Below are 72,089 nucleotides of genomic sequence, written 5' to 3'. Positions count from 1 at the left end.
ATAAAATCATAAAGTGGAGAAATGTGATAAAAAACAATTGAAAAGCAAATGGCATAATGAGATAGGAATTAAATTTGGGGAGGTATTGTTATATTTGACATAAAAGCACTTTATACTAAACTTATACCCAATTATATTTTTCAATTTCTTTATGTGATGCCCCAATTTGATTGATTTATATGATGTGTGTGGGTATGTGATGAGTCCCATATCGGGCATATATTAGGGATGGCAATAACAACCCAACCCGTGGGTACTTGGCCTGACTCGATCCTAATGAGTCGGGTTTTACCCGATTCGATAAACAGTAGGATCGGGTCTGAGTTTTTAAATTAAAACCCGAATCGGGTTCGGGTACACACATACACACACACATATATAACATAACCCTAACCCTAAAATTTCATTTTTTTTATTCTTTGATATCTCTCTCAACTTAGCTGACTCTTTCACCTTACCTTCACTCACTCTCACTCTCATTCGCCCCTCACGATCTCACCCAGTCACCCTTACCCTCACTCTCATTCACTCATCGACCCACCCTCATCCTCATTCTCATCACGTGGTGGTTGTTGTTTGTCATGGAGGAGCACAGATCTCGTGGTGGTTATAGTTTGTCACGGAGGAGCATGAGATTGTTAGATCGAAGAGAGATGTGATGATTGGAGAAGCTCTTGGTCGTGTTGAGGTCAGGAGAAGCCCAAAGGTGGGAATGATGGCTGAAACCACCGCTGATAGAGCTTTGGTGGTTTGAGTTCTTCATTTTTATTTTTTATTTTTTTTTGGGTTCATTTCCTCTCTTGGTAGTTTTTGATTTTGGGTATTTATCTGTGGATTCAATATGTATAGAATGTAATGCATGTGTATATTTTATGTTGGTTTAGTTGATGTTTGTGTTAATGTAAAAATCGGTCCATAAATGGAGTTTTGTTTCTTCTATTTTTTGTGTTTATTTATTATTTATTTTCTATCTAAGAATCTCATTTTAGCAAGACTGATAGCACAATTTTGATTTATTATTTAATATTATTTACAATTTATTTCGTCATTAAATGTGAGTTTGTGTTGGTGATTTTTGTGATTGTGATAGGAATTGTGTTGCTGTTTGAGTTCTTTTTTTTTTTTTTTTTTTAAATTTTTTTTAAGATTGGGCCACGGATTAGGCCCAAAAGTGGTTGGACAGGGCCTGCGGGGCCTGACGGGGTAGGTTTAGGGTTAAAAAAAAAACCCGTTTATTAAACGGGCTGGGTTTGGGTAATGAGTTAGAGCTCATTGGTCAGGTCCAGGCATAAAAAAACTCGCCTCGAACCTGACCTGTTGCCATTCTTAGCATATACTGGGTTGAAGTGTGCTTTATTAACAACTACAAGGAGCCTCAATGCAGATGTGGCTAACGCTTTTTCTTGAGTCATTACACTTTATATATATTTATTATCACTTGACATATATTGTCTATAGATATAATTATAATAACAAGAATATAAACATAGAAAAGCTTTTGACCAAGTGATTTTTTTCTTAAAGATTACTTGTAAATCTATCAATATTAGCAAAAGTAATAAAAAAAGTTTCAAAAGGTTTGGAGGGGCCATGGCCTTTGAACCAATATGCTTGATGATTTAGGTTTGGATTTCACTTACACTAAAAATTGATTAATATCTTGACGTAATGATAAATAGTAATTATATAAAATGGATGTTATAGATTTGAATCTATACCATTTATTATAATGAAAAATGGGGTATAATACAAATGTCACTCTTGAGGTTTGTGCTAATGTGAGGCACTATGCAAATTTTTCAAAAATATCCAATTTGTCCTCTTAGCACAAATCACACTTAATGTTGTGTTTGGTAGAGTGGATTTTAGGGAGGATAAAAAAAAAAAAAAAAGAGAAAACTTTTTGGAAAGTGTTTGTTTGGGAGGGGGAGAGGGGAAAATGATAGTGGGGCTCGGGTTTTTCTCACCGGGCCCATTCTCCACAAATTGGGGAAAAAACTAGGTGAGGGGGAGTTTTATAGGTAAATGACGAAAATAACCATATGCACTTGTACATGGGCTTCGTCCGTACATTGCTCTTATTTATTTATTGTTTTTTTTTGGACGTTGCCTCTTTTTTTTTTTCCTGGACGTTACCTCTTCCTTCTTTTCTTTTTTCTTTTGATTTCCTGGGTAGGCTTTGTCTAGGACAATGAGTATGTTGCTCTTCTTCTTCTTCTTCTTCTTCCTCTTCCTCCCCCTCCCCCCCCCCCCCCCCTCCCCCCCACCCACCCCTTTTTTTTCTTTTCTTTTGTGTTCTTTTGTTTTGTTTGTTTAGATGCTATTTTTTTTTGGACTTGATTTTTATTTTTTAATAAATTTGGGTGATTTTTTTTTTTGGGTCACCTTTTGGTTTTAATTGGAGAGTATATGAGTAAATTTATAAAAATTCACTTTTTTCATCCTTCCACTTTTTCACTCTCAACTAAACAAAAAAGAGAGAAATTAAAATTTTTTCCATCTTCCCACTATTTTCTATCCTCTCACTTTTCTACCTTCAACCAAACGTACCAATAGAGTTGCTACAGTAGCTCTCTTGAAGAAGAGAGCATTGTAGCAATTATCTCTTGAAGAAGAGAGCACTGTAATAACTCCAAACCTATTTCTCTCATTAAAATAATCCCTAGTTAAATAAAAGAATTTTTTTTTTCTTTCCTTTCTCTCTCTCTCTCCATCACAGACTCATAATGAACCTAGTCATCCTCTCTCTCAAACAAGCCACAACTAGTAACACAAACTAAGAGGTTGTTTGGATTTTTAATTTCCATAACTCATAACTCAAAAATGGTGAGACCCATGATGGAAACAAGTTATGAAGCTTGTTTGGATTTCAATAACTTTGTTTCTAGTTTTTATTTCCATCACTCAATTCTTTGATTTTTGAGTGATGAGTTATGGAAACTGAAAACACATTTTAGTTGTTTTCAGTTTCCATAACTCTGTTTTCAATGGCATTGCTGTAATTAAAATTACATATGGGTCCCACAGTTTGACTTTTTGCACAGACTTTTTTTTTTTTTTTTTTGTTGTTGTTGTCTTTCACGGGTCTGGGACACGCCTCTCTCTATTCTCCTCTTCTTCTTCTTCTTTTTTTCTTCTTTTCTTTTCTTTTCTTTTCATGTTAGTTTCTAGGCTTGGGTTTTTTTTTTTTTTTTTTTTTTTTTTTTTTTTTTTTTTTTTCTTTTCACTTTTTGGGTTTGGTTCTTTTCTTTTCTATTCTCCTTTTATTTTTTTTTCTTCTTTTCTTTTATTTCACGTTGGTTTCTGGGCTTGGGTTCTTTTTTTATTTTATTTTATTTTTAATTTTTTTTATTGGGTTTCAATTCCTTTTTTTTCTTCTCGAGTTCGTCGAAGTTGTTGCCGTTGTTGATGTCGAAGTTGTCGCCGCTGTTGATGTTGCTGTTGCTGCTGTTGTCACTGTGGGTTGTAGCAGCGGCTGCGGTGGTGGTTTTTTTTTTTTTTTTTGGGTTTTTGGAAAAGAAAAATACTGGATAGCTTAATAAATTACTGGATAGCCATTTGGTTATATTGTAGATTTGGGAAAAGCATGAAAATAAGGATCATGGTGGGCTTGATTAAAATATGTGTTAACATGGATGAAGAGAAAAGCAGAGAAAAACGAAGGGGAGGCAGGGGAAAAAAGGAAAAAAAAAAAAAGGAGAGAGAAAAGTCAACTGACATTGGGTCAGTGTGTGGGTCCCACAAATAGTTGAAAAAAATTGAGTGATGAGAAGTAAGTGATGGTGCCAAACGGGGTGGGGTGTTTTGAGTGATGAGTGATGAGTGATGAATAATGAGTGATGAGTGATGAGTGACGGAAATTGAGTGATGAGTGATTAAAAAAAAAAAAAAATCCAAACAAGCCCTAAGCTTTTGATCAATCCAACCCAACCCATTCAGCCACCATTGTTCTCTCTCCTTTTCTCACCTTTGCCCATCATTTGATTCAACCTAGCCATCGTCATTCTCTCTTCTCGAGTCACCATTTTTGTACTGGTGTTTTTTTTTTTTTCCTTGAATGATTTTGGTTGTTGGTTGATGTAAAGGTTTGTGGTTAAATATTGGTTTTTTTGGAGTGATGTTACTAGTAATGGTTTGTGATGAAATACGGGTTTGTGGTTAAATATGGTTTTTGGAGTGTTGTAAAGGGAAGGCGGTATTACTGTTTAAAGGAAACACAAAAAGGACAAGAGATTTGAATGGTGTATTGATGATGGCTATGGGAGTATGGGTTAGATCGAGGAGTTAAGAAATTTGGGGATGGGGAAAGGGAGGAGAATTCACAGGTTAGAGATGATTTCATAAAGGATAAGAGAGAGAGAGAGAGATAAATAATACTAACAAAAAAAAGAATATTAAAATGAGATAGAGAATGGAAAGAGTGTTTGTTAGAAAATGTATTTGAAAAAATAAATAGAAAAAAAGTAAAAGTAACTATTCATACTCCAAAAGTATAAAAATTTATAGAAACCGTTGAAGATATTTTTATTGGACTTTTGAATGAGACAAGTTAGATATGTCTTCTACATGTGTTTAATCCATGCATTTGACTCAGCTTTTTTTTTTTTTTAGAAAAAGTTATTTTTTAATTGAATAAGGATTAAATAGACGCATATAAATAGTCATTTTAATTATTTTATAATACTAGTTCCACTCTCCTCCACCAACAACCCACATGAAGATATACTCTTATCCTTTGTCCCATTTGCTTTTGTCGGTTTTACAAATACTTTCGTTTGTTTCACACTACAATACACATTTCATTACATCTCCAGCAAGCGCTTATGCACAAGTATCATTTCATAAACCATCATATCAATTACTATAAATTTAATGTTATAATAAAATATTATTTGAAATTTTAAATAGTGTGATGCACTATAGTCTGTATATAATTATATTTTAAAAGATAGCTATATTAGAAGATACTCAAGAACCATTAGATTTGCAACTAAGAGTTATATGGCTAAATTGTGGACTTTAAAGGGATAGCTTGCTTCAAATTAGCCAACTTGAATTAGAGATGGAACTGGATGCCTAAATTGATCTTGTTTCTTACTTCATGGTCTCCACCTTGATAACCAGTCCCCTTAACACTCTTGTTCTTGATCACAAGGAACTAATTGAAAGAATTCCTCAAACGAAACGGAGACTAAATGATGTGTATATGTCCTTTTTTTGGCATGATTGTCACTCTCTTAAAGATTTGACTTTGTTTTTGGAACTTTTGTTTTTTTAATATCGGATAGGGAGGGTATTTGTTTGGTAAGAACCATGTATGTTATAATGTTGCACTTTTTTGTCAATAAATGAATTTTATCCCTTATTTACAATAGCACTTTTTGCCATTTCACATGAAGTTTGAGAAAGTCTACAGGCAATATGACTATATGAGTGTGAAACGAAGGAGTAATAAGGATAAATGCTAAGAAAGAAATGTGTTGCAAGAACAAAATAACAGTACAATATGTAAAAAATGATAATGAAAATCTAGTTTGAAAAGATTAAAAACTTACATGAATAATACTTCAAAAACTGATCTCATTCAAATTATTCAAAATAATACAAGTATAATTTTTCAGATACAAGGATGATTTTTTCTAATACAAGGAAGGATTTTTTTGGGATTGATAAGAAATTGAGAGAGGGGTTTTTTTGATACAAAGGAATTGATACTTGTTGGCTTTCTGAGTTTTCAAGCCTGCTTGTAGCTAGCTTGCTTCTTTGGACTTATACAAATGCCATATATGATACAAAAGTGAAAAAAAAAAAAATCGGAATAATACAATGAATATTGAAAGTATATAGTTCTGCATAGTAGTGAACAGTGTGAGAAGTAATTTCCTAATATGTCCAAATACTGATACAATGAAAAATTTTCAATAATTTCTGATACTTGGATTGTAAAAGTAAAAATTCCAATAATACTTCTCCCCGCCAAAAAAGAAAAGAAAAAGAGATTGATTCTAAACACTTGATATACACTTTCTCAATTTCAACACAAATGGCAAGATCATATTTCGATTCATATCTATGTGACTAGCTTACCACTTCCCTCTAATTCATTAGTCAATCTCTCCCTTTCCTTATTATTTTTCACTAGTATTATTCTCGTGTGTTGCACGGTTTGATGAAGATTCATATCTAAGCTCAAAATTTTAAAATAATTAAAACTAAATTATTAAATAAATAGTAATAATAAAATTTATAATTAAGTAAATAATTTTATAAAAAATTACTTTAAATTCTGATTGTTTAGAGTTTAGACTTTAATAAAAAATTAAATACAATAACCAAAATCAAAAATCAAAACATACACAAAAGAGTTCAAAAATTGAGAAAAAAACTAAAAACTAAAAACTTACATAAAAGAATCAAGAACTTAAATGAGTGTCCATTGTTTTGCTTCTTTATATTAAACTTCATTTGATATAATATCCTGCATGCAAATTCGGAAGTAAAGACTAATGAGTAAGAAGAATTTATTAGATTAAAACATTAGCGTAATTTTCATTTTGAAAAAAAAAAAAAAAAAAAAAAAACAATGTAGGGTGTATTGCGTGGGATTTAATTATAGGGATGACTTATTGGTCAAGATGGATTGTATTGAAAAGTTATGGCTGAATATATAAAAGTTCTAAAAATTTTGATAATAGATTTTTAGTTGGAATAGAATTTAAATTTCTAAAACTTAGATGATAAAGCTTTATCTAAATTAAATTATTGTTAAATCGTATCTCTTAGTCAAGAGTTTTGTAACTTAATATCCTAATAAAACACTAATTTAATAAGATGCAACTTGAGGAAAAAAAAAAGTGGGTTGTGTGAGATTTAAGTTTAGAAAATTTTTATGATGATGCCAAAAATCATCAATCAGTCGCTTAGTCCTCACGTGCTCTAGACGAAACCTACGCAACAAAGAAGGAGAAGAAGACCTTAGAGAGTACCGGTGTGGTACCGGCCAAATATCCTTCAAAGGTTAAGTTAGAGAATTTTCACAACTCTAGAGTGCCAGAGCTGGGGTAAATTATGCGTACTTGGGTTTGTGAGGGCTTTGAGGGTTTTTATAGTAGCGTAGAGTTGACATTCATTTCTTAACGGAGAGGGTCTTTCCTTGTATGGAAGATCCTCATTAATACACATATCTTGTTGGATCCTTTCCTTATAGGGATTCCCTTGATTAGGGTTAATCATGGGGTACAAGATATTTCCTTGTATAAACCCTCGTAGAGGTCAAGCAAGGCCACACTGGACCCGTCATGCTCTTTATTCCCATTGGCTTCTTTATTCCCGTCGGCCTGTTGTTTTGTTCGAGGATTCCCGTCAACTCGTGTAGATGTCGTCGGGGATTGAAGTGAGGCCGTCGGCCTATGGCATCATTGCTTTCATACTTTCTTCCATGCATGTGAAGTTGACGGACTCATTGGAGCCGTCGGCTTCCTTGTATGTAACGAATTTATTTCTTTCTAAGAACGCCTTTATCAACTACCCCCTACTCCATGGCTTCGTCGGCTTTAGCTGATGAGTCATGGAGTGTAAATTGTAGCTTTTCTTTTATTATTTATTTGTTGGAAAAAGGGGCGTTCATTAATGGCTCTTTGAACAACTTTCATTAAATGCTAGGACACGTGGCATAGGCTGATTGGCCTCGTTTCTGAACAAAAGTGTCGCTTCGTTTCTCGTACTCTTTCGTCCTACAAATAGCTCATCACCTCGTCTCATTTTTCCTTATTTCACCTTTGCAAATCTTAAGAGGGAGAGCTGTCGTTCTGTCACCTTTGTTGCCGTCAAATTACAGATCTCGTCACCTCTACAGAGTTGTCTACTAATCCTGTAAGTCCCCTTCTCCTTTTTTCCATTTTTTTTTTTACTTCCATTTGGCCAGTTGTCACTTCTATAGAGAGACTCATCAAATAGGTTCTTTGAATACCTCTGTTGCCTGTAGGTGAATAGATGTCAGGTGAGAAGCGACGAGTGAACAATCGTTGTCAGTTCGTGAGGGAGCGGGGTACGACAAAGTCCATCCGTCAGGTCATGGGCCCGAGGAGGGCTTATCCTAGTCCTCAAAAAGGGAATCGTCTGCCTATTTTCCTGATGACGAAGAGGACAGAGAGGAAGTAGAGGAAGGAGAGGGAGTAGAAGAGAGGGAGGATGAGGATGAATATGACGAGGGAGAAGGGGACGGAGTGGAAGCGGAGGTCGAGGAGGAGTGTGAGGAAGAAGATGATGAGGAGGGTGAGGATAATGAGAGTGCTCCTGAGGGAGGAAGTCTAGGAAGCCCAGGGGATGGTAGGACTCGTCCCTTTATCATTCCTGCGATATGGACCATCAACGATTTTAAGCCAACGATGACGACTAACATTTTCAAGAACCTACGGGATCGTTACCAAATCCCCAAGAATGTCCCCATCTGTTTGCCTAGGAAGTCTTGTGGGGTCGTTTTAGTGGTGGGAATTGTTAGCTTACTCTTGACAAGTTCTTTTGGTGCTATAGACCCCAACATATCTCCTCGTCCCAAGGGATTTACCATTTTGCGGTGAGGAAGATGTCGCTCAGGCTTGTGTCGGACACGCCTGACTCCAATAGAAATTGGAAGAATAGGTACTTTTTTGTCCAAGGGACGGACTGGGCATGTTGACGAGAGTAATGGGTCACTATGCCTCATGGCTTCCATAATACTTAGGATATTGTCAAGGATTCAGGTTTAGTACCGTCTGCATTCTCACATTCCCTTTATTTATTTGCCAAGTATCTGACGTCGTCTGTTTTTTTTTTTTTTTTTTTTCCAGCTAGCGTCCATTCGCAGATAACTAACGAACAGGAGGCTTTTATTCGTTGTGTGCTTGAAATCCCTTTTGTTGAGAGGAGGTGGAAGGACCTCGTCACCCTTGACATGTTGTATGTGTACTGTGGTGGTCCTAAATTGATGCCTGCAGCTCGTAGGCTGAACGCTTACTCTCGTCGGTGTAAGTTTTTACTTTTCTTCCATCAGTTTTGTACTAACATCTGCTCTTCTAATGCTCGTTTTTTGTCCTCTGTAGAAATGGAGGCAGGGAGGCAGAGAGCTTTGGTAAGGGTGTTAGCTGTGACATGCAAGTAGAAGAAGGAGGGGGCTTTGACATCGGCTCCCAAGGTTGTCACTAAAGGGATGTCCAAATGGAAGAATGAAGGCAAAGATGACCATCCTCACAAAAAGGGATCGGGCACTCCTGTTGGTGATAAGCCGCCAAAGCAGCCATCGCCTCTCAAACCCAATCATGGAGTTGGTAAAGGTTTGATGACAACGACAGGTCCCGTCACTTAGGGAACTATCTGTCGTCTTCTGACGCATAAGGAACATGCCATTGAGATGGTTGAGTCAATCATCAAGGAGACGGACTTGGACCCTTGTGTTGAATAAATGACTGAAGACCGAAGACTTAGGGGCATCGGGTCTCTTTGATCTTTCTAGGGTAAGCCCTTTTTTTTTTTTCTCATACTTTGTTCCATTCTTTTATTCATTCATTTGCTGATGGTTGTCTCGATCTCAAGCGTTGGTGCGCATGAAGGCGTTTTAGGATAGGTGCGTCGCCTAGGAAGGAGTAATTCGTTGGTTTCGGAAACGTCAAGAGATCGAGAATAAGGAGCGGAAGCAGTACAAGGAGGCCGTCTGTACTCTAAACGAGGAACTAACAGCTGTTACTGAGAAGCTGAAGGAGGAATACCGTCTTTGAGAGAAGGTGCAGAAGGCCAAGGCAAGCTTGGAGACGAAACTGACGAGCTTCCGTGAGTAGAAGGAGAATGCCAAGGCCGATGCCATAGCGGAGTTCAGGGCTTCCCAGCCCTTTATTGACTTGTGCGCTGTCTACTACGGCGGCAGGTTTGACAACTGCCTGAACCAAGTTGGGTCCGTCTACCCAGATGTTGACTTGTCTAGGATCACTCTCGACGACCCAGTGCCGACGACTCTTGCGAGTGGCGACACCGTCAATGAAGAGTCTGGTGATTCCGCCCATACTGAGGAGTAGATTCCTAAAGATGACGGTGTGGTTATTGCCCAACCCCCTCCTGGAGGCCTCGTCGCTGCTTCAGTTTTGTCTGCCAAAGACCCGTTTGCTCTAAGTGCATAAAACCTATCTGCTCAAGTTGTTTAGAACCCATCTGCTTAAGACGTTCAGAACCCTTCTGCTTTGGACGCCTCTCCAGCATAGTTCCCCTTATTTTTAACTTTTTATGTACTCCCTCTAATTTTCAAACAATAGTAAGGGCCCTTCTTGTTTTTTGGGCTTTGTTGTAAACATTTTCCCTTTTTTTATGGGCCCTTGTTTAATATTTTACTATATCCATCATTTTTAGTCCTACTTTGAGTATGCTTTTGGTTTTTAATGTGTTTATCCATCTGCCTAGCATGCATGTTAGGACACACTCGTCCCTTGGGGAATCCGTCTACTTGGATGTACCCGTCTACTTGGACTTGGTATTTTTAGGATATCCTTGGGATGAACTCGTCCACTTAAGGACCCATCCACATACGGTCTTAACAATTAAACCGTCTTCTTGAGGACCTAATAATTTGGAGGCACCCTTTGGGATGAATTTGTCCACTTGGGTGTACCTGTCCCCTTGAGGACTTGGTGAATTCGTCCACTTGTGGACTTAATAATTTGACTTAATAACTTGGGGGCACCCCTTGGGATAAACCCGTCCATTTATGGACTGAATAATGGACCCGTCCACTTGGGTGTACCCGTCCCCTTGAGGACTTGATAATAAATTCGTCCATTTGGTTTTACCTGTCCCCTTGAGGACTTGGTGAATTCGTCCACTCGTGGACTTAATAATTTTAAGGCACCTCTTGGGATGAACCCGTCCACTTGTGGACTTGATAATGAATTCGTCCATTTGTGGACTTAGTAATTTCACTTAATAACTTGGAGGCACCCCTTGGGATGAACCCGTCCACTAATGGATTGAATAATGAACGTAGTTTCTTAGAGAAGTACACATACATACGTGCATAAGTAAAAAATTGTTATTGAAAGAATAAAAAGCTGCCATTTGGGCTTAAAAAGCACTATAGATGGTAAAAATTAATTGAAAAGAACAAAAACTGTAAATGAGGAGCGGTGCTTTGCATGTTGTTGTCTACTGGTAGTATTTCTTGAGTTGCTCAATGTTCCATGGATTGTGCAACTTCTGTCCGTCTAGCGTCTCTAGGTGGTAGGTGCATTTCCTCTGCCATGAAGTGATTCTGTAGGGTCCTTCCCAATTAAGTTCTAGCTTTCCTTGGGAGGGATCTCTTGTGACGCTTGTCACTTTTCTTAAGATGAGGTCTCCAACTTGGAAGTCCCTGTGTCTGACCCTAGAGTTGTAGTGTCTGACCATGAGAGTAGCTTATTGGGGTTGAGCATGTGTTCTGCTGATGCGGCTTTAGCAAGACGGTCGGCTCGCTCATTTTCTTCCCTGGGGATTTCAACAAACTTGGCCTGCAACTCGCCCACCCGTTTCCTTACTTGCTCCAAGTATCTCTTCATCCTTTCCCCTTTGCATTCGTAGTCACCTTTCACTTGACTTGTGACCACTTGAGAGTCACAATATAGAATTACACTCGTGGCTCCTGCGGCTTTGGTGAGATCTAGTCTTGCCACTAAAGCCTCGTATTCTGCTTCATTGTTGTTGGGAAGTCAAGACGAACCATGCACTCGATTTTGTCCTCTTCTGGAGAATGAAGCACTATACCTGCTCCGCCGGCCTGCTTGTTAGATGATCCATCCGTGTGGATACTCCATTAAGGGTGGTCTTCTGCCCCCTTGCCCTTTATATTGGTGAATTTTGCAATGAAGTCAGTGACCACTTGTCCTTTTATGGCAATACGCGGACGATATTGTATGTCGAATTCACTCAATTCAATTCAATCGTAGAGGCTTATCTGTTAGAATGACCACAGTGTGGGCCTGGAAGTGTGGTTTAAGCTTATGGGTCGCGGTAACTAAAGTGAAGGCGAGCTTCTCCATTGGTGGGTACCTTTCCTCCACGCCTTGGAGTGCTTGGCTAGTGTAGCACACAGGTTTCTGCACCTTGTCTTCTTCTCTGACTAGGGTCACACTTTCTTCTTTGACTAGGGTCACACTGACAGTGGCCGAGGAGACAGCCAGATTGAGGAATAGTTCTTCCCCCGGTTTGGAGGCACTCAGCAATGGTGGGGAAGATAGATACACTTTCAGGTCCTTAAATGCTTGCTGACATTTGGCCGTCTACTTGAAGGATTTCTTCAGCGTGCGGAAGAAAGGTAAGCACTTTTTCGTTGCCCTTGACATGAACCTGTTTAGCGCAGCTACTTTGTCGTTGAGGCTTTGTACTTCTTTCACGTTCCTTGGTGGCGTTATCTTCATTATGGTCCGAATCTTGTCTGAGTTGACTTCAATACCTCTCTGAGACACCATGAACCCTAGGAATTTTCTCGCCGTTACTCCGAACACACATTTGCTCGGATTGAGCTTCATGTTGTAAGAGCGGAAGGTATCAAAGGTCTCTTTGAGGTCGTCCAAGTGGTCGTCTTCCCTTCGACCTTTCACTAACATGTCGTCCATGTAAACTTGGACATTTCTTCCAATCTAGTGTGCAAACATCATGTTCATGAGCCTCTGATATGTTGCACTCACGTTCTTGAGATTAAATGGCATTACTTTGTAGCAGAAGAGGCCTTGGCTGGTGACGAACGAAGTTTTCTCTTGATCAGCTTTGTCCAATTTGATCTAGTTGTAGCCAGAAAATGCATCCATGAAGCTTAGTAACTGGTGTCTTGCTGTCTAATTTACCAAGACGTCAACTCGTAGGAAGGGGTAGCTATCCTTAAGGCATGCCTTGTTCAAGTTCGTGAGGTCCACACACATCCTCCATTTTCAGTTGGCTTTTTTTACCATCACTACATTGGCCAGCCAGTCGGGGTAGTACACTTCTTTAATGAATTTTGCCTCTTGCAGCTTGCATACTTCTTCCGCTATAACTCGGTCTCGTTCTTGGGCGAACTCTCGCTTCTTTTGACAAATAGGGAGAAAAGTGGGTGACACATTCAACTTGTGCACCATGATTGAAGGGTCGATCCTGGGCATGTCTTTATGACTCCAGGTGAAGACATCCTGGTTTTCTTTTAGGAATGCTGTGAGTTCTTGACGGACTAGCAGACTGGCAAGGGTGCCGATCCTAGTCGTTCGCTTAGGCCTAGAGTTATCGAGAAGTATCTCCTCTAATCCTTCAATGGGCTTTGCAACAACCCGCTATTCTTCTATGCTCATGGTCTGCAAGTGGTCGGCCATCTCCAACATTGTTATGTAGCACTCGTGCACTGCCACTTGGTCCCCACACACCTCTTCTACTCCATACTCAATAGGGAATTTGATCATCAGGTGATAAGTTGAAGTCACGACCTTCTATGAGTTGAGGGTAGGTTGGCCTAGTATGGCATTGTAGGCAGATGAGCAGTCGACAACAAGGAATGTAACATCCTTAGTAATTTGTTGAGGGTAGTTACCGACCATCATGGGCAATGTGACCTTGCCGAGGGGGCATACTCTCGTTCCTCCGAACCCAATGAGCAGCACATTGGTTGGTATGAGTTGCTCCCTCTTGATTCTCATTTGTTGAAACGCTGGGTATTAAAGAATGTCAGCAGAGCTTCCATTGTTAATTAGGACCCAGTGAATGTTGTAGTCCTCTACCTGTATGGTAACAGCGAGTGCATCATCGTGTGGGTGGTAGAGACGTTGAGCATCTTCCTCCGAGAATCCAATTATGGGGTTGTCGACTTGTGCCATCTTTGGGACGAAACCCGTCAGCTGGACGTTCTAAACCATTCTGAGGTGAGTAGCCTTCTTAGATGAGCCAGAAGCTGTAGTGCTCCCCATAATCATTCTTATGTCTCCTAGGGGTGGTCTAGGACGCTCGTTCTCCCTCCAGGCAGCCTGCTCTTGTGGTGGGTCCATCCTTTCCTTGTTGACGGACCTTTGTAACTTTCCTTGTCTGATAAGGGTTTCGATCTACCACTTTAAGTCGTAGCATTTAGATGTATCGTGACTGTGATCGCGGTGAAAACGGCAATACTTGTCTCTAGACCTCTTACTGGGATCTCCCTTTAGCTTGCCAGGCTCTGCTAAGGCCGCTTCATCCTTGATCTGCATCAGGACTTGATCAAGTGGGGCAGTCAACTGGGTGGAGCTTTTGAACCTCCCAGTGGGGGGTTTGGAACACCTATCCTCTCGTTGGTCTCCGATCCTTGTTGTTTTCCGTCTCTTGTCCTGCTGTGTATCTTCTTGCCTTTCCCTCTTCTTGGGCTTCTCCTCTCGAGCCTGTAATGCATCTTCCGCATTCATGTACTTAGTAGCTCAATAAAGTACATCCGACATGGTTTTTGGGTCCTTTTTGTATAAAGAAAACAAAAACTTCCCCTTCTGTAACCCATTGGTGAAAGCAGCAACAAGTATCTTATCATCGGATTTCTCAATCGAGAGGGCCTCTTTATTGAAGCGGGTTATGTAAGACCTCAGCATCTCATCCTCCCATTGCTTGATGCTCATTAGGCATGCAGTAGACTTCTTATACCTGTGCCCCCTAATGAAGTGTGAGGTAAACTGCGTGCTTATCTCCTTAAAGGTATTGATGGAGTTTGGTGTCAATCTGCTGAACCATACCTTTACGAGACCCTTCAACGTTGTTGAAAAAGCTCGGCACATGATCTCGTCCACCACGCCTTGCAAATGCATGAGGGTTTTGAATGACTCTAGGCCTCCAGGTCGTGGTTTTGTTTGGTGAGGCGTTCCACGACTGCGGCTTGAGTCTGAACCTGTTGTTCGAGGGCGGTGGTACGTGGTTTGTCTCCTTGGTTGTTGGTGGTAGCCATTGAGCGAGTGAGTACCATACAGCCCTTTTTTCGGGAAGTGGTAGTACCGCGTTGCTACGTCGTTCCCATAGATGGTGCCAGCTGATAATGCTAAAAATCGTCAGTAAGTCGCTCAGTCATCACGTGCTCCAGATGAAACCTGCGTAACAAAGAAGGAGAAGAAGACCTTAGAGAGTACCAGTGTGGTATCGGCCAAATACCCTCCGAAAGTTAAGTTAGAGAACTTTCACAGCTCTAGAGTGCCAGAACTGGGGTAAATTATGTGTACCTAGGTTTGTGAGGGCTTTTGGGGGGGGGGGGGGGTTTATAATAGTGTAGAGTTGACATTCGTTTCTTGGCGGAGAGGGTCTCTCCTTGTAGGAAAGATCCTCATTAATACATGTATCTTGCGGGATCATTTCCTTATAGGGATTCCCTTGATTAGGATTAATCGTGAGATACAAGATATTTCCTTCTATAAACATTTGTGGAGGTTAAGCAAGGCCACGTTGGACCCGTCACGCTCTTTATTCCTGTTGGCTTCTTTATTCCCGTCGGCCTCTCTCTCTTCTCATCGGCCTGTTGTTTTGTTCGAGGATTCCCGTCGACTCGTGTAGATGCCATCAGGTATTGAAGTGAGGTCGTCGGCCTATGGCATTGTTGCTTTCGTGCTTTCGTCCATGCATGTGAAACTAACGGGATCATTGGAGCCGTTAGCTTCCTTGTATGTAACAAATTTACTTCTTTCCATGAACGCCCTTATCATTTTATAATACACTTTTAGTTTGAATATAATTTAAATTTGTTTTAAATTATTATTAAATCATGCAAATTGAGGAAAAAAAAACAAAAACAAAAACATGGGTCATGTGGGATTTAAGTTTAGAAAATTTTGATAGTAGACTTTTAGTTTGAATAGAATTTAATTGTTTTAAATTATTGCTAAATCTTATTCCTTGGTCAAAATGTGGGTTTTTTTTTTTAGAAGTAAAAGGCAGGTTGTTGTGTGGGGTTTGAATTCAGAAATTGTTTATAATAAACTTTTAGTTTGAATAGAATTTAAATTGGTTGAACTTTAAATGATAAAGTTTTATCTAAATTACAAACGTTATTAAATATTATCCCTTGATTGAGGAAATATATCCTAATAAAAAATATATAATTAATTTACTAATTAGTGAAAAAGTGGGTTGTTGTATGTTATTTAAGTTTAAAAATTTTTTATAATAGAAATTTTAGTTTGAATAGAATTTAAATTTGTTGAAATCTAAATAAATTTTGTTTTACCTAAATTAAGTATTTGTTAAATATTATCTCTTAATTGATGAAATATATCATAACAAAAAATATTTAATTAAGTTACTAATTAGTGAGAGTGACCACTTGGCTTAATCACGACTTTTAAGCCCAACTTTTATTATATAGTATATGATTTTTTAAATGAATCCAACTATTAATTAAGAAATTTATTGGAACTATATGAACTTTCTCAAGCCATATTATAAAAAAATAACAAAAAGGAAAGTCAGCAAAATCAAAGATCATAGAGTGGAAAAGTAAAATTAAAGGGGAAAAAAAAAACCTCACCAATAAGAGTCCAACACAAAGTAACATGGTGCTGCAATCCGCACTTATAAAATGATGCCCATGTATTACTTGATGTTCAAAAGACCTAGGGCTCGTTTGTTACATGTATTTTCATACTTTTTCACCTATTTGTATTTCCAAAAAATACAAAACGTTACTAGAAATCTCTTACCAAACAGGCCCAATTAGTATCACATTGAGTACATACTGAACTTGAAACCTCTCTCTCTTGTTTTTACTCAGAGAGAGAGAGAGAGAGAGAGAGAGAGAGAGAGAGAGAGAGAGAGAGAGAGAGAGAGAGAGAGAGCATCACAACTCTTAATTTCTTGAGGATGGATCAGCTAGTTGCAGAGGAGAGTATGGAAACTCCTTCAAACCAAAATTCAACAGAGCAGTCATCAAGACCCAGCAGAAAGGGTGGCTTTAGGACTATGCCCTTCATCATAGGTAATAAATATATCTCAATCTCACACACCTATATATTTTAGTTACTATAAGCAGTATACTACAAAGAGTTTTTGACTTTTTGTTGACCATATTTTTTTTCTTGCTCTTGCTGTTGGAAAATAAACAGTGAATGAATCTCAGTTTTTGACTTTTTGTTGACCATATTTTTTTTCTTGCTCTTGCTGTTGGAAAATAAACAGTGAATGAATCATTTGAGAAAGTAGTCAGCTACGGACTGATGGCTAACATGATCTTCTATTTGATGAACGGATATAACATTGACATTGCAACTGGAACAAGCATATTGCTATTGTGGTCAGCCATATCCAATGCCCTAGCTATTGTGGGCGCTTTCCTCGCTGATTCTTACTTGGGCCGGTTCTTGGTCATCGCCTTGGGATCCTTCTCTAGCCTTCTGGTTAGTATTTTGTGACTTTTCTTCCTATAATCCCCAGCTCGATCTGCTAGCATTTGATAGTAGTAGTTCTACCACTCGTAGAGTTACAACTTACAATAACTAGCCAAAGCTTATGTATATTTTTTGTTTTATGTCGATGCTTGATTATTATTGATTAGACTCATGACAGACAGTTGTGATCGATGATTTGAATTGCTAATAATTGCATCCATTGAAATTCATTTTCTCTTTGATTTTTGGAATTGATTCTTTTCATTTCTATTCATTCAGCCTTAAGGAATATCCGACAATTGGGATGGTTTACAAATGTATATAAGAAAAGTGGTTCTTCCCAATGACTACTGCAGTTCAAGTCCCTAGGAACCTTATTGCATGTGATCATGTTAACTTCGAATCATGGCTATATATCTCTATTAACGCGGGAGATACGTTAAATCTAATAAATTAGAGTGTAATAGCTATTTTACAATTTTAGCAAATATACAACTAAAGATTCAAAAAAACTTATGCATTAGTCTCGCCAAAGTAGTACAAAATACTTAGCGAGGAGCAGCTGGCAAGCAACTTTACTCGCCAAGCCAAAATCCTTTTTTTTTTTAAAATTATTTTTTGTTTCAACTTTCATCTCTCTCTCTCTCTCTCTCTCTGGATTTGGTTCTCCAGGGAGTCAGACCTGACGGGATTATTGCAGTGAAGCAGGTGGCGCCAAGAGTTAATCAGGGTGGTCACATGACCACCCTGAATTTTTTTTTAATATACCTTAAAAAATTGAGTTTTAAAATAATAAGGGTCTTTTGACCATCCTAGAAAAAAACTTGATCACCCTAAAAAAGACTTGAACACCCTTAATAACAATTGAGTCCATTAAAAATAAAATTCAACCTCTTCAAAATTTTGGTTCGTTGAATATTGAACCAAAAAATTGTGAGAAATGCTGTTCACAATATTTTCGTAACAAATCTTAAGTAGTAGATTGTTATTGCTGAATAGAAAATTAATTTCAGTAGTAAGTTCAAATAAGAACCAGTAAAAACTTATTACTGCTTAAGCTTTGTTGTGAAAGTGTTGCAAAAATATTGTGAATATAGCACTTCTCAAAAATTTCCAAAACAAACAAATTGCCTAAAAACCCAAATCAAATGCGTTTAATTGTGATTTTTTAAATTGTGTTTTCAAATGACATATTTTACAATTTCTATTTTTTATATATAAAAAATGCGCACTTTTCAAATAGCTAGTCTGTTATTGTTTGCTTTAGTTTTTAGCCGAATTTGTTGGATTTATGTGATTCTTCTTTTTCAAAAAGATAATGCATTTTGTTTATATTATTACTTATTTAGGCAATACGTTGGTAATTGAATGAGAGATAAGTAGTTTAATAATTGCTTGGTTGTATACATTGAAAAAGATGTAGCAAATAACATTGATAGTAAGGTTTTCGGACTCAGACCGTTTATTGACCCGTAAAAGGAAGATGTTTAAGGTTTTTGAGGTCGAACTGAGGTTGGACTGAGATTGAACCATGATGACGTCATAATTAATTTAATAATTATTTTAAATATAAATAAAAACATTAAATTAATAAGAATAGAAAAATTAACTAAAATAGTCTAATTTAATATAGAGATATATCTTTCAAATATTTTTTATATCATAACTTTTACAAGACAAATAAGAAAGGTCAAATCCTAAGCAAATATAAATAAATTATATCTTTATTTTTTACATGTTAATTAGTAAAACTTGTCATAATAGTAATAATAATGATAATAATAACAATAATATAATAATTATTATAATATAAGAATGAGAAGGACACCTACCTCAAATAAAATAAAATATTTAAATTATCTAATAATTTAAATATTAAAATAATTATTTAATAATTTATAATTATAAGTATAAGTATATCTATTTCCAAAAAAAAACTTTAAATATTATAGCAATATTAGTATTATAATATTTCACACAATTTTTGCTACAACTAGTTATATGATAAGTTGTGAGGAGTGAAAAAAACTGTGGATGTATATGAATTTATATTTTTATCACTCACAACTTATGACAAAAATTGTTAAAAATATTGTAATATTAGCATTATTCTAAATATAAATTTGTTGCAATATTGTAGCAATCTAGCAATACATGTACATTATGTCACATCACGTTGGGTTCAAAGGCCAAAGCTAAAAAGAAGTAATGGAGAGCTTTCACGTGGAGAGCTCATCTTTTATTCAAAATTTAAAAGCTTTCAATATTTCCAATGTTAGGCAGCTAGTGTCAGTGTACTGTAGATACGTGGAGAGCTTAGGAAGCTTTCAATATTTCCAATGCTAGGCAGCTAGTGTCAGTGTAGTCATAACAAATACAAAGAAAGAGAAAGTGAGAAACTAGACCACATACATTACAAAGTTCAGCAAAAAAAAAAAAGGAGAGAGGGAGATGGACAAAGAAGAAGAAGAAAAAAAAGAAATAAGAAGAAGAAGAAGAAGCTGTTGCTTCATGGCGCTACCCCTGCTTCGTTGTTGTCTTTTTCCTTTTATCCTTTTTTATTTTTTTTTATTTTTTATTTTTTTAATAGGTTTAGATTCAATGGGAAGTAGGGAACTGTGAGGAGTGGTCTGATCATGGTTCTCAGAATCATGAGGTCCGACCGCAGTTCGTACGGGTCCCCACTTTTTTCCCATAGAGCGGTTCTTGAGGCTAAAAGAACTGCAAAAATGAATGGTTCGAGGTTTTTCCAATCGGACCGTACGGTCTGGTTCGGGTTTCAAAACCTTGATTGATAGTGAAACTATCATATCACACAATAATTTCAAAATATAAAAACTTGTGAAATGAAATTTCAAAACTTTATGTATTTGCATATGTTTTTATTTTGTGATGTTAATAGATTCAAATTTTATTTTTATTAAATTTTTTTAATGACCATCCTGAAAAAAATTCTTGAGTTGCCATTGTAGTGAAGGTGGGTGTTTCAACTTTCAAATCTCTCTCTCTCTCTCTCTCTCTCTCTCTCTCTCTCTCTCTCTCTCTCTCTCTCTCTCGTGGTTTGTTTGATTGGTTCTCCGTTGTCGGATCTGGTTCTCTGGTGGTAGTGTTTTGTTGGCTGGGTTTTTGGTGGTGGAAAACATGATGAATGATTTTTTATTTTTTGGTGAGCAGATTTGGTGATGGTGTTGGTGTTGTCTTTGGTGCTTGTGGTTGTATATATGGCAATGGCAGTGGTGTTGTCTTTGGTTGTAAGGAAGATTGGAACCTCATCGTTTACTTGTCAAAGAACCGTAAAAATTGTAGTTACAGTGCAATATGTGAGAATATAATAGGAGATGCAAACATTGATTTCACGGAGCATAAGATGATGAAATTTGAAGCCGAACTTTATTTGAAAAGGGAAGAGGATTGACTTTCTAGGAATTCCATTACCTTTCATAGTGAAAGTTAATTTATCTGTTGTGAAATTGTGCAATTTGTGTGTTGGAAAGCTTACGATTGAAGAGAAGAAAGAAAAAGCTGAAGTCCAGTAAATTTTTTTTTTGGAAAATCACCTGTGAATTTTGGCATTTGCTAGGTTGTGGGTGTGGTGGGTGGTGTTGAATTTGGGGATTAAAAATGTGGAGAAAATAATATTTAATTGCAATAATGATGGAGTACTAAGGCTGATGCATGTGTATGAAAAAAAAGAATAATGCTAGAGAGACAAATTATTTTACAAATTTTTTTACAAACTGTTGATGTGGTGAATGATTATTGGTAAATGAAAAAGTAATATTAAACTTAGATGAAAACCAATAAGAAGTTGGCCATATCAACATTTTGTAAAAATGTTGTAAAATAGTTTATGGTTGTAGTATTACTCAAAAATAAAATAAAATACTAAAATAGATAGCTAAACTAGTAAAAGTAGAGTTTTTTGGATTAATTTAGCTAAAAAATTGAGGAGACTGATGCTCTAATGGAAACAACTTCCTTGATATTTTGGTCAAAACATTAATTTTGACTAGCCAATTGAGGTCTAAGTTCACACTTAAACATAAATGATTAATTAAAATATACTTGCCTTTATTACTTCTTTTAAGTTAGTAGTTAAATCAATTGATTAAATCTCGGATCATCAATAAAAGCATTTACCATCGCGCACCTTTGGTAAGAGACAGAGTTCATTCAAGTTTTTAAGAAGGAGTTTTACACACGTATACACTTAAATTAGGTTAGAGTAGAATTTCTATCTTGTATAATAATAATAATAATAATAATAATAATAATAATAATAATAATAAAAGCATTTAAAATTAAATTCCATCAAAATTTTTTTTTACTATTTTAATCTAATGATAAAAAATAAAGGAAAAGTAGGGGTGTCAATTCGGGTTAGCGTGTCGAGGTAGGAGTATTCAACTAAATGGCTCAACCCTAACCTAACTTATTTAATAATCGTGTCATGATCCTTCAACCCTAACCCAACTTATTAATAAAGCGGGTTGACCTGACCCAACTCATTTGACACGCTTAATAAACAAGTCGTGTTGGGTTGACACAAATGTAACACAACCCATTTAAACCTGCATAATATTAAATATAACATTCATCTAGAAATAATTTTTTTTTTACATCCCAAAAACAATGCATACACTTCAAGTCTTCAACCCACATTGTTGTAATCTTTTAAAGCATTACGCATTAGATCTAGTTTATAAACTATCTCAATAGACGCACTTGCAAGATATGCAGACGGTGTCCAATACTAATACAAACACCAAAAAAAAAAAAACACACGGCACAAGACAAAAGCAACAACCAAGGCCTTAATCAACAATTAATATATCTCATATATTAATAACGGCACATGGGTTCAAAGTTTATAGAACAAAAGCATTATGCAGAAAAAATAAACACATTTGAGAGAGAGAGCAATAACCGATTTGAGACTTTGAGTTTGAGAATTAAGCTTGAAACAATAAGATAGTAGAGTGAGTAGTACGGTTGAAAAAAAAAAAGAAAAGAAAAGAAAAGAAAAGAAAAGAAAGAAAGACGAAGAAGAAGATATATAAGGTTTAGAGATTTAGGGTTTGTAGGGTTGAGAGATCTAGGGTTTGTAAAGTTTCAATTTCCAATTATATCCCTTGTAAATTTTTGTAATTACTCACTTTTCTTTTTAAATTTAAAATATATGTTGGATATAAAAGGTATTTGACAAATCTAAAATAAAATAAATATTTATTTGTTATACCAGTTAAACGGGTTGTGTTAAGTGGGTCATTTCGGGTTGACACAAATAAATTGACGTATCAAACGTGTCTATTACGGGTTATGCGGGTTGACCTGCTTATGACACATTTCTTATCGTGTCACTTTCAAGTCGACCCGTTTATGACCCAAACCCATTAAGGCCCAACTCTAACCCGAAAAAACCCGTGTCGAGTTTGTGTCGTGTTCGCAGGTTGGGTCAAACATTGACACCCCTAAGGAAAAGTTAACTCCCTAAAGACATTTATTAGTGAACTACTTTAGAAAATTTTTTTTATGAGAAAAGAAAAAAAACAATTAATATTTTGACAAAAATTTCGATTTCTCATAAAAGTAGTATAAAAACTTTTCTAAAATGATTTATTAACAATTTCTTTAACATAATCCAAAAATTAATCATGTTGAAATACACGCCATAAATTCAAATCCTATTATATATAACCCATTTAGTATTTTCCTATCTTAATATTGGATTTTATCCAATGCTATAATTTTTTTTCATAAATTGTTGTCATAGGGCATGACACTACTATGGCTAACAGCCATGATTCCAAAGTTAAAGCCTCCTCTTTGTGCCGCCCAATTTAGCAGCAATTGCGACTCAGCCAGTCCTGGCCAACTCATTGTCTTGCTATCCTCTTTCGGGCTCATGTCCATTGGGGCTGGCTGCATCAGACCATGTTCCATAGCCTTTGGTGCAGATCAGTTGGACAATAAGAAAGACAACCCCAAATATGAGAGACTTTTACAGAGCTACTTCAATTGGTACTATGCATCAGTAGGGATTTCATCAGTTCTTGCATTGAGTATCATTGTCTATATTCAAGACCAATTGGGATGGAAAGTTGGTTTTGGAGTTCCTGTAATTATAATGGTGGTTTCAGCCCTAATGTTCTTGTTTGGCTCTTCTCTTTATGTAAAAGTGAAGGCTGAAAAAAGTTTGTTTACTGGTTTTATTCAAGTACTAGTGGCTGCCTTCAGGAAAAGAAATCTTCCACTCTCGGTCAAGAATGTAGAGTACCATTATGGGAAAGACTCAAACATCATTGTTCCAACTGATAAACTAAGGTACCATATCAATGTCATTGTTAAATTTTGACATGCAAACACTACAAAACTGTGCAGGAACATGCTTGGACATGTTCTTGAAAATAGTAATGTGAGAAACAAAAAATTTACTTTCTTTTTCATAACTGGTGATGTGAAAAGTCATGACTAGAACAATATCACTATTGATAACATATACTTTTATGGGAAAAGTTAATTGATATTCTAAGGATATTTGATTTAGGGAATATTTTTAAAAACTTTTAATAGGAAATGAAAAAAATAAATAATTTTTTTAACAACTTTTTATATTTCTCATAAAAATAGTGTCGAAACTTTCTTAAAATGGTTTATTAATAATTGCCGTAAGGGTACTTGTTAACATAATACTATTTTTATTAGCACTAATGGTAATATATCACCTCAAAAGTTGTGAAAAAATTTATCTTGAGACTTATTGTTGAAAACCTGTTTGAAAATGTTTCCTAAAAATGACTCATTTTAAGGAACATCAAAACAATATTGTCATTGGTTTTGTTTTCTGTTGTGTGCAAGGAAATCCTAGTTTTTAACAGGACATTTACGGAAACTGTGAATGCAATAAGAATTTGGGAAAAGAAAAGGTATACACCAACAGGGAAATTTCTCTTACCATGTTTTTGTCCTTTGAACAGGTGTCTCAACAGAGCTTGCATTATCAGAGATCCTCAGAAAGACTTAAACCCAGATGGCTCACCTATTAATCCATGGAACCTCTGCACAATAGATCAAGTAGAATCACTCAAAGCACTGATGAGAGTCATCCCCATGTGGTCTACTGGTTTCGTGATACAAGTTACTTTGAATCAATACACATTTACAATCCAAGCTAACATGATGGACCGACACCTTAGTCCCAAGTTTCAAATTCCAGCAGGATCATTCTCTGTGTTCATAGTTATCACATTAACTATCTGGGTTGCCATATATGATCGTGCAATTGTTCCATTACTAACAAAACTTACCGGAAAACCATGCGGGCTTGGAACAAAAATGCGCATGGGAATTGGGTTAGTACTATCTGCCTTGGCTATGGCTGTGTCTGCGATAGTTGAGAACATAAGGAGGAAAATTGCCATTGATCAAGGCCTTGCTGATCAGCCAGGGACGGTGATGGACATGTCTGCAATGTGGCTAATTCCACAATATTGCTTGATTGGGTTGGCTGAGGCTTTCAATGCAATTGGCCAGATTGAATTCTATTTCTCTCAGTTTCCAAGGAACATGTCAAGTATTGCAGTAGCTCTTTTCACACTGGGAATGGCTGTGGGTAGCTTGGTGGCTAGTTTTCTGGTGAAGATTGTTGATAAAGCTACAAAGAAAGGAGGGAATGAGAGTTGGATTCCTAACAATCTGAATAAGGGTCACTTGGATTATTTCTATTGGCTCATCACCATAATGTGTGTAGTTAATTTTGTATATTTTCTTGGTTGTTGTTGGGCTTATGGACCTAGTGAGGATGCAAGGGATAAAATGAAGGACAATAGGCTAAAACAAATGGAAAGTAAAGAAGATGTGGGCAAATCAAGAACACCACCCTCGGCTTGATGTGTAGGTATAGTTCTTGATGTTGATGAACCCAATTTACATTGATGTATTTCAGTATTTGTGTTCACTTCATCGGGCAATGCTTGAGCTTTTTCAAGTTTCAAGTTTCAAGTGCCTAGTTTTGAGAGGTCATCGCTTAATATTTTAGCATGGTAGTATAGCATAGTCATCGAAGAGTGGACAAGGTGGATGAAATCATATTGTTTGTAATTAAAAAAAGGAAAACCATCTTTTCTTATCTTAGAATAAGATGCAACTAGTCGATGTATAATATATAATACTCATCACGATGCATTGGCACACTACATTCATTTTAAAATATATAGTTTGATTTAAAAAAAAAAAATTGACTGTTTATATATAATACTCATCATGTGTTATAAACTTATAATACATGGGAAATCATCTCTTAGTTACATTTCATGTTACTAAAAAGAGAAGAAATTGAATTTGTTAAGATTAATATAATTAAGAATATGAACTTAATGATTTTTTGACAAATATTTAATTACTTCCTCTAACTTAAGTGCACATTATTAATTATATTCTTGATTGTATCTTATTAAATTTTGTTGGTTTTTAGACCCATTAAACAATTGATTAAACCTAGGTAATTAGCCAAGTTGTTACTTAGTCCAATTAAACAAGTCTAGGTTATTACAATAAAACAATCATATCATGCAAAGCAGCGGAAAATAAATAACACAAGATATGATCACCCAGGAAACCAAACCGGTAAAAATCTGGGGAGGATTTGACCTAACTATCCTCAAGGTAAACTTGAATCCACTATCAGAAAGAATCGAAGTTCATACAAAAGGACTTACAAGCACCCCCGCTCGACTTCCTAATGCTACCAACCAGTAGAACTTACTGACACGATCACGTGCAAACTCCGAATCCACAGACTCCTTCTTTCTTTGGATTCCCACCAGCTACAAGCACCCCCGTTTGTGTATTCTTTAAGCTTTAATGGCAGCAACTGTTTTGATCATCAAGGTTTAGAGAATGTCTCTTCCTTGAAAACCCTAAGTATGTGTAAAGGAAAGCTCCTCTAGATCTCACAAGAGATTTACACAAACCGCAATATGAGCAACACTAAAACGTGGCTAGGGTTTGCCTTTTATACTTAGGACAAATAAGAAACCCTAAAAACGTTTTAAAACAACTAGGGCTGAGTTGGAAAATTTTGCAGAAAAGCAATCTGCCCGAGTTTCGATCGGTTGAGCCTAAGCTTCGATCGATCGAGCCAGGCCGAAAGCCACACTGCTTTCTACTTTACACTCGATTCCAACTTTACATTGACATACAACTTTGAGCTAGTTTTAAACACTTCTAAACACATTGTTTTGATCATGGTTTGCCAACATTACAAATTAGAGTTCTAAAATACATAACGTCCTAAACTTTAGAACCTAACAAATTTAGTTTTGCCTTTTCCTGAATTTGATTTCAAGTGTTGCCAAAAATGATTGAATTTGAGTAAGAATGTTATATTTCAAATTAATTGTTATTTATATAAATTTTGGAAAAATAATCATAAAAAATCATTTTATATAAAAAAATTATTACATGGAAGTAAATGAATTTATCCTAAAAATACTTTTAAAAATAAATAACATTGTACAAATCTAGCATACTATAACCTTGGTTCTATATATACTATAATTGAGAATGTGAGCATATTGTTTTAATGAATGAGCAATTTATGATTGAATCTACTATAATTAAATTTATGGTGAAATACACCATTTATGTGAGAATAAAGAGTACTATTGCTCAGTACCCTAAAGTACCAAATAATAGGCCTATTATGGAATTGGACACTCATATTTCACAGAGAAAATGTTTAGCCAAAGCCATATAATATCTTTTGAAGGATTTTAGTTACACACAAATATGGATGGCAACAAGATGGAATGTGGTCAGATCAGGGATGGCAGAAAAACTCGTGTAAAAGAGGAAATACAATTATGAGAGTGCTAAAAGAAAGGAAAAACAAGTGTTTTGAGGATGCTAACAAAATATGCATAAAAAATTATAAAATTGATATGAATATGATTAAAATTTGTCGCAAAGATTAAAGTTCAAATTTAAAGGACCATCACCAGAAGTAGTGGGAATTGTTGAAATCTAAAATGATCAAAGGTATCAACTATTCACTATTGGGCTTGATTGAAGACCTATAGTCTCTAGATTTCGTTCAAGTTTTCGATGCTTCTTCATATGTATTGGCCTCATCAGAATTATAGTAACTCCAAGTCTCCAAAATGCTTAAGAGTTTCAACCTTGATCCTTCTCTTTGTGATAGTCTTTAGGCTAGTGATTGAGTCATTTGTCATTGATACCTCTGAAGCTTTTGGGGTAAAGGACTTTGTGGTAGTAACGAAGTTGGAAGTTAGAAAGACTAAGGTAGTTCATCAAAATGAGGTTGCTCGTTTGGTTATGGGCCTTAATAGTATGTTTGTTTGGAGGGATTTTAGGGAGGACGAAAAATTGAGGAGAGAAAAGTGGAAAGAAAGTATTTTTAGTAGGTGTTTGGTTGGGAGGGAGGAAAAAAGTGGTAGGGTCCAAGTATTTTCTCTTAAGGCCCACCAAAATGGAGAGATTTTGGAGGAAAAAACTAAGGGGAAAACTATCACGGTATGGAGCAGATTAAAATACACATTTGCAAGTGCACATGGGTTTGTCATTTCTTTGCCAATTTGGCCTTTTATTTTAATTTCCTTTTCCTTTGATTTTTGTCTCTCGGGGAGAAAACTAAGAGGAAAACTCACACAATATGGAGTAGACAAAATACCCAAGTGCAAGTGATAATAGCTTAATTTTGCATATTTATATCATTATTAGAAAGCATTATCATACTTATTTTGAGTTAATTCATGCATTTTATAGCTGGTTTTGGAATAATGTTGAATAATCAATTTTGTGCTTAATTAAATTTTAATGAGTGAATTTGTCTTTTGTAGGATAATGAAATTAAATAAGTGGTTTTGTGTAAAGAAGAAAGCTAATGGACTTTACTTTTACAAGGGCTATGATGAAGTCAAAAAAGGCCAACCCGATTAAATTCAAGTCTAATTGGAGCAAGGAATCAAAGGAAATTTGCACCAAATCCAAGTCCAATTCGGATTAGGATTCCATCTTGCACACCAGTTAGTATTTGAAGCATAACTTTCGGCTTAGATGTCCAATCAAGATGATTCAAGTTAGGCTGGAAATGTAACTTAAAGAGCTACAACTTTGTAGTTTACCAAAAGTCCGAATTCTGAAGTTAAATGGGCCGAAAAAGTCAGCTAATTGAAGCCTAAAAATTTGGAATTTTCTCCAAACGAGAATTCAACTTGTAATAGAATTCCTTGACCTATTTAAAGGCTCTTTAGGGAAAAATTCAGAAGAGTTGCTGTAGAACATAATTTAGTTTTTTTTAAAGTTTCTTTACAGTTTTTAGAGTTTTATTTGTGTTATGGCTTGTTAGAAGCCTTGTTAAAGTAAGGGGTGAAACCCAACCGTTTATTGGTATGTTCTTAACAATTATTTATTGGTTTTAATGCTTATGTTTTTATGTTTTTGATTGTTTTACTCATCTAGAAAAGTATTTAGTTTTGTATAATTTTTTGTTTTATCGTAGACTCCGGGCACGTTAAATTCTTAGTATTCCTTGCGAACTAATTCACTAGTTTTGTTTTGCCTAAAATCAATCAATTTCATAAAACTACCTTAGACATTTAATTCTTGAGTTCTTATTGTTAAATCATTCGACTAAGATCATCCTTCGTATGAATTTTAGTTGAGTTATAAAATAAATATTGTTAAGACTACCAATAGATGTGTTGTGTGTGAATCCCTAACCTTTAGCGCCTTAGTTTATTGTTATTTTCTCTCAATTTAAATTAACTTTACTAAACCATCAAAAATCTCTTCATTTAAACTTTATTATTTGAGTTTTATTTTCTTGTGGTTTGCTAATCAATTCCCTTTTCCCTGTGGATTTGACCTCGGACTTACCGAGTTATTACTTTATGACAATCCTGCACTTGGGAGCATTACTTAAATCGCAACAAGTTTTTGGTGCCGTTGCCGGGGACTAGGCGATTAGAGAAGCGTTCCACTTCTTTTGGAGAGGTTTTCAACATTAAATTACTTCACATATTGGGTAATATCTCTCCAAATCTTTTCTTTTTAAGTAGTTTAGTTTTCTTTTAGAGTTTTTCGTTTATTTTTACTTCTTTTTATTGTTAAAGGTATTTCTTTTGTTTTCTTTTTCTTTCTTGCTTTACTATTGCATGCATGTTTGGTGTTGTGATAGTGATAATCGCTTGTTTAGAGTTGAGTCTAATAACTTGTTTGGCAATTTATTTGATTCTTTCACATATTCTCACACACTTGATATCATGGCGGACTTAGAGAGTAATCATGGTGATGAGAATAATTTAAATAATGAAAACTTCCATGCTCACCAACCCATTAGAACTCTCAAGGATTATTTGCAACCTACTAGGAGTAGTGCACCATCATGCATCATTTTCCCAACTAATGCAAATAATTTTAATTTTAAGCCCGATATGATTTCATTACTTCCTAAATTCCATGGCTTAGATTATGAAAATCCTTACCTACACTTTAAGGAATTTGAGGAGGTATGTTCTACCTTCTATGACCAATCATGTAATGAAGAGACCATTAGGTTGAAGTAGTTTAGTTTTCTTTTAGAGTTTTTGTCCTGTCTTTAAGAGAAAAAGGAAACAACTTCAACCTAATGGTCTCTTCATTACATGATTGGTCATAGAAGGTAGAACATACCTCCTCAAATTCCTTAAAGTGTAGGCGAGGATTTTCAGAATCTAAGCCATAAAATTTAGGAAGTAATGAAATCATACGGGCTTAAAATTAAAATTATTTGCATTAGTTGGAAAAATGATGCATGATGGTGCACTACTCCTAGTAGGTTGCAAATAATCCCTGAGAGTTCTAATGGGTTGGTGAGTATGGAAGTTTTCATTATTTAAATTATTCTCATCACCATGATTACTCTCTAAGTCCGCCATGATATCAAGTGTGTGAGAACGTGTGAAAGAATCAGATAAATTGCCAAACAAATTAGTAGACCCAATTCTAAACAAGCGATTATCATTATCACGACATCAAACACGCATGCAATAGTAAAGCAAGAAAGAAAGAGAAAACAAAAGAAATACTTTTAACAATAAAAAGAAGTAAAAATAAAAGAAAAACTCTAAAAGAAAACTAAACTACTTTAAAAAAAAAAAGATTTGGAGAGATATTACCCAATATGTGAAGTAATTTAATGCTGAAAGTCTCTCCAAACGAAGTGGAACGCTTCTCTAATCTCCTAGTCCCTGGCAACGGTGCCACAAACTTGTTGCGACTTAAATAATACTCTCAAGTGCAAGATTGTCGCGAAGTAATAACTCGATAAGTTTGAGGTCGAATCCACAGAAAAAAGGGAATTGATTAGCAAACCACAAGAGAATAAAACTAAAATAATAAAGTTTAATTGAAGCGATTTTTGATGGTTTAGTAAAGTTAATTTATATTGAGAGAAAATAACAATATATTAAGGCGCTAAAGGTTAGGGATCCACACACAACACATCTATTGATAGTCTTAACAATATTTATTTTATAACTTAACTAAAATTCATACAAAGGATGATCTTAGTTGGATGATTTAATAATAAAAACTCAAGAATTAATTGTCTAAGATAGTTTTATGAAGTTGATAGATTATAGGCAAAACAAAACTAGTGAATTAGTTCGTAGGGAATACTAAGCATTTAACGTGCCCAGAGTCTACAATAAATCAAAGAATTATACAAAACTAAATACTTTTCTAGATGAGTGTTGATGGCCATTTTAGAAGCCCAAGAAGAAGGGAGAAGCCCAGCAACACGGACAAAAAGGAGTTGGCAAGCGGATAGAAAACCCATTAAGTTCAAGCGGTAGGAATAATGGATCACATGCCTAGGAGATAAACAAATGAGTCTTGAAGAGGTAAATGGGCTTAAAGGAGCCTGGAAAGAGAGAAAAAGCAAACCATGGGCTGTAGCAGGCCCAAAGTAATGAAAAAAAAAGAACGTAAAGGGTTGATGGCAAGTCCATGAACCCCAAGGATGAGGAATAACGTAATTGGGCCGGAGAAGCCCAAAGAATTCAGTAAAACCCCTTGGTAATGCGAAGTTAGAAAAATGGTCAAGGAAGTCCAAGGAAAGCAAACGGGTCTGGGACCCCCAAGGGAAAACAAATGGGACATAGGAGCCCGCTAGTAATGTAACACAAGAACCAATGGTCTTGTTGGGCTATTAGGGGAAGAATAAACGGTAGGCCCAAGGAGGCCCAGCCAGATTAAAACAAAACAACTTCGTAGTAGGAATGATAAAGTGGTATGGCAGGAGATAGTAGCAGGAAGAAGGGTGGGCTGAAGAAAAAGTAAAGCCCACCATCAAGCAAGGCCTAGCCAAGAAAAGGGCAAGCCATAAAGGAAAGGGAAACCAAAAAATGGTCAAGAACAGACTGTAGACTGTGCAGACCAACCACAGCAGACACATGAGCAGCAGACAGATTTTGGACATACATGGAAGAGAGGCACGCGCAAGGCTCAGACCTCACCAGTCTGTACCAAGCCAATATAGGACACGGTGAGGTCATGGGTCAGAGGAAAGAAGGCATGGTCTGGTGGTGGGGAGAGGGGAAAAACCTATTTTTGAGGTTCCTGCTAGGGCTCTTTTGGGGGAAGTGTCCTGTTAGGATGACATACCACCCAAACGGGCATAGTTGAGCTAGAACCATTAGGTGCATGCCATGAGGGATAGGGAGAGAGAAGGCACCCACACCGTAGTAGGAAAGGGTGCCACGACAGACAAACAAACAAACAAAATAGCTTTCTTTTGTCTGGTGATAGGGAGTGACACACAGTCAGACCAGTGGTGGTCGGCAGGTACACCCAGACCAGATAAAGGTGGTTAAGGGCTAGAATAGTAAAATCCGGTCACGGCAGGCACTATAAAGAGGCCCTTGCTGTGTATAGGAATAATAACACAACAACAATAGTAAGCACCACGGTATTGAAAACTTGAAAGTTAGGAAATAGAAACAAGGATTAAGAAAGAAAAAATATAAGAAAAAAGAGGAATATTAGAGAAGAAGGAGAAGAAAAAGATAGAGAGTTAGAACGGAAGGCATGCATCAATAGGTTGATTCCCTCTCTCCCTCTCAAAATCTTACTCTCTGCCGGAAATGAAAGGTGTTCTTGGGTACCAACCATTTAGGTTCACTTCCCTCAAAGTGATTAATTTTTACGGCAGGATCACCATGAGAGATTATTCACTTTGAAAAGAGGTGTTCTTCCCTCTCTGGTTTTGGTCCTGTGGATCAAACTTGATCTAATTTATTTACTCTTTCAATCAACTCACATACTACCCACTCGATCCCCTTTACTTTTCTTATAAAATGATTGTTGCTAAGACTGTGATTATCTTTTGTTCTTAAGAAAGGTTTATCTGTTTGCCTTAATAAAGATCTCAAAATATTTGATATTATTATTATTATTATCATGTCTGCCTATCGCAATTCATTTGAAACAGTTTCGCCCGCCGTAAGCGTGCTCCCGACAGACGAGGCATAGTTTGTGCACAAGCCGGACCAAGTTGAGTTGCAGTTGGACCGGTTTCAACTCCCTTACCCAGAACATTCGGGCCCAACATCACAGGAGGCAACCCAGCCCACTTTAACCACAAAAAGACCCACTACAATGAGTAAAACAATAAAAAATATAAGCATTAAAGCCAATAAATAATTGTTAAGAACATACCAATGAACAGTAGGGTTTCACCCCTTACCTTAGCAAAGCTTCTAGCAAGCCATAACACAAATAAAACTCTAAAAACTGTAAAGAAACTTTAAGAAAACATTTATTATGTTCTATGGCAGCTCTCCTGAACTTTTCCCTAAAGAGCTCTCAAGCTTTTAGGCTTCACTTAACCGACATTTTAGGCCCATTTAATTTCAGAATTCGGATTTTTGGTAAATTACAAAGTTGTAACCCTTTACGTTAACTTTCCAGCCCAACTTGAATAATCTCGATTGGACATCTGAACCGAAAGTTACACTCCAAAAACTAACTGGTGTGTAAGCTGGAATCTTAATCCAAATTGGACTTGGATTTGGTGTAAATTTCCTTTGATTACTTGCTTCAATTGGACTCGAATTTAATTGAGTTGGCATTCTTTGACTTCATCATAGCCCTTGTAAAAGTAAAGTCCATTAACTTTCTTCTTTGCACAAATCCACTTACTTAATTTTATTATCCTATAAAAGACAAATTCACGGATTAAAATTCAATTAAGCACAAAATTGATTATTCAGCATTATTCCAAAAATAGCTATAAAATGCATGAATTAATTCAAAATAAGTATGATAAGACTTTATAATAATGATATAAATATGCAAAATTAAGTTATTATCACACTCCCTAACCAGCTCATTGCTAGTCCCTAACAATTTAAGCAACTCGAGAGAAAGACACAAAATAACAAAAAAAATTATTACTTTAGTAGAAATAGTTAATCAAAGGTCAAAACACTAACAACCACCAAAGATATTCCACATGCCACCAATACTTAGTGTGTGAATAGTTTACCCAACACAAACACAACCTTAGTCTTAAGATAAATCATGTCTTGAATTTTTATCCAAAGTTATGCTTCAACTCAAATCTCACAATTGTTAATACTCAACAAATAAAATCACTCCGAAAAGGGTGTAACACTCTTAAACATATGTGAACATAATAATGTAGAACAAAGACTAATATCTCACATATAAATAAGATGAAGAACGATGAAGCAAAATAAAGGACATTTATAGTCTCATGAAAGGCTAAAAATATTACATCACACACATTGATTAGTCATGTCAAGATCCAAACCATACCTTCTTTAAGATCAAATAGGACTTTCATTGGGATGTAATGTAGGGTAAAGAGGAGGAATTTAGAACAAAGGGTATAGGTAAAAATAAAGAGTGTTCCCAAGAATAATTAGAGAGATAACTTCTTTTGAGTATATGACAATTGATTTGTCCTCTCAAGTTTCTTGAATATTGCACTTTCACTTTCTCTCTTTTTTCTTCAAAATTTCATCAACAAATTCATTCTCTATTTCTTCCTCTTTCACATTCCTTTTTTTTTTTTTTCAATAACAAGTGCACATGGGTTTGTCGTTTCTTTGCCAGTTTTGGCTTTTTATTTTATTTTTTTTTGTTCCTTTTCCTTTGATTTTTCTCTCCATCCGTTGTACTATCAGTGTTTTTTTTTTTGGATTATCAAAAAAAAAAAAAACTGTCTTTTTGCTTAGCATTTTTTTCCTTTATTATTTTCTTCTTCTTCTTTGTTTTATTTGTCTTTTCTTGTACTTCTCATTATTAATTTATTTATTTTTTGGTGCTCGTCTTTCTTTGAATTGTGCTCCTTAATTTTTTTTTTTAAAAGTGTACATACACAATATTTTTAATAAAAAAATGTGTTACTTTTTTTGTTTTATTTAATGAGTATATAATTGTAAATTTATACTAATTTCATTTCCATCCTCTCATTTTTCCTCTTAATCAAACAAAAGAGTTTTTCATCTCTCCAACCAAACACACATGAGGAAAAACTAAATCTTTTCTACCCTCCCACTATTTTCTATTTTCCTACTTTTCCACCTCTTCAACCAAACGGACCCTTAGTCTTATTGTTTGTGCTCATTTCCCCAAAACTAATTTTTGGTCAGTTTAATTGTCACAACATAATCCCACAATTATTGTATTGTGACAATTATATATACGAGAGTGTCTAGATATTAAATAACATAGTTTTGAAATCTAGACCGTTCAAATTACCAGAAAAGGGAGAGGTTTAAGGTTTTTGAGATCGGACTAAGATTTAACTGAAATCAAATCATGATGTGTCATTTAATTTTTTATTAACTTTAATTCATAAATTATGTTTATATATAATAATTTTCCATATCTTACCAACACCAGCCTTATAGACTAATTTCGGCATTTATTTTTTCAAAAATAGTATAATGGGCTTAAATGTAACCCAAAAAATTAGCCTTTGGGCTGTTCTTAATTAGGTACTGTACCTTCACTGAAGTATAATAAGTTTCTTAATTAAATTCAAACACCTTATTATTTATTTTTTTTAGAAAGAAAAAACATCTCATTTCATTAACCAATAAAAGAAGAATAATATTATCTTTTTAAAAAATAATTAAATTCAAAACAACTAAATATTTAAATTCAATCGGTGAATCAAAGGGCCTGATTGGTAGGATGATTTTTGTTTTTGTTTTCAAAATAGTATAAAAACAATTTTCAAAAAATTGAACTTGAAACTAGTTTTCAGATAATAATTTTTATATTTTACATGTTTGGCTCCCATTTTTAAAAAAAATTTTCAAAATACTAAAAACAAAAATAATTGTTTGGGTGATCATTTTTATTTTTGAGATTTAAAAAAAAATATATTTACAAAATGTAATGTGTAGAATGTGTAGATTATTTATTTATTTTTTTTTGTGTGGATAATGATAAGATAATAGAGCTCATCATGTTTTTTTATTTCATTTTTAATGATAATTTTCAATTTTGAAATATAAAAATTCTTTTTGTCATAAAAATAAACTCCTAAATTTAAGAAATAAAAGAGTTTGGACAAACATGTGGGGTCTATTGTTTTTAATTTATTTACAACTATGTCATTAAAAACTTTTTCTATATCCTGAAAACACTTCCTATGCCATTTTCAAAATCTTGTTTTAAATCAGAAATAAGATACAGTTTTTTGAAAATTGTATTTAAAAAATACTAGTTAAACAATAAATTTAAGTGTGAGACCCACCTTTATGAATTACAAAATAAAAAATTATATTTAAATAATTTTACCAAACAGTCCCTAAACTTTAATTTTAGATAAAAGAATTTTTATTTAAAAAAAAAATGTAAATAGTGGGAGAGAAGAAATGGAGTTTTAAGTTTTAACTTAAAACCACGTAACAAAGAGGATTTTATTACCACACCTAACATTCAGATCAAACACAAACTAACGGTTACAAATTACCTTCCGAGTTTTGATTTCTGAGTTGTGAGAGCTGACTCAGTAACCATTTTTGTCTTTGTCTTGAATATCTCCCAAAAGTCAGCAACGAACCGAAATTATTGGGATTCGATTCCACCAACAATAAAATAATCGAAACCCCAACTCTTTTCATTCGTCTTCTAATGCTTGCTTTCATTATTGCCGGCACTCCTTCGCTTTTGCCTTCACTCTCTTGGACTCTCTCTCATTTCTGAGGTTTTATAGTGACTCTGTGATCAATTGGGTCGAGCACTCGAGTTGAAGCCATGGATGAAGAGGCGCCATTGGTTGGTGATAAACTAGTTGAAATTCCAAAGAAAAACCATGCCAGAGATGTTCATATTCTCAGCTCTGCCTTCCTCTTGGTCTTTCTTGCCTATGGTGCTGTTCAGAATCTTGAGAGTACCCTCAACACCGTGAGTCTCTTGTCTCTGTTCTTCGCTTTTGCATTTTTTTGTTTTCCTATGCTTGGTTGCTGAGAATTGTTTCATTTGCTGAGGGAACTGAAAGTTTTGAACATAGAAAACTTGTTTCTTTTTGGAATGTTTTATATTTTAGCTGGGTTTGATGGTTTGGGTATGAATTTCAATTTTCAAATCAGGAAGAGGATTTGGGTACGACTTCGCTTGGGATATTGTATGTATCTTTCACATTTTTCTCCTTAGTGGCTTCAACGGTGGTTCGGGGACTTGGGTCAAAGAATGCTTTGGTTCTTGGGACTACTGGTTATTGGTTGTTCTTAGCTGCAAATTTGAAGCCATCATGGTAACTAATTGCTGCTATTGGTATAGTGCATTTTGATCATTCACAGTGGTTTTATTTTTTTGGAATGTTTTTCTAAAAAGTTAACCTCTTTTTATATTATCTGTCTGCAATGTTGAACTTTTAACTTGCTATTCCACCGAGAGATTACCAATAGTTTTGACAATCAAATGAAATCAATAAAATTATATGCATGTTTGGCATTGCTTTAGGAAGAGAGTTTTAATTATAGAGAATAGTAGTAGAGCTTTTGTAATATAGAGTTTTAACTGAGAAACTCTTTAGCATTTATGGCTTTTGAGTGTTTGACAAATTGCATTAAACAATGCTTTAAAGTGGTAGATCTATAAAGCATGATTAGTGAATTGTAGAGTTTTTTTCCCAAGAAGCTCCAAATTTTAGCTTTAGCCAGCTTTAAGGACCCCCCTTAAAGGTCCTCCCAACCAATAAAATAATGCTACTTATGCAAACGTGTGAGTTAGCTTCCTAATCAACATAAGAAAAAAAAAATCACCAGGTGATGTCATATTTGCATGAATGACAGCATTTTATTGATTAGGAGGACAGGGAGCTCTTTAGCGAAATTGCTAAATGTTTGGCAATTTCAGCTAAATGAGCTTTAACCCCCTTAAAGCACTTTTCGTCCCTTCCAAAAGCAAAACCAGACAGGCCCTATGGAGAAAAATGAGTTGTGGATGCCATATACTATATTGGGCTAATGTTTTATCTTCATTTGTTTCAAGAGTCGTGACTTTGCATTTATCTAAAGCCATATTCAACTTTTGTAGGGTGCTTGATGGAAGTCAATGAACTAGTTTATGTCTTATTTTTATTATTATTTTTGGACAAATAACAATATTAATTAATCAAAAAGGAATGTAGCCCAAGTACACAGGATGCATACTATGGGTACATCAAAATCAAACTCTAAAAGTTCAATGATCAGTCAAATGTAATAGGGGGAAAAGGAAAATCATCCTATCACTGAAATCAGATCAAACAAAGATTTTAAGAACAGTTTTAGTTCATATTCTATGCTCATTGAAAAGGTAAACAAATTATGCAACGAGACTTATCAATGATTTCAAATTTACCATCAGATAGAAGATAAGATAGAATTATTATGATACTATCTACTTGCTGGGCTGAACTTATGTGTATATAATTATGAAATATTGTACACACATGGGGTACTGCATTGGGATGTCAATTTCATAAGAGCTGTGCAGGATTGGGAATTAGAGTCTTTGTTGAATTTCTTGGATATGATTTATGGTGCATCAGTGAAAGGAAGTGGGGAGGATAAACTGTGCTGTAAACCAGATAAGAGCAAGGGATTTACAGTGAGTGGTTCTAACAGGGTTCTCCTTGGAAATGGTGATCAATCATTCCCTTGGAAGAGCATATGGAAGTCTTCCTTCTAGAGTTGCTTTCTTTATTTGGATTGCAGCTTTGGGGAAAATCTTGAAGATTGACAATTTTCAGAAAAGAATTTGTGACTTTCGGTTTTGGATTGGTTTTATATGTGTAAATGCAACGGGGAATTTGTTGACCATCTTTTACTCCACTGTCCTATAGCTACAGAATTGTGGTCTATGGTGTTGGGTTTATTTGGAGTTTGTTGGGTGATGTCAAAGACTGTTGTGGATGGCTGCCCAACATTGCTTAATGTGGCGTTTATGGAGGGAGAGGAACAATTGGAGTTTCGAGGACACAGAGAACTATGCCTGATCTCAAATTAATTTTCTTTTGAACTTTGTTGGATTGGATGTCTGTTTTGCGTAGTTTATCTTTATGTTCTGTTATTGATTTGATAAATTCTTGTAAGTTACGTGATTGATTGTATGGTCCCCAGCTGTATACTTCTTGTATACTTGGGTGGCTATATTTTTTGATATTGATAAGATTTGCATTACTTATCAAAAAAAAAAAAAAACTCTCAGATTACGATCATTTTATTCATACCCTATAAAATTTGTGAAATTTTTATGACTTGCACAAAGGTATTGATTTGTATTAATCAGTTGTCTTGTGAATTCATAAACTAAGTTAGTTTTTACAGTTAATTTCTGGCATCTATGACTGCATTATCTCAGCTCTTAAATTTGACTATCAATTGTATCTTATTTTGTGATTAATATACATAATAATCTGAATCACTTTTTACCTGAATATTGAATTTTTTTAACTGCATATGTTTTAACATCAATCTGTTCCTTCTTTAGGTATACAATGGTTCCAGCTTCTGTTTACCTTGGATTTTCTGCTTCAATTATATGGGTTGGGCAGGTGAAAGTCCATGCTTCAGATTTTTTGAGTTTCTTGGTAGTTTGCAGCAATAGTTTGTAGAGCCAAAAAATTCTTTCTTAACTCCTCATATGACCTATCAGGGTACATATCTCACTTCCACTGCCCGCAGTCATGCAAGAGATTATAACTTACATGAAGGAACAGTAATTGGTAAATTCAATGGAGAGTTCTGGGGACTGTTTGCGAGTCACCAGGTGAACTATTTGATCTTTTTCGTGACAAGTCTCATTATGTGTTTTTTTTTTTTTTTTTTTTTTTTTTAAAGAATATTATTATTTTTAACTTGCCAAAGTGAAGTTTTATTGTGTAATATAATTTTTATTCATTTTGCTGCAGTTTGTTGGAAATCTTATCACACTTGCATTGTTGAGTGATGGAACGGTATGCATTAACCTCAAAGTTAACTTTGGCTGTTGTACTCCATCCTTCTGGTTTCACACTTAACTCACTGTGTTTATTTAGTTATTAAAGAAGACTTATCCTTCCATCCAGAAGCTCCCAGACTCTCTCCCTCTATTGATCACATTTATCTCCAATAACATATTAGGTGGCATTAAAACGTTTAATATATATATATAATTTTAGAATATAAAATATTAGGATTCAAAGTAATTGAATATGAGGAAGAACTGGTGTCTTTGACAGATTTTTCGTAGAATAATTGAGTACATAATAGAGTATCGTCCAAATAAATATGGAATCAAACAGATATATCATAATATGTGCTTACCCATCATACATCTACATCTTTCCCTTGCGCTTGTTGCCCCTTGCACTTGTTGCTTAATATACATCATACGTCTTTATCTTCCTGAACCCCAAGAGATAGCACAATCAGGCAGAGGTTACTAGTTTGAATCTCTCCTTCCCCCTTCTTTTTAGTCCAAAACTTACTTATCAATGTATAAATTCTCCTGGGAGGAAGATTTTAGTTTGTGTATTATGGAAATTTAAAAATCATTAAGGAGATACACTAGCAAACATCGCCCTCTGGATTACTACAATGGATTCCATTTAATAAAACCTTAATTATACAGGCACAATCTTGCACGTATGTTCACTTCAATATGGAATTCTTATAGCATATGCATAGCCTGTGCATTTTTGGGTTTACAATTTATTATTTCTTTCCATTCAATCTCATGGTTTTATTTTCTTTCACATCACTGCAGGAGGGAAGTACCAGTAGCACAACTTTATTGTATGTTGTGTTTCTTTGCAGTATGACCTTAGGTACCATACTTATGTGCTTCTTAACAAAAAAGACTGATGAAGGAGAGAGTCGGCAACCAGATTCATCTGTCAGCTTTTACTCTAATGTGCTATCTTTGTCAAAGTCAGTAATTAATCCTTTGTTTGATGTACGGATGCTACTGGTCATTCCCCTTATTGCATATTCAGGATTACAACAAGCGTTTGTATGGTAATTACTAGGTTAACTTATGATATACTTTCTCATTGCCATTCTAGTGTCAATTTATATGTTCCCTTCCGATTTCTCTTATTAAGATGGATTGTTATATCTTAGGGCTGAATTCACCAAGGATATTGTAACCCCAGCACTTGGTGAGTCTGGTGTGGGTGGTGCAATGGCGGTATATGGAGCTTTTGATGCAATAGTAAGTACAATAATGCAGAAACAAGTGGTTCTTTACCTTTCATTCCAGTTCAACTGAAGTAGCATGCCAATTGGTAAATTGGTTGTTTCTTATTTCTCATATTTAGCACAGCTTTCCCTATTATTATGAGGTGAAAGAAACAACTTTTGTCCTCAGAAGTAACAGAGAGCAAATTGGTCTGAGTTTTCTATCTCTGTTAGCAATTATGACGTTGTTCCAATAGAGTTACCACCTTTATAGTAATATAATTCTTTTTTAACGCACGAGTAGCAGCTGTGCCTTTTCCTGTGATCTGATATCTAACATGATGTGGAACTCAGTTGTTATAACAATTTTTACTTGCAATATATGTTGCAATCTCAAAGAAATATTTTCAAAAGCAAAATTCAATTTTTCTTTGTATTGAATTTAAAAGCTCAATGTTGGTGTTAAGTGGCAAGTTCTCACATGCCATGTTGGAAGTGCAGAATTGTTGTGTAGACAAACTTGTTATTATAGATAGTTTAGTTAAATCATTGGTATTTATAGTCAAATTTGTTGTTGGAACTTGTGCCAGTGTTCATTGGCTGCTGGTCGACTTACCTCTGGTCCTAGGTCTATCACTTTGATAGTTTCTGGTGGAGCCTTTATTCAGGCTATCGTATTCCTCTGGCTTCTAATAGCATACAGGTAAGCAATAAGCACTTTAGGGTGTTAAGATTTCTTCAAACTCAAGCTTTTTGTTGTAATGAGTATTTTGAAGCCATACTTATGTTGCGTACACCTTATTTTTCCATGTCATGGTTCAGGTTAACTAGCGGAGTACTTGGCATTATGTACCCACTTATCATGGCTGCCATTTTGGGCATTGGTGATGGAGTATTTAATACACAGCTTAGTGCTTTGCTTGGGATACTCTTCAAGCATGATATGGTACATAATTATATGTGATAACTGATAAGCCTTTGTGTGTGTGCGTGTGTATAAATGCATGGGTGCACCTTTGATGTTTTACTCCTCTGGGGTAACTTTTATCCTGGTATTCTCACCATACATAGCCCAGGATAAGGTGTTAATGCTGAACTCACATCTTAACTGCATGTATCTCATGTAACTTTGTTATATTATTCAGGTCTTATAGGTTTCATCCACATTTTATTATCATTTAATGCTCAAAAGAGTGCACTTTTTTTTCTTTTTCTTTTTCTTTTTTATTTTTTATTTTTATGCTGGTAAATATTTCCATATTTCATAACATTTATGCAAAATTTCTCTTTGCTAATTCTTCTGTATCTATATTCACATACCAGTACTATATTTGCTTGCACTTCTAAATTTGTTCCACACTTACACATGAGACACATTTTTTGCTTGGTCTTGTTTTTCTATGAGACCGCTGGCATTTATCACTTCGTTTGATTTCTTATGCACCTGAAGTTCTAGCGAGGTGTTATGATCTGGATTTATGATCACAATTTCTGTACAGGAAGGGGCATTTGCACAGCTCAAGGTCTGGCAGAGTGCTTCCATTGCAGTTGTATTCTTCCTGAGTTCATACATCTCATTGAAGGCAATGCTGGTGATTATGCTTGCTGCCCTCTGCATCTCGTATGCTGGATTCCTGTTTTTAACTCTCAAGGTAGAGAAAGCATTTTCCTCCTCTAGTTCGTGAAGTCGGTGTTGCTCATAAAATCATAGTTGTTCATGTCAAATGCGTGTTAATATGCTCCATTAATATGTGCAATACCTATTCTTTCACAATTTTTTGTTGTGAAATGTAAAATTTGAAAGAATGTGCACAAATGCCTTGTGCCGTTTTAGCCTTTAGGATGGCTGTATACCAACCCCTTGTAACAATTTCTGGGAGAGATGATGAAGTAGTTATCAATGGTTAAAGTCGTTGGCCCACCGAAGGAGGGAGAATAGGTTTTAATCATCTCCTCCTGTCACGGATCTTAATTTGTTGGCATACAAATTTGATATTCCTATTTCACATTGAATTTTTTTATTAATGTCATTTTCAAAATTTTCTTGTATTTGAATTTTTGAATTTTTTTTTAGTTCTCAGAGTAGTTCTCAGTTGAAGAAAACTTTGACTTTAATTAAAAAAATAATCAGCCATAATCAGCTAACAAAACATAATTGAGTTGTTAAGAAATATCCCCATCCACATTGATAAACCGCCAACATGTTTCACATGTTATGAGCAGCTTTCAATTAAAAGAGTATTTATTTAATTGGCTAACAAAACGTGATTGAGTTGTTGAGAAATACCTTTCATTTACATTGAAAAACCGCTAATATGTCTCACATATTATGAGCAATTTTCAATTAAAAGAGTATTTGGTTATTAGTTTTTACTACTTTTCAATGCAGCGAAACCTGCTCTTTTGTTAAATATAAATGTTCTTAAAAAAATATAAATACCTAGTATGAAAATGTTGACATTGTATGTAATGAATGTAACTCAAGAAAATCTTGAGAAACAAACAAAAATTGCATAGGTAAATTCAACCCCAAAACATCCTTATAATGGAAGAGACCGTGCTTGACTTGTCAATCGACATCCTCAATCACTAGCAAGGTGAAACCTTCCACTCCCATACCAGATTGACACGTGTATATATATAGTATATTCCAATGTACACAAATTTTCTTTTTCTTTTTTTGATGGGATGTACAAAAATTTTCTCGTCAATGGAGTCGCTCTCCTATTTAACCAAACCCAACCCCACGCACTCCTTCTTAGTCAACACAGATATGATCTCTCTCACTTTCTCTCTCTCTCTCTTCTACCTAAACTACCAATATCACAAAAAAAAAGCAGTTGTGATTAGGTTCACTTCCTCACCTCCAAATTCATATAATAACATCGATATAACTATGTAAAACTCGAAGTCCCAAACCCCACTACTCTTTCCTTCACAATTCCAACGTTAACAAACAAACACAAACATAAACAATAACAGAAACCATGTTTCTTCCACTGCTCACCTCAATACTCTCGAACCTCAGCTCCCGGAGGCCACTGCTTATATATGCCGCCACGTGGACAACCATCCTAACGTTAACGGTAGCGGTGGCTTCGTTCGCGCCAGAAGTGGCCTTCGTGTCGGCGATATCTTCGACGTCTCGGTTCTCAAAACTGTGCGAGACGGAAGGGTCCGTTAGGTTGCCGTTAGATGTGGCGGGAGAGATCCTGTGCTTGCCAGCTCACCTGTTCGTTAAGTCGAAGGTTGATTTGATTGTCCCTCCGGTCTTTGCGGCTGTTGTGGTTGCTTGCTCTGCTTTTTTGGTCCGGGCCGTGGGCCTTTGGGAGCAAGATCAGGCCCACTAATCTTGTAGACCCGATTAAAGAGAAAAAGAAATTCACACCGTTTGATTGATTGATCAGTTTGTGATAGACGGTGGTGATGTGAGTCTCGTTTGGAGATTTTCGAGTTTTTTTTGGTAAGATCTCACTTGCAGCCGCCATGGTACTCTATTTTAGTTTCAACTATATAATTTTTTTTTTAAATTTTTTATTATTATTTTAATTTTGGTGATTGAAAATTTGAAGCACTCTCGTTGTCATGAGCATAGCTTTGGGATTTTGCCAAATATTTATGAAATTTTGGTAGCTCCCAAACTTTATATATTTGGGGCCTTGATGTAAGCAACTATAATCTATCCCGTTAATTTCCAATGAAATATTGGAAAAAGCCGGTTGTTTTATTTACTGTTTGCAAGCCGCAAACTACTTTTTATCTCAAATTTATTTTATATAATTTAATTTTTAATTTTTTTGCTCTATGTAACTAAGCTATCGAAAATAAATAATTCGCAAACGGAAATAAGATTATTTGAGAGAATAGCTTATACTGTCTATCTCTTTAGCTTGTCAAGGTGAATATGAATACCATTGAATTATCCAACAATTGTGGTTCTGGTGGATGGAGTCGATTGCCAAAAAATATTATACAGTCTATATAGAAAAGTTGCACGATACAATGATATATATAGGGTTTGTTGGGATTCGCTTATTTTGCTGAAAATGAAAATTTTTTACTGAAAGTACTGTAAATAAAGGTAAAAGTTAGCTGAAATAGTACAGTGAAACTCATGAATAATACCAAAAAGTACAGTGAGACTCATGAAGAGTAACAAATTTAAGCTGAATAGTAAAATAAACTGGTTTTTTTAATTTAAAGGCAAATGCACTCATAATAAGTGAAAATTGATGCATCAGAACTTGCATTAAAAATGAACTTGGTAACGAGGAACTGAAAATTCTTAAATAAGAGATTTAGATAAGTATAACAATTTAGCCAGTGGCATGAAATTCTTAGGAACGAAGTACAAATATTTGGGTATATCTTTCACCCATACCAAAATAACAATATATATTAAAAAAAAAAAAAAAAAAAAAAAACAAACAAACAAACAAAAACTGGGACTGCCTTGTCATATACTTGTTGACAAGGGAGATATATTAATATATTACCAAACAAGCAGAGCAGCTATATATTTTCAAGGTTTTGCAGCTGAAGAAACCAACTTGTTGCTGAAGTCCCAGAGCTTTTTAGCCAACACTGTATCTCTTGCAAACGCACTTGGTTCCATCTCATTGCAGTCCAGATGGTACTTTCCAGTAACACCTTTCAGATTTGGGTGGAGTGCGACGTAGCAAGTGGTGGATGCTCCCTGCAATAAAATAAAAAAAAAAAAAAAAATCCGATTTATACCTTTTTAACCCTTTTCTTGGAGTGCTTATGCTATTTGGCCAATAATTATCTCAAATATTTGCTTTTTCCTCCTCGCACTACTTAGGTTTTACATGATTGTAAGTTGCACAAATTATGAGAATGTATATATCAAATACATAAGATATCTCTTATTTAGTACTCCCTCCGTCCCACTTTGTTTGTCATTTATTCTATTTTGGGATATCTCAAAATATTGTCCTGTTTATAAAAATAAAAGTCATTAATTTACTAATGTTCCTATTATACCCCCTATTTCATTAATAATTCAATTTTTTGATAAATTTATTTAAGGGTAGTTTTGGAAATTTATACATTTTTAAAAGGTAGACAAGACAATAAATGATGTTCCTTTAAAAAGTTTGACTTTTCAAACAGGACAAACAAAGTGGGACGGAGGGAGTATATATTTAGTTTGAATGAGTTGAGTGAGACAAGTATTATAAATACTATAGATCGTGTGAACTACCTAATCTTAATCGTTCATTTATTAAACATGAGACAATTCTACTTTAAACATATTTTTTTTGGAGCAATGATTCACAATTTTAATTAAAAACAAGCGTGTGTATACGGTATATGCTAATTATTTCCCTTTTATTAAAAATGGATATTGTTAAATAAGTGAATATCTTATATTTACAATTCAGATTTATGTAAGTATAAAAAAAAAAAAAAAAAAAAAAAAAAAAAAAAAAAAAGATTATGGTAGAATTCTCCTACAAATGGATATAGGTTATTTTATGATGATTGACAAACATTTTAGTTTCTACAAATGTCAAGGTTTTATATAACTTTATAAAGTGTTGCTTTATTTAAAATCTCATTAAAAATTGATAATCAATGGTAACTAATTTAAATGAAGAAAATTGTTGAAGTTATTATAAATTTTACTTAAAAAAGTGAATGTAATTGGTGGACTTCAACAACTTAGCAAGTGAATGTTTAAATTACTTTTTTTGATTAGTGACAAATCGGGCTATATATTTTGTAGTATCCTTAACATTATTCTCAATTAAAATAAAACTGTACACACCTTGAGATTTATAAAAATTGAGAAGATCCTTATGAGTTTATTTGTATGTGTGTGTTTGTGCGTGCTAGCTTAAAGCATAGATATTTATCCATCCATTCCAAAAACTTTAAAGAACTCAAAATATAAACAGCACCTTGATACTTAAAAGTTGTATTAATCTTTGCTAAAAAAATTGTATTAATCTACCTGAGGTACGTTCTTCCATAGACAAAAGGTGAACACCCGTAGAACTCCTGCATATTATAAAGATGATCAAATTATGAAAAATACTATCCTTTTCTTTGCATATTTTGTCTATATTTTGAAACATAGAGCAAGAGCATACTCATCAGAAGTTCAGAATATCTCATGAGAGGAGTCATTATCAATCCCGGATGGACTGAATTCACAGTAATGTTTATACCTTCTTCCTGCATCTCATTAGAGAGGTAGGATTAATGAATTAGTAAAATACATGATAATGTATAGGATTAATTACTCAAATCGAAAATCCAGGATCAAATTGACACTTTAGATGAAGTAGTGACCTGTGTAAAATCTTCAAAAAAATAATAATAAAGATTACCTTACATCCTTGTTTTAAAAATTACAGTTGTGTTTGGCATTGGCTTAAAAAACCAACTTTTCTTACTATTCAGCTTATTTTTGCTACTATTTATAAGTCCTATTGTACTTTTTGATACTATTCATGGGTCTTACAGTATTATTTCAACTACCTTTTAGTTTTATCTATAGTACTTTCAACAAAAATTTTTTAGTTTTAGCTAAATAAGTTGTTCTCAAACAAACACATTAAAATTACCTGGAAACGACGAGAGAGTTCATTCGCATGTAATATGTTTGCTAATTTGGATTGTCCATACGCCCTTTTATCAGAATAACTGATACAAAGATATTGAAGAGTGTTAGACATATTATGGCCCAAGCAGCCCAAACCAATTGTAAGCTCATGTACTTATAGAACAAATATATTAATCTTAGGTTAGTCTATGGTTAGCCTAAGATTATTAATTATATATTCTCTAGCATATAAACCCTACATTGGGTTCATTGTAACATAAGCGCTTACTATAATATGTAGCCATCAAGGGAAAAGATTGCTCTCTCTCTTTCATGCTTCCACTTATCATTCAATCATCACACACAATCACACAACAACTTTCACAAACAGCAAAATCATGAAGCCGCTCATAAGCAAGTAAAATTTTTATGTAATGCATTATCATTATGAAAAAGCCAGAGCACTAGCAGAGGTAACATTCTTAGCTTTTGGGTCCTGACTAGAGTCATTAGCAATGAAATCATATTGGTTAATTTACATCATTACGAATTTGCGCCTAATAAAATAAAAGAAAATTTTGACGTACCCACTTTCATCATTGATCTGATCAAATCGGATCCCATGTTCGTAAGTGTAGTTGTGGGCTATTGATGACAAGTTCACAATCCTGCCCTCGATGCCGGTTGATCTTGCTGTGTTCTTCATTTTCTCAAGAAGAAGATTCGTTAAGAGGAAATGACCTGAGAAGTGAAGTGAGATATAACCGATTACTGGCAGAGTTGAAATTACAAACCAAATTATATATATACACATAGTGAGACATCAATTATTTTACTACCAACCTATATGATTTGTAGCAAATTGCATCTCTATTCCATCTTTTGAAAGCTGGAAGGGGCAGAACATGACACCGGCATTGTTTCTGAAATATTGGGCATATTCAAATATTATTTGTATGCAAGAGCGTGTGTTCATAGAAAAACTGTATTAGTTTGGTAAAACTATACAGACTAGAGCAAGGGCGTAGTCAAAAATTTTTGCTTGGAGAGGCCAAAATAAAACAATTATATTGATTTGCAATTTAAAAAAAAATTCAAAATATGACATTCATACATACATACATGTCTTGGCGCACTAGTTTAGAAAAAAACAAACATTAAATCCAAAGTAAGTCTTAACTATATATGTATCATGTATCATATATATGTGTGTGTGGATGTGTGTATCTATATATGTATGTATGAATATTATAAGATTACTGCTAGAATTTTTTTATTAGTGTAATTCATATTAGCACTCAAAATACTAACAAGCTAATTGACCAATTGAGCATTGTAAGGAAGAATTAATGAAGAGAAATTGAAGAGAGAGCACTTGGTAATAGCAATGAGTAGTCTTTTGGGCGGCTATAAAGTGCAAGGGGATATTGTAATAGTTTTGGGAAATTGCAAAATTTAAGTATAGTATCTAAAGTGTAATACATTAGGTTTCTCAATTAAATTCAAACACATGTTTACCATGACAAATAAAATACAAACAATATTATCATTTTTAAAGAAGATTAAATTCAATACAGAGCTTAATTGGAAAATATAATGTACTACACCTCAGTTTTATGACTTTATCCTATTAGGAAAATTGAATGACTAAAAAGTGGTAAAAGTGAGGGGTAAAACTATAGTAAAGGACTTGGACATGTACATCAGGACATGGACATTGGCTATACTTTTAATGGAAAATGTAAAAAACAAAATGAATGAATCTTTATGGTTGAAAAGTGGGGATTTAAGGTGAGGGAAGGGAGTACTTATGGCTGACAAACTAGTTTTCCCTACAATTAGAGAGGATTTAAAAAATTTTGGAAGGGCCATGCCCCCCCCCCCCCCCAAAATGTCTTACTTAGCTCCGCCCCTGGACTAGAGAGACAAAGATAGAGACAGAGACAGAGAGATCACATCAAGATGTTAAGGGGAACGTCAAGAGCATTGAAGTCATCAACAAATGCTCTAACAGACTTCATGGAGCTCAGGTCGAGCTTTAGGACATCCACACGCGCAGTTTCGTTGTCTTTAAGAATAAGCTGTTTTGCTGCATTTGCAGCTTCCATGTTCCTTGCAGCAATGATGACATGAGCTTTCCGGAAAGCCAACACTCTCACGGTCTCCAGGCCAATTCCACTTGCTCCTCCTACATATCAAGAGATTTTAACAATTGAGTTAATTGGAACATATGAAACATTACTAAGTAATACTACACATTCACAATATTTCCACTGATGATAAGTTGTTATTAGTTTTGATCTTAAGTTAAATCAAGTGACATTTGAACAAACTTTGGATAACCATTATAATTCACCGCCCTACACATACACAGACACATTCTTTGAGGTCCACGTTTTTTTTCTTTTCAAATGAATGAGGACCACATAGTACGAGGTAGCCGCTATATACAGCTAATCTACAAGATAATTATTGCAATTAAAGTGCTGACATTGAAGTTTGAACTCAGTTGGGCACATTATTTCTCAAGTATTCAAGCTCATGTTGCGAGGGAGTAGCTGCATGCATTATCACAAACAGAGGGCTCCATTAGGGCCAATATGGTTGATTTATTTCTCTATCACTATGGAAATTGTAGTGAGGGCTCAATCAGCCATAAATCACCCCCTCAATAAGTAGGATTAGGATTCAGTACGTAAGGTATTGCATTGGGTGCAATTCACCTTATTTACGCTCACAATTTTTTTTTCATTTTTCACTTTTTTAACTTTCATTTTTTACTATTTTTATAAAACTTTTTTAATCAATAATTTAGATTGAAGGTTGCTTTGTGCACTATCAATCTCAATCATTCATAGGAATTGTAGATCTTAATCCCAAAGAGGAATATTATTTTCTGAATTTATCGTTCTATTGAAGAAGTTCACCAACTTTTAGATATAGTGGCCCAATTGGTGGTCATCGCAGGTGGAGCATTACTGACATGAGTTGAGTGACCTTGAAGAAAAAGGCCCACCTGGACAAAGCATGCCTAACAATAAATGGGTTTTTTTTTTTTTTTTTGGGTACCAACTGCAAATGGAATGTACTGAAAGTGAAAGCTCGTGTAGAGGAAATAAAACTTGCACAATTTCCGTATTATATTAGATAATTTAAAAATAAACTTTACATTTTTAAATTATTAAAAATTATTTCAAGACATCCATTTAAAGAGTCATTTCTAACTAAAATAACATAAACTCAACTAAACTGCATTTGCAATGTATCTAGATATTAAAAGACTCTTAATATGAACTAAATTACTCTTTATACGAACCCAATTTAGCTTAGAGAACGATAACATGTTCTTCTTTTTTGTTTATGTGTTCTTGGATTTAAATTGTTATCTGCATATTATATGCGATTCATAAAGGGAGGTTAATTTCTTGTGTCCAAATAAGTTCTCAGTATAATTTTTTTAAATGAATTTAGGTTAATAATAATTCATTGGAAGGGAACTTAGAATGATTTAAAAAGTTCAGACAAACGATTTTAAGGTTGGGGTTTAATTTAAAACCATATTCAAAAGAAGACAAAAATCCTGACCATATTCTAAATTATTTTCTATTGTGGTTTCACCTTTTTATTTATTTATTGATAAATTTTATTGTGGCTTCACAAATATAAAAGAAGTGAAAACCGAAATATTAAAAGAAAAAGAATTGTTATATACTATCATACTATGTCACAGTCAGTCTTCATGAAGATATATGGATAATTATTGAATATTTCCGGAATACCATAAATGCATACTTCTCCCTCTCATATAATCGTGAGTCCTACTAATTAAATTTATGATGGGACCCACAATTCCTGTGAGAGAGGAGAGTACGCATTTATTGTACTTCTGGAGTATTTAATAATTGGGAAATGCTAACAAGTGCCCTTAGGGCACTTGTTAAGAATCTAATTAAATAAAGTTTTCATAGAAAAAGAAAAAAAAAAAACAATTAATGTTCTGATAGTTTTTTTCATTTCCCATAAAAGTGATGTCAAATTTTTTTTTAATTGGATTCTTAACCAGTGCCCTAAGGACACTCGTTAGCATAACCCATAATAATTTTCAAAGACATATGGTGGCCGGGTATGTAGCGGCCAATAATGATGAAAGAAAAGTTGAACAAGATAATAATTTAGGAAAAAGTCAGATTTGGACAAGGATTTATTATTATTATTATTATTATTATTTGGATTGAGATATTTTGAATAAAATTTAACATTTAAGTGCCATTTGTTTTGATATAAAAATATTTCCCTCACTTTCAAATATTAGGACGGCTAAAAATTAAACTTGGTCAATAAAAGAATTTAATATGTAATAGGTTTCATTTAGTAACATATGTAAAATTTTGATTACAATAAAATGAATATTTTAAAATAATTCATTTCATTTTGTTTATTTCCCTCCTCCCAAACGGATGCTAAATTTTGTCTCACAATTATAAAAATAAAACTGATAATTACAAAAAGAAAAAGGCAAAAATAGAACCAGATGAAATGGAAGCAAAACAACTAAGTTCACTGGTAATTTATGAAACTTTCATCGGAAATGTCTAGGATTTAAATCCTATCTTCCCAGACCCAATTATGAAATTATCAAAATAAGAATCCTGCAATTATATATTGATTTCACTTTCTTTTTCTCATGATCTCTCTCACCTTTTCTTTATCCCCATATTTCATAGATATTAAACAAAAGCATGAACACCACGACAGACTATCAATCTAAAACAAGTAAAACCAAACAATAATTGACTAAATGAAAGGGGAATTCAAAGCTGACCAGTAACAATAGCAGTGAGATTACTGGCATCAATCCCTTCAGTAACTTGTTCAGCAGTCGAAGCTGAGCCAAACCCACTTGGGCCTGGCCTCCCTGTAAGCAATGAGAAGATGCTCATTTCCTTGAATAACGCAAAGAAGCTCACAAACAAGGGCCTCTAAACAATATATGCTTATATATGAGAGAGAGAGAGAGAGAGAGAGAGAGAGAGATATATTTATATAAAGTTTTTCAGACGGTTGGGAAATTAAAGACAAAGCCAAGAATGGGCAGAGAAAGGGGAAGCAAATGCATGAGAATAAATAAGCAATTTTAGCGGGTTGTAGGTAGAGTCAGTGATTTAATTCATTTCAGACTTAAGGTGTGGGCTGTAATAACTAATAAATGCTCGATGGTGAAGGGCTGTTAATAACCTCAACGTCCTATTCAACTATTCCTCATCTTTCTTTCTTTTTATTTTTACTTTTTTCCTTCTTCTTGGGGGAGAAAGCTGGTGAAGCTGGTGAGCTAAGCTCTACCTGGATAGAATTGTTTATTGGAAAATTATTGTATAGTCCGCGACTATACTCCCCTCCAATTGTAGCTCTAAGAATTGTTTTTAGGGTGGTAACTAAGAAACTTAAATTATACAAAATTTAATAAAAAGCCAATTTGAATATATCAACGTCACAAAAAAAAAAAAACACGTAAATACATGAAATATTACAATTTTTTTGTACTAGCAAAGAGAATAAGAAAAAAATGTTGTAGATGTAGCATTACTCTTATATTTATTGAACTCAAATTCTTATGATTCTCGAGTAAAAGTATTCAACATTTTTATTAGGGTGATCAAAATAGGTTAATTTAGTATAGAATATATATATATATATATATACATTTTTTCAAGTCAGGGTGGTCATAGAAAATATTAATTTAAAATAATTATTTATATAAATTTTTTTTGCATGTACAAATTTTTTTTTTTTTTTTTTGACAAGTGAAGGTGTTCCTAGGACCACCTTCACATACAAGTAGAGCCGCCAGTGCTCCCCTCTCTTATAGAGGGGTGGGACCCATCCCTCTAGGAGTATAGTCCGGGATTACACAATAACAACCCAACAGTAAAAGTGGAGGAAAACTCTAGGTACATCCAAATTCACAACATGTTTAAGTATTTGTAAAAAAATAAATCTAAAGCAGTGGAAGAAAATAAATCACAAAAATTTCCAAACCTAGGGGCTTAGTAAAAGTCTCATCTTAATGCCTAATTTACCATCTTATTCCAATAAATCACAAAAAAAAAAAAAAAAAAAAAAAAACCTCCCTATGGAACCAAGTCATTACCTTCAAGAATTAATTGCCACTTAGATGCTTTTATTCTTAGATGCCATTATTCCTAATGAATTTTTTTTTTTTTTTTTTTTTAAGAAGAGATTCCTAATGAAGTACAATAAAAAATAAAAAAATAAAAATAAAACTAACTTTATGTAATTATCATTATGTCTTAAGATGCTAAGTTGTTATTAGTTCAAATTTAAATCTACTACTAACTAAATAACTTTTTTGCCTACTAATAACATCCCCTAATAGTCCGCTACTTATAATTTGTTATGAAAATGTTGTATATATATCATTTCTTATTTTTTTTTATATTGACAGTGAATTAATACCATTGTAAACAACCTATGCATTCTTGACTTGTAAACAGACCCACAACGTATGCACAATACAAACACCATGAATTACAATATTGGTTCACCGAAAGAATAACCAAATGGGCAAACAAATCAAAACCAGTAAAACTATCACGACCATAAAAACCCAACTATGCACAGTTAAAGCAACCCACAATATTTACGAACAAAACATGGATTTGCAAAACAATCATTGAACAAAATTAATCACAACAGTAAATTAAATTAAATATCCTAGAATCATGTCAAATAATTTCTCAAATGAAAATCACCAAACAAGATAGCATGAAGGAGGCTCTAAAATCACATGTAAAAAAAAAAAAAAAAAAAAAAAAAAAAACTAAATCAGTAGAAGAAAATGAAACATACTTCCAGCCATTTTTATTCAAATGATATGTAAAGCATGGAATTAGAAGAGATTCTTCTAGTCTATGACCTTCTCCTTAGAAATGGTTTTTATGGAGAACATGGGCTTTTTAACTAGGGATTCTTTCAATTTAACGTTAGTATTTTATTTATACTCTTCCCATTAAAGAGTATGCCTGTTCACCAAATATAAGTGTTTGTTCACAAAAGACTCCTAATAGGATGGATCTTTATCTATCACTCTTATCATCAAATAAATAATAAATCCAGATAAATAATAATTAAATACTAAAAATAAAATGAATATGGGCCACATTAAGTCTCCTGTTGGAGATAATTTTACAGTATTCACTTGTGATTGGTGCATTTGAATCTACTTTTTCTCTATATCTCGTGGTGGCCTCATGTGTAATTGAATAAGTGTTATAATCTAATTATAAGTTGACACCTAAGCACATTATGAAAATGAGTGTAGATTGAGTATCTATAGCCTATTGGTGGACTGGTAAGTGAAAGGCTTCTAATAGTTGGAACTATTAAACAAGTTTTAGATGCAGGTTTGACACAGTGGGGTTCAAGTTAGATCAGGTTGGGATTAAAACAAATCGTCCTAAATAAATTGCAAAACCTATGACCCTTACTTGGTTTTTTAAGGGTTGGGTCAACTTGGTATGACTCATATTTTTTTTTTTTTTACTAACCAAAAAATATTAAAAATTTTAAAAAATAACTTGATCATATATATATATATATATATATATATTTTTTTTTTCTATACAAATAAATGAACAAAAAACTCAAAAATAAATGTTAAATACACATTAATTATTAAGTTTACATTGTCCAATGTTCAATAAATGGAAGCCTTCAAGTCTTGGCCTTGTGAATAAAGAATTTGTAAGTGCTTATGAGAAGAAAAGGACTTAGAAAGAAATGAAATAAAGAAAAGAGTAAGAAGTAAAATTGTAAAGAACTTATATGAGTGCTCTATGTATCAAGATTTGGGTATTTTGGTTAGTGGTACCTTGTTTTCTCAACCCAAAAAAAAAAAAAAAAAAAAAAACAAAAGAAAACAAAAAAACAAAAAAACAAAAAACACAAACAAAAAAACAGAAGAAAAAAAAAGTTTGGTGGTAACTTGTCAATTAGTTTAAATGATAAAATCTTTTCTTATCGAATAAAAAACTGTGATTAAATCTTGCCAACACTAAAAAGAAACCAATTGATATTATGGCGTAAAAAAAAATTATCATAATATGCCACAAAGATTTCGAATCCTATAAAATCTATTAGAAAAATGATATATATATATATTGTGGTTACACGATTTTCCTGGCCCAACTCGTGTTGATTAGGCCCTGGCCCAAAGCGCAACCCACAATAATTATTTGTAGAGGATGGGTCAAAGAACTTGGCCTCAGTGAACTTGTTCGGTCTTATGCATGGGCAGTATGGTTTGCAAAAGGAAAATAGAAAAACACCAGAATGGATCTTTCTCAAGTCTGATTTTATTTCTTTTTTGTTTCTGATACAGTTCTCTCGTCCCCTTCTTTGAGGGACTCCACTACATTATATATTTTTCTTCTTTTCATCCCAGCCTTACACTTGTTAATCATCCAAGCATCCACTCAAGCACCTGTCCCATCAGACGCCCTCATCAGACCCTTTGTGAGTTGCAGAGGCCAAGGCGGTACTGTTCAGGAGTCTTTTCCTCATTAATGCGGCCAAGAGGGTGGTTGGGGCGCAATTAATGTGGTGGTAGCCTTCCGTGAGATATTTTGGACTTAATTCATTTTATATGTTGGGAAGGTGAGCTGAAATGGCTGAGCAGAGTTTCTCGTCTGGGCTTCGTGATGTCCGAGGAGGAATTACTTCTCGGACGGGTTTCCTTCGAGCTGCTGGGATTGGGTAATGCTACATACGAGGCTTTTCCTCGGATAGGACGCTCCTCGGACGGGCCTGAGTTTGGAATAGCCCATCATTTTTGGGCCGGCCCCCACAATAGCCCCTCAAAACTCCGGTTTTTACCTCCCTCCGAGGGGAAAGGCGGGGTTTTGATGTTTGTGAGTGGAGGGAAATAAGGAGATCGTGGGGCGCGCGTGCGGACCGTTACTTTTGACGCGCTACAATTTACGAGACGTGGCCATTAACTTCTGGAGGCGTTATGTTCCCTTCATCCAACGGCTTGGCGTGGATCGAACGGCCATCGTTTCTTCCCGTATTTCTAGGCGGGGATGATCTTTTCTCTCTCCTCCCGGCTATATAAGACGCCAGAGGGGTTCAGTTCCTTCTTTCATCTGCATTTCGCAAACCTCAAAAGACTCCAGAGAACTCCATCGAATCCCAGAGATATACGAACACTTGCGTCCGTTATGCCGCCGTAGCCGTTCTTGTGAAGCGCTTCGTCCAAGAGAGATTCCCAGGCGTCCCCTTGAGCGTTTTGTGAAGGTACCAGTACATTTCGCCTTTCTCTCCGTTTCAATTCCCTCCTCGGACTCTACTTTTCTTTTCAGTCTTTACTTTCATTTCCTCCGTTCAGTTCAGATGGGTAGATTCGAAAAATTAGTAAAAACTCCTGCCGCTATGGAAGCCTTTAGGGCTAAATACCACATTCCCCCGAGGGTTGGGCTGCGGCACTGTCCTCTTGAAGGAATATTGACCGATAGAGTTGAGGGAGAAGTCGTTATCCCCATGATTGCTTTCATAGAGGGAGGGATGACACTTCCCATGCACAGGATCACAAGGGAATACATGTTCAACCATAGGTTGACGCCGTATCAGTGTGCCCCAAATATGTTCAAGATACTAGGCTGTGTAGATGTCTTAAACGAGCGGATGAATCTAGGCCTCACTTGGCACGATGTGGCTTATTTGTACGAATGCCACCGCCTCGGGGATGATGGGTATTATCTTAAATCCCGGAACGAGGACGTTAGGTTGATCTCTTGTCTTCCAGTTTCCAATAAGACCGTGAAGAATGACTTCCTCATTGCTTCTGGGGAGTGGTTCGACGGTATTCACTGTCCAACTCGGGCAGGAAACCCAGGTGCGGCGCTTTTAGGATTGATCCTTTTTGGGGAAAGGATTTAGTGTTGAGGGGTTATTTTTTCTGGCTTTCTTTGTAATTGGAAAATTTCATGATCTGACCTCACTTTTCTTGGTTTGTTTGCAGACAAAAGTCACGTTGCTCCTCGGATAAGGCTTGTGAACGTGCCAGCGCTGAACTATCTTCTCAAGTCGGAGATTTACGTTACCGGGGACGGACAGTTGCGTGCGGCCCATCTGGTTTTGGGCTATCAACCTCTGAGCAGCGCTTTCCAGGCAATCGGTCACGCTATAAGGGCTGGCAGTCCGAGGTTGGCTAGGATTGACGTGTCCCAAAACGGGTTCCTAGCTCCACACGATTTGCCACCAGTAGTGCTGCCTGGGGTCAGGAATCCTTACTTAGCGGAGCAGCTTCCTCCGGTAAATGAGCATGGCGCGGCTGCTCTGATTGAAGAAGAAACTGAATCTTCCCGTCTTTCTCTTGAGGAAGAAATAGACGAGTTTTACTTCGAGGAGGAAATTCAGCAAAATCCTTTAGGGGAGTCTTCCAATCCTGAAGCCGAGCAGGACCGACATTCCGCAGTTGGTGTTCCCTCAATCGTTATCTGCTCGGACAATACCTCGGACGAAGAGGCTGAGCCCATGGCAGGAAAAGGGAAGTCCTTGAAGGAGTTGATGTCCTCCAGGGGGAAAGGTCAGTCACCAAAGGGTCAATCTTCGAAGAGGCCAACTCCATCACAGGAAAGGTCAGTCACCAAAGGGTCAATCTTCGAAGAGGCCAACTCCATCACAGGCCAAGACCCTTCCCCCGGTGGTCCCCCAAGGTGTCTCGGACCCTGGCCTTAAGGTTAATCCGGACCTGAAGAAGAAGAGGCCGGTGGACACGCCTGAGGAAGGCGAGGTGGCTGTCCAGCCGACCAAGCAGCAGAAAACCACACGGGCGCCAAGGAGCAGAAGGGGCACCTTCTCGGACAGCAGGGATGAGGGGAATCTTGCTGAAGTGCGCACTTCCCCTCGTCCATGGGACCCAAAGTTGGAGCTGGATGGGCTCGCCATTCCTTACACTGCTTCGGTCCGAGAGTATAATCGTGGCCGGGCAGGGTACGTGGCGGAGGCCTTAGAGCAGCCCCTACTTCTTCCTCGGGACATGGAGGCCTACAGGCGGTGCACTCAGTCCGAGCTCTTCCTATCCCTTAAAAGGGATCTCGCGCTGGTAAGTAATCCTTTTACTGTTTTGTCCATTTACTTGCTCCTGTTAGATTATATATTTTTCTTTTAAGGACACTCTCGTTTTGTCTGCAAATTACCCAACAGGTGTTCGTGGCTGATGAGTTTTGCCGCGATAGCCGAAGTAGGGCTGAGGCTGAGACCCAGGCTCGGGCAGAGATGGAGAAAGCCTTGGGGTCTCTCAAGCACGAGCACCTTAAACTCACGGACGACTTCAAGGTGTCGGAGAACCGGCGCAAGAGTGCAGAGGCTGGTTTAAAGAGTGCTGAGACCCAGGCGGAGGACCAGCGCAAAGAGCTGTACACGACGCAGCTCGATCTCACCACCGAGAGGCAGGTAGTGCGGGATCTCAGGACTGCCCTGCAAAAGGTAGAGGATGAGCTGAGGCTAGTAAAGGAGGAGGCCCAGCTGATCCGAGAGGCCACAGAGGCTGAGAAGAATGCTGCTCACCAGCTCGGGGCTGAAGAGACGGAGGCCAGGCTGTCTGAGGAGATTCCTGAGGTATGCAGAGAGTACTGCGACATTTCATGGGCTCATGCTCTCGACGTTACAGGAGTTCCTGCGGATTCGGCCCTAAGACTGCCCGAGAGCATCTTCTATCCTCCGGAGATCCGAGCTAACCCTGATGAAGCCCAGGTCGCTTCGGAGCAAGACCTGGCGGTGCCTGATGCCGTCCTTGTGCCTGATGTGGCTAAGGATCCTGCCACAGACTCTACCATTGAGGTTCCTCCTCCTCAGCCCGAGCAGAAAGAAGATTTTCCCGCTAAGGCTTAGCCCCCCCTTTTTTTTTTTTTTTTTTTAAGGAGAGTTGTCTTGTTTTTTCATTCTTTTGTAAGGACCTCTCTTTTTAATGTACTCGGAATATTAATATAAAATGTTCGTTTTGCTTACTAAGAATGTATGTCAATAGCGTTCTTTTTTAAACATTTGCAACGAGGTAGATACAGGCAAACGGTCAAAATGAAAATGGGTTTTTGGGTTGCTCATTTGAGGGTCGCGATGGTGCTAGACTGTGCGCATGTATTAAAAGTGATTTCCTTTAAGTAATAATCTCCCAATCTATCACAAGTAATAATCTCCCCAAAAGTCTGTGGTCCGAGGAGCCAGGCAGGACTTAGGTTCTGCTTAAAACTATGACTTGTCATGAGTAATAATTTCCCCTAGAGTCTGTGGTCCGAGGAGCCATGCAGGACTTAGGTTCTGTTTAAAACTATGAGCTGTCATGAGTAATAACTTCCCCAAAAGTCTGTGGTCCGAGGAGCCATGCAGGACTTTGGTTTTGTTTAAAACTTATAAATAGTTGGCTTAAGTAACAATTTCCCCCCAAGTCTGTGGTCCGAGGAGCCATGCATGACTTGGGTTCTGTTTAAAACTTATAAATAATTGTAATGTAGACTGGCAAGCGGCAAATAGTCATGAAAGAGAACGTATGCTAAGCCATTCTTATTAATAATAATACCTCCTGAGGTTATTTACATTCCATGGTCGAGGTACAGCTTTTTCATCCAAATCTTCTAGGTAGTAGGCGCCTATTCCGGCCACGGATGTGACACGGTATGGTCCCTCCCAATTGGGCCCCAACTTGCCCCAAGAAGGGTTCTTTGCGCTGCCAAGAATCTTCCTCATCACGAGATCACCTGGACCCAGAGGCCGCAGTTTGACGTTAGCATCATACCCTTGTCTTAGCTTCTGGTGATAATAGGCCATGTGAATCGTGGCCTTCTCCCTCCTTTCCTTGGCTAGGTCCAGGCTTCTTCCTAGCAACTCATCGTTATCGCTTGGGGTAAACGAGCTAGACCTCAACGTGGGGAAATTGTTCTCGATCGGAAGCACAGCCTCGGCCCCGTAAGTCATTGAGAAGGGGGTCTCACCGGTTGAACGCCGCGGCGTTGTCCGATAGGTCCATAAGACGTGCGGTAGTTCTTCTACCCATCTCCCCTTTGACTCATCCAATCTTTTCTTCAATCCGTTCACTATGACTTTGTTTACGGCCTCGACTTGCCCATTTCCTTGGGGGTATGCGGGGGTGGAATATCGATTAATGATCCCAAACTCACGGCAATACTCCCTAAAATTCTTGCTGTCAAACTGAAGACCATTGTCGGAAATGAGTGTTTTCGGAGTTCCAAAGCGGGTGATAATGTTCTTCCAGATGAATTTCTGGGCGTCCACGTCCCTGATGTTGGCCAAAGGCTCAGCCTCCACCCATTTAGTGAAGTAATCGGTTCCGACTATTATGTATCGCTTGTTCCCCGCAGCCTTGGGGAAAGGTCCGACAATATCAAGACCCCATTGCGCGAACGGCCATGGACTGGAGAGTGGGTTGAGAACCCCTCCGGGTTGGTGGATATTTGGGGCGAATCTTTGGCACTGATCGCACTTCTTAACGTATTCCTGGGCTTGTCTCTGCATGTTCGGCCACCAGTATCCTTGGGTGAGTGCCCTGTGCGCCAGCGATCTTCCTCCGGTGTGACTTCCACATACTCCCTCATGCAACTCTTCAAGAAGAGACTCGGACTCTTCTGGATGTACGCAGAGCAGGTACGGTCCAGAGTAGGAGCGCCGATAAAGTTTGTGGTCCTCTGATAGCCAAAAACGAGGAGCATTTCTACGTATCTTCTCGGCTTCTAGTCTTTCTTCCGGTAGGATCTCATCTTGGAGGAAATTCCTTAGGGGGTCCATCCAACTGGGGCTCTGTCTTATCTGATGGACTTGGGTCGGGTTTCCACTGATGGGACTGGTCTTAACTAGATCTTCGACTAGGATCACTCGTGGCAAATTACGTGCCGAGGACGTGGCAAGAGTGGCCAGCGAGTCTGCATGAGTGTTTACGCTCCTGGAGATGTGCGTTAAACTGAAGGATTCAAAGCTCTCCTGTAGCCGTTTGACTTGTCCCAGATACTCTTGCATCCTAGTATCTCGAGCTTCCAGCTCTCCCATCACTTGTCCGACCATTAATCTGGAGTCCGAGAAGGCTTCTATTACTCTTCCACCCAACCTTTGAACCATTGTCATTCCTTGAAGTAAGGCTTCGTATTCGGCTTCATTGTTCGTAGCCGAGAATCCGAGTCTTAATGACTTTTCAATGACAGCGCCGTTTGGCGATATTAAAACTATCCCAACTCCTGATCCTCTCTGGTTGGCCGCACCATCCACGTAGACCTTCCAATGCATGGTTTCCCCGGCCGAAATCGCGCCAACCAGTTTTCCGCACAGGTCTTTCTTCTCGGTCATCGTTTCTATAGAGGGCTCAGCGAACTCTGCTACCAAGTCCGCGAGGACCTGTCATTTGACGGAGGGTCTGGGCATATATTTAATATCAAAAGCCCCCAGAAGAGCACTCCACATGGCGATCCTTCCTGTGTAGTCAGCACTTCGAAGCACGGCTCGAAGTGGAAGCTGAGTCAGGACGATGACCGTGTGCGCCTGAAAGTAATGAGGAAGCTTCCGGGTTGCATGCACTATCGCCAAAATTGCCTTCTCTAAGGGTAGGTATCGCACCTCGGCTTCATGTAGTGACTTGCTCACATAGTACACCGGTCGCTGCACCCCATTATCATCCCGTATTAATACCAGGCTTACGGCGTGGGGAGCTACGGCGATGTAGGCAAACAGCACCTCGTCTGCCTCCGGACTGGACATGATGGGTGGTCGGGACAGGTAGTCCTTAAGCTGCTGGAAAGCCTGAATGCAATCCTCCGACCATTTAAACTCTTTCCACTTGTTTATCAGGAGGTAAAAAGGCCGACATCGATCCGCCGATCGTGATATGAACCTACTTAATGCCACAATCATGCCAGTGAGCTTCTGCACTTCCTTCGGGTTCCGAGGAGTCTGTAGACTGTTAATGGCTTTGATTTGGTCAGGACTTACTTCTATTCCTCTATGGGTGACCATGTACCCTAGGAATTTCCCAGACCCGACCCCGAATGAACATTTGGAGGCATTCAGCCGCAACCGGTGCTCCCTTAAGATAGCGAAGACTGTTCCAAGGTCTTGCACGTGCTCGGACACCCTTTTACTCTTCATAACCATATCGTCTATATACACCTCAATGATCTTGCCCAATTGCGGCTCGAACATCCGAGTCATCATCCTTTGGTAGGTTGAGCCCGCGTTCTTTAGCCCGAATGGCATCACCTTATAATGATAATTTCCGATGGGCGTCATGAAAGCCGTTTTCTCTTGGTCCTCTAGCGCAAAGGGTATCTGATGATAGCCCTGGAAGGCGTCCAGGAAGCTCATTCGAGGGTGTCCCACGGTTGCATCCACCAATCGATCAATTTTGGGTAGGGGGAATGGGTCCTTGGGGCACGCCTTGTTCAGGTCCGTGAAGTCCACGCAGACCCTCCACTTCCCCGTCTTTTTCCTTACCACCACTGTGTTTGCCAACCATTCGGGATAAAAGACCTCTTTGATAGCCCCTGCCCTTTTTAATTTTGCCACCTCGTCTCTCACGGCACTAGCGTGCTCCTTTGAAGGGCGTCGGGGTGGCTGCTTCCTCGGAGTGGAGGAGGGGTTGACGTTCAAGTGGTGACAAATAAGGCTGGGATCGACTCCCGGGGCATCGTAGGCGTCCCAAGCGAATACATCGACGTTTTCTCTGAGAAATCTGACCAGTTCCTCCTTTTCTTGAGAGGGCAATTCAGAGCCGACCTGAAAGAACTTTTCCGGGTCATCGTTGACAGCAATCTTATCTAGGCCTTCACACCTTATCTCCTCGGCCAGCCCCTCGTCTTGCTTTGCCGAGGAGGTTGGTTGCTATAAGCTCTTTGGGGCCGAGGTCTCGACTAAGGGCCGATGTAAAATGGCGGCCACCACACACTTCCTCGCCACGGCCTGATCTCCTCGGATCTCTTCCACTCGTCCTCTGGATGGGTATTTCACTTTCTGGTGAACTGTGGAGGTCACGGCCTCTAGGTTGTGGATCCATGGCCTTGCGACTATCGCGGTGTAGGGTGAATAAGCTTCGACCACGATGAAATTCACCTCCACCACTTCCGCCCCAGTCTGTATGGGCAGTCGGATTTGCCCCTTTGGCGTTACAAGCTTCCCCTCGAAGCTGAGGAGGGGGGAGTCATAAGCTGTCAAGTCTTCTGGCTTCAGATTCAGCCCCTTGTATAGGTCGGGGTACATTATCTCCACCGCACTTCCAAAGTCTACTAATACCCTTTTCACATCGAAACCCCCAATCCGCAAGGTGACCACCAAGGCGTCATCGTGAGGTTGAATTGTTCCTCCCTTATCCTCATCCGAGAATCCCAGTATCAAAGAGCTTCCCTTTTTTATCCTTTTGGGTTCCCTTTGTCTGCCCTCGGAGGGAAGGTGGTCCACGGCCAATACCCTGGGGATGGGTGGCCCAGTTCTTCCTGGTGCAGCGAGGATGACATGTATCGTCCCGGTGGGGGGTCTTAAAGACACGTCCCTTCGAGGCTCTTGTGTCGCTTGGCCGGGATGGCCGCTCGATGGGTGCAGCAGGTGACGTAGCTTTCCTTCTCGGACCAATTGATCCAGGTGATTCCACAAATTCCTGCAGTCCTCAGTAGTATGCCCGTGGTCCTGATGATATTGGCAATACAAGTTCTGATTACGATTGGTAGGGTTTCCAGCCATCTTCCCCGGCCATCTGAAATAGGGTTCATCCCTTACTTTCTCCAGTACTTGTTGTACCGGCTCTCTGAATACAGCATTCACTGTTTGCGGGGTGCTCTGCCCAGCCTGTCGCGGAAAATCTCTCCTCGGCTGACCAGGATTGTGACGTTCCATTCTGAAATCATTTGCTTTAAAGGGGATGACCTTCTCCTTGCCCTTCCCTTGCAGCTGATCCTCCTCCACTCTTTTGTACTTGTCGATCCTATCCATCAGCTGTTGGACGTCAGTAGCTGGTTTCCCGGTGAGGGATTTCCTTAAGCCATGCCCGGTGGGGAGGCCGCTTGTGAACGTGCTGATAGCAACGTTATCATGGTTGTCATCTAAATCGTTATACACCTCCCAATACCTATCCGAGTACGCTTTCAGGGTTTCTCCTTCGTGCATGGATAAGGACAGCAGCAAACTGAGAGGTCGAGGGACTCTGGTGTTTGTAATGAAACGGGAGCAAAAAGCTTGAGTGAGCTGCTTGTAGGAGCCTACGGAGTTTGTCTTCAGGCTGTTGAACCATCTCATTGCCATCGATCCCAAGCTAGAGGGGAAGATTTTGCACATCAGGGCCTCGTTTTGCGAGTAAATTGCCATCTTTTGATTAAACTGACTCACGTGCTCCACCGGGTCTGCTTTGCCGTGATAAATGGCGAACGCCGGTTGGTTGAAGCGTCTTGGCATCTTAGCCCCTTCGATTCTATTCGTGAAGGGTGATCTTGAAACCTGATCCAACGCCTTCTTCATGGCGTCGCTCCCCAAACCTTTGCTGGACGGGCGCTCATACTTTCGTACAAGGCGTGGTTCCTTTTCGTAAGAAAAGGTTTCGCTTGGGGGGGTCCTTGACCTTCGTCTGTAACTCACGTCTTCCGGATTAGAAGACTCGCCTGAGTCAGAGGGAGATCGTCTTCGCTGCGCACGTCGTAACTTCCTTTTTAGGTTATCTATCTCTCGCTGCATGGCCTGGTGACTATTTCGCCTCTGAGACACGTGACTTCCTATCTGAGTGTGACTCTGGCTCGTCCGGGTGGTATGCACACTCCCCTCACGATTCCCCCTCCCGCCTGGGTTGGTTGGGTTATTTTGCCTCTGGGACTCGGCAGGTCGTGTTCGTTGGGAGTTAGCTTGGTGAGGATCGTCCTGGTGTGGATCTAGTTCTTCCATGCTCGACTGTTGCACTAGCTGATGCCCTAGCTCTTCCCACAGACGGCGCCAATTGTGGTTACACGATTTTCCTGGCCCAACTCGTGTTGATTAGGCCTGGCCCAAAGCGCAACCCAAAATAATTATTTGTAGAGGATGGGTCAAAGAACTTGGCCTCAGTGAACTTGTTCGGTCTTATGCATGGGCAGTATGGTTTGCAAAAGGAAAATAGAAAAACACCAGAATGGATCTTTCTCAAGTCTGATTTTATTTCTTTTTTGTTTCTGATACAGTTCTCTCGTCCCCTTCTTTGAGGGACTCCACTACATTATATATTTTTCTTCTTTTCATCCCAGCCTTACACCTGTTAATCATCCAAGCATCCACTCGAGCACCTGTCCCATCAGACGCCCTCATCAGACCCTTTGTGAGTTGCAGAGGCCAAGGCGGTACTGTTCAGGAGTCTTTTCCTCATTAATGCGGCCAAGAGAGTGGTTGGGGCGCAATTAATGTGGTGGTAACCTTCCGTGAGATATTTTGGACTTAATTCATTTTATATGTTGGGAAGGTGAGCTGAAATGGCTGAGCAGAGTTTCTCGTCTGGGCTTCGTGATGTCCGAGGAGGAATTACTTCTCGGACGGGTTTCCTTCGAGCTGCTGGGATTGGGTAATGCTGCATACGAGGCTTTTCCTCGGATAGGACGCTCCTCGGACGGGCCTGAGTTTGGAATAGCCCATCATTTTTGGGCCGGCCCCCACATATATATATATATATATATATATAAACCTCTTTTTCTATATTATAGTTGAAACAATAATGTTATAATCGTTAAAATTTTTACTGAAATTGTAGGTTTTAGTTAATTTAATTAGTAAAGTCTCTTATTGTTAAATAAAAGATCTGAGATTTAAATTTTGTTTACACTAAAAATTGATTAGTGTTTTAGCTTAAAGATAAAGAGTAATTATCATAGAACAAACATTATAGATTGAAATTCTATCACATCTATCGATGACAAAAAATTTCACCGAACTTTTACACAACCTCTCACATACACTTGCCATAAAATCATATTTCATATAAAAGCTTTTTTCAAAAAAGTATCAGAGCATTGTTTTGCACACTCATTGTAATTTCAACGTTACATATATAGCTAAAATACTCAAGTTAATTAGCCCATTTGTATATGACCACAAATCCATGTGTAATTTTTTTTTTCTTAAATGGATGATCTGCGGAGTTCCCTCTTTCCTTAGGTCATTCTCTTATGTCAAGAAATAACATATGAAATGAATAATGTTATGGACACAATCATTTTCAAAACAAATTTCATACTTGCTTAATTGGTAAGTTGTTATTGATTTTTATATAGGCCCACTGCTGATACTACTTTGTTATTCACCATTAATAACTTGCCACCTCAGATAGTTGTGAAATTTATTGTCAATTTTGGTGTGCCTCTAGGCTTATTGATATAAAATTCTATGATTGAGAGAATTTTTTGGAAAACAAAAATAAAATTGAAGTCATTATCATATCAAAAATGGGAAAATAAATTTAATTTCTTACAAAAAGATGCACCTTTTTTAAGGAGTCTGGTTGATTTTTTTTTTTTTTTTTTTAGTTTTTTGTCTTAAGTTAAAAAAAAATAACAAAATGATATTTTTTAAAAATAAATTAGCTTCTAACTTTTTGTTATATATTTGACAATTAATATGATAGATATAAAAAAAATTATAAATTTTGTATTATATTTAGCGAATAAGTTATTGGAAATTACCTTTCTCAAAAAAAAGCTATCAAAAATTACAGTATCCCCAAACGAACGCTACAGGACCAAAGAAGTGTGAATCCTTTTAAGTTTTTATGTACGGAGATCTTATTAATTATCGACGTTGTTCTGTCTCGAATAAAAGTCTCTGTATTATTAATAACTGTACCCTTTGAAAATGAAAGATGGAGATATATCACCAGCAAAGATAGTCATAAATCGTGGATTGCATTGTCTAAATATAAGATTCTTAATTTTAGGAGATTAACAAGTTGGGTCATGCAAAACAAAAAAAAAAGGTGGATGTGGAGGCAAAGCATTGTCTAAATGTAAAGCAAGGAAACGTCAATGAATGCTCTACGGACATTAGTTTAGCATAAATTTTTTATGTGTAAAAAAAAATTAATTAATTTTTTTGACGGTTTTTTACCTTTCTCATAAAAATAGTGTCAAAATTTTCGTAATTGATTTATTAACAATTGTCCTAAAAACACCCGTTAGTAGGATTAAAAAAAAAAAAAAAAAAGGCCTGAAGAAAGAAGAAGGAACGTACTTGAGATTTGAGTAATGATCTTTAAAGAGCATTAATTTTGATTTCTTATATCCGAGAATCAAATTAAAGATAGGCTATCAAGACAAGTCATCCCCATTTCTGTGCCCTTTGCCAAAGGACTATGTTCAAATATTACACCACCTTCTTTTCCAAGTCTTCATCCAACAACTCATATCTAATAAGTTGTGCTCAATAACTTCATCTTAAAAAAAGAATAGAAATATCATAGAATTTAAACTCCCAAGTAAAAGCCAAAGGTGAGTCCCACATTAAGGTTGAAAATTGAAATGCATTTATTTTTTCTCTTTCTTTCTTGATAGAGCAATCAAATTTCTAAAAACCCACGCAGTTCACATTCACCCATTAATCATTTTAGATAATGCTCAATATTGTATGAGCTGTAGTTAGCTTAGTTGACAAAATCTTTTGTCATTAAATAAGAGATTTGTGTTTGTATTTCATCTTTAAAAAAAAAAAAATTCTTTGTATCTTGGTCTAATGGCAAAAAACAATCATTATACAACAAATTTCATAAGTATTAATTAAAGTGACTAAAGTACATTTTTGGCCCATAAAATTTGGGGTTATTTTTATTTTGCCCCTTTATGTTTCAAAATTTTTAATGAAAATAAAACATTTAAAATTTAAATGGCCAAATAGAAAACTAAATCAACCAAAAATAAAATTTTGAAACATAAGGGTCAATATGAAAACAGAATCAAATATAAAGGGTATCAAAATAAAAATTTAAAACGTAAGAGCCAAAATAAAAACAATCTCAAATTTTAAGGGTAAAAAATGTACTTCAATATTTTAAATTCTATCGCATCTAAAACACACACACAATTATACACCACTTATTCCTTTTTAATTTTCTTTTTATCCCATATTGTATATCATATGCATAGTTGTCAGTATTGTATGATACACGATATGTATCGTATCATGTACAAAAAGTTTCTTATCGTAAGGGTGTATCGTAAGTACTCATAAATCATCTAATACATATATAGATGCGTATATGAATCGTATCGTATTAATGAATCGTATGTATCATACGATACATAGAAATGTGGGTTTAAAATGAGTTTTTTTTTTTTGGTTAAAATTTTGGTTTTATTTGATTTAAATAAGTTGTTAGGCTTTTTTAACACAAAATTATTGGGAAACTTATTTGAGTCTAATAAAATATCACGTCCATGAGTTTTTTTTTTTTTTTTCCTCCCTTCTTTTTCTCCTACAAAATTTAGACTATACTCATAACACTCACTTTCATATGTGCAAATTTATTTTCTATGCTGTTAATAATGTATTAAATGAAAATATAATTATTTTTTATTTTGTTATTATTATTATGAGTCTAAAAAGCTAGAATGCCAAGAAAAAATATAAAGAAAAAATTATTAGGATAAAAAAACAAAAACCAAATAGTAAATGTTGATAATGATGAAGAAAATGTCTATGAAAAAATAATTTTACAAAATGCTAAACATGATGATAACATTGACTTAGATGGAGTTGATTAGCCAAGATGATGAAAAGATATTATTATTTTGATTCATATATCATGTATTATCACTTCTGAGTTTAATCAATTTGAACGTGTATGTTATAAACATAAGTTAATTTGATTTATTTAGTTAGCTTTGTTAAATTTTAGGGATAATTACACTTTACCCACCTGTGGTTTGCCTCTAATTTGACTTGTTTACCTGTGGTTTCAATTTTGACACTTTACCCACCTGTGATTCCCTCTGTTACTAATCCGTAACCCACCTCTTCTTCAACCGTTACTCTAACACATAATATGTCAAAAACAAAAGCCCAAATAGATTAAAATATTCCTCACTTAAATCTTGAACATGAAGAACATACCCAAAAATCTGAAAAATTACAGGAGGTTGAACCCAAAAACAATATCCAACACAGGCCCAAACCCTGAGCTAGCCAACAAAAATTAAACCCATAAATTTTGAACATAACCCACAACCACTGTAACCAAAGATTAAAACCAAATCAAACACACCACAAATTTCTTTTTCAATCTTTTCTATCCTCTTGACAGTTTTGTTTGGATTCATAGGCTTGAGATTTGAGAATGTTCTTATGAGAATGTTGTGAAAAATTTTGGGTTTCTTTTGATGGAGTTTAAGGTTTTGATAATCAGTGAATTCGCCATTGAATTGGGATTTTGTTTTCTGTGCTCTGGGTTTTGCTAGAAATGTGTTTGGGGTTTTGACTATTTTTACTTCCCAAAACCACTTTTGCATTTACAGAGGAATTTTGCTCTTGGAAAAGCTTTGATAATCAGTGAGTTTTGATAATTAGTGAGTTTTTTCTTTAAATATATGCACATGAGACGTGATATTTAAAATATCAAATCTGAAATTTGAACTCAGTGGAAGAAGAGAGAGAAATGTTTTGAGTGAGAGAGATAATCGGTCAAAACCACTATGACATCCCTCCCTCTGTCGCTAGAAATCCATCTTGCCATCCTTGGTCTTGCAATGCTGTTCAACAGCATATATGAATCCGCACCACACACTCCAAAAAAAAAAGTCTCAAGAATTTCTAAAACAAAGTTTTATGCCTCTGAAGGTTATAATGGATCTGGACAGGGGAATTATGCCTTTGAAGCTCCCAAAATTTGTCTCCAAGAACCTTAAATAAAACAAAGTGATAGTTTTTTAGACCCCTTAAACACAATTGGATTAACCTAGGTAATTAGCCAGGTTGTTACTTAGTCCAATTTAACAAAACTAGGTTATCACAATCAAAACAATCATATCATGCAAAGCAGTGGAAAGATAAATTACACAAAGATATGATCACCCAGGAAACCAAACCGGTAAAAACCTGGAGAGGATTTGATCTAACTATCCTTAAGGTAAACTTGAATCCACTATCTTAAAAGAATCGAAGTTCATACAATAAGACTTACAAGTCCCCACGCTCGACTTCTTATTGCGACCCACCAGTAGAACTTACTGACACGACCACGTGCAAGCTCCGAATCCGCAGACTCCTTCTTTCTTGGATTCACCACCATTCACCACCAGATACAAGCACACCTGCTTGTGTTTCTTTAAACTTCAATGGTAGCAACGGAGTTGATCATCAAGGTGTAGATAAAATCTCCTCCTTGAAAATCCTAAGTTTGTGTAAATGAAAGCTCCTCTAGATCTCACAAGAGATTTACACAAACAACAATATGAGTAACACTAAAACGTGGTTAGGGTTTGCCTTTTATACTTAGGACAAATTAGAAAATCCTAAACGTTTTAAACAACTAGGGCTGAGTTGAAAATCTGCAGAAAAATGCATTCTGCCCGAGATTCGATCGATCGAGCCTAAGCTTTGATCAATCGAGCCAGGTCGAAATGCACAGTAATTTCTGCATTAGCTCGATTCCAACTTTACATAAAATATACAACTTTGAGCAAGATTAAAACACTTCTAAACACATTGTTTTGATCATGGTTTGCCAACAATACACATTAAAATTCTAAATACTTAAATACCTAAGTCTTTAGAACCTAACACAAAGTTTTTTTTTTTTTCAATTTAGTTTTTGTAAGTCAGCTCAGGGTTTGGGCCTGTGTTGGATATTGTTTTTGGGTTCAACTTCCTGTAATTTTTAGATCTTTGGGTATGTTCTTCATGTTCAAGATTTGAGTAAGGAGTGTTTTGATCTGTTTAGGTTTTTGTTTTTGACATATTATGTGTTAGAGTAATGATTGTAGGAGAGGTGGGTTACAGATTAGTAACGGAGGGAATCACAAGTGGATAAAGTGTCAAAATTGAAACCATGGGTTGGCAAGTCAAATTAGAGGCAAAACACAGATGGGTAAAGTGTAATTATCCCTAAATTTTATTACATAAGTAATGATTAAATTAGTCATTAGTTGAATATGTTTCAAATTCATAATGAATATACATTTTATATATGTATATTTATAATTATTTTAGAATTTTATTAGGTATTTGTGTATCTTACGATACACAATTCGATATGATACACAATATAAAAAAATAATAATAATAATTCATGATATGATTTACGATTTGACAACTATGATCATATGTAGTATATAATAAAAATTACATCCTATATGTTTTGGGTAATCTAAGTGACACAACTTAAGTGTACATATCATATGTAGTATATAATAAACGTAACACCCTATATGTTGTGGGTATACTAAGTGTACGTTTGGATACCACTTATTTTGCTGAAAACTGAAAACTGAA

General features: G+C 36.3%; 4 protein-coding genes across 5 annotated transcripts; 3 read left to right on the top strand and 1 right to left on the bottom strand.

Annotated features, from left to right (window-relative positions):
- Positions 1-16,480: 16,480 nt before the first annotated feature.
- On the top strand, positions 16,481-25,557 carry LOC126691645 (protein NRT1/ PTR FAMILY 1.1-like). Its single transcript, XM_050386691.1, has 4 exons — positions 16,481-16,927; positions 17,128-17,345; positions 23,110-23,660; positions 24,314-25,557. Exons 1-4 carry the CDS (start codon positions 16,813-16,815, stop codon positions 25,224-25,226), a joined length of 1,797 nt encoding a protein of 598 aa, XP_050242648.1. The 5' UTR covers positions 16,481-16,812; the 3' UTR covers positions 25,227-25,557.
- Positions 25,558-36,302: 10,745 nt separating this feature from the next.
- On the top strand, positions 36,303-43,075 carry LOC126691644 (UNC93-like protein 3). Of its 2 annotated transcripts, XM_050386689.1 has the most exons (10): positions 36,303-36,785; positions 36,971-37,134; positions 39,357-39,420; positions 39,522-39,635; positions 39,778-39,822; positions 40,614-40,864; positions 40,970-41,060; positions 41,617-41,729; positions 41,849-41,972; positions 42,526-43,075. In XM_050386689.1, exons 1-10 carry the CDS (start codon positions 36,636-36,638, stop codon positions 42,709-42,711), a joined length of 1,302 nt encoding a protein of 433 aa, XP_050242646.1. In that variant the 5' UTR covers positions 36,303-36,635; the 3' UTR covers positions 42,712-43,075. The 2 variants fall into 2 exon arrangements, with proteins under 2 accessions (XP_050242646.1, XP_050242647.1); XM_050386690.1 differs by lacking the exon at positions 39,778-39,822.
- Positions 43,076-43,759: 684 nt separating this feature from the next.
- On the top strand, positions 43,760-44,753 carry LOC126691643 (uncharacterized). The gene has a single exon (XM_050386688.1). The coding sequence runs from the start codon at positions 44,014-44,016 to the stop codon at positions 44,374-44,376; it is 363 nt and encodes a 120-aa protein (XP_050242645.1). The 5' UTR covers positions 43,760-44,013; the 3' UTR covers positions 44,377-44,753.
- A 522-nt stretch (positions 44,754-45,275) lies between these two features.
- LOC126691642 (short-chain dehydrogenase TIC 32 B, chloroplastic) lies at positions 45,276-52,792 on the bottom strand. The gene is made up of 8 exons (XM_050386686.1): positions 52,420-52,792; positions 49,554-49,785; positions 48,441-48,520; positions 48,185-48,338; positions 47,620-47,698; positions 47,143-47,227; positions 47,004-47,050; positions 45,276-45,722 (listed from the first exon to the last, which is right to left on the bottom strand). Exons 1-8 carry the CDS (start codon positions 52,535-52,537, stop codon positions 45,549-45,551), a joined length of 969 nt encoding a protein of 322 aa, XP_050242643.1. The 5' UTR covers positions 52,538-52,792; the 3' UTR covers positions 45,276-45,548.
- Between the last annotated feature and the right edge of the window lie 19,297 nt (positions 52,793-72,089).

This window comes from Quercus robur, chromosome 7, assembly GCF_932294415.1.
Source record: "Quercus robur chromosome 7, dhQueRobu3.1, whole genome shotgun sequence".
Lineage (NCBI taxonomy): Eukaryota > Viridiplantae > Streptophyta > Magnoliopsida > Fagales > Fagaceae > Quercus > Quercus robur.
Note: the sequence above shows the minus strand (reverse complement) of the source record. Positions and strands in the feature narration are given on the sequence as shown.

Excerpts from the sequence above, each read along its gene's own strand:
- LOC126691645 (XM_050386691.1), top strand. The coding sequence starts at position 16,813 with ATGGATCAGCTAGTTGCAGAGGAGAGTATGGAAACTCCTTCAAACCAA. Across the intron at positions 17,346-23,109 it reads GATCCTTCTCTAGCCTTCTG|GGCATGACACTACTATGGCT; the intron begins GTTAGTATTTTG and ends TTGTTGTCATAG. Across the intron at positions 23,661-24,313 it reads GTTCCAACTGATAAACTAAG|GTGTCTCAACAGAGCTTGCA; the intron begins GTACCATATCAA and ends TCCTTTGAACAG.
- LOC126691644 (XM_050386689.1), top strand. The coding sequence starts at position 36,636 with ATGGATGAAGAGGCGCCATTGGTTGGTGATAAACTAGTTGAAATTCCA. Across the intron at positions 39,823-40,613 it reads CATTGTTGAGTGATGGAACG|GAGGGAAGTACCAGTAGCAC; the intron begins GTATGCATTAAC and ends ACATCACTGCAG. Across the intron at positions 41,730-41,848 it reads TGGCTTCTAATAGCATACAG|GTTAACTAGCGGAGTACTTG; the intron begins GTAAGCAATAAG and ends GTCATGGTTCAG.
- LOC126691643 (XM_050386688.1), top strand. The coding sequence starts at position 44,014 with ATGTTTCTTCCACTGCTCACCTCAATACTCTCGAACCTCAGCTCCCGG.
- LOC126691642 (XM_050386686.1), bottom strand. The coding sequence starts at position 52,537 with ATGAGCATCTTCTCATTGCTTACAGGGAGGCCAGGCCCAAGTGGGTTT. Across the intron at positions 48,339-48,440 it reads ATTTGCTACAAATCATATAG|GTCATTTCCTCTTAACGAAT; the intron begins GTTGGTAGTAAA and ends TTCACTTCTCAG. Across the intron at positions 47,228-47,619 it reads AACTCTCTCGTCGTTTCCAG|GAAGAAGGTATAAACATTAC; the intron begins GTAATTTTAATG and ends AATGAGATGCAG.